The sequence below is a fragment of the Hydra vulgaris genome, chromosome 08, assembly GCF_038396675.1.
Source record: "Hydra vulgaris chromosome 08, alternate assembly HydraT2T_AEP".
Taxonomy (NCBI): domain Eukaryota; kingdom Metazoa; phylum Cnidaria; class Hydrozoa; order Anthoathecata; family Hydridae; genus Hydra; species Hydra vulgaris.
Genome location: NC_088927.1, coordinates 13,763,713 through 13,835,801, shown reverse-complemented (window position 1 = coordinate 13,835,801; position 72,089 = coordinate 13,763,713). Strand labels below are relative to the sequence as shown.

At 27.7% G+C, this 72,089-nt stretch overlaps 3 protein-coding genes across 7 annotated transcripts in view; 1 reads left to right on the top strand and 2 right to left on the bottom strand.

Moving 5' to 3' along the window:
• LOC100208341 (protein chibby homolog 1) overlaps positions 1-10,152 on the bottom strand; it is a 12,281-nt gene extending 2,129 nt beyond the window's left edge. Inside the window, exons 1-3 of one of the 2 annotated variants that reach the window (XR_010639953.1) lie at positions 9,796-10,152; positions 6,351-6,469; positions 1,971-2,100 (exon numbers count right to left, since the gene is read on the bottom strand). Coding sequence is in view for 1 of the 2 variants with exons in the window: in XM_065803126.1 (XP_065659198.1) it covers positions 6,351-6,469; positions 9,796-9,997 (321 nt within the window). In the remaining variant the exon portion in view is untranslated. The remainder of the gene's footprint in view (positions 1-1,970; positions 2,101-6,350; positions 6,470-9,795) is intronic. The other variant, XM_065803126.1, reaches the window with a different exon arrangement.
• A 4,782-nt stretch (positions 10,153-14,934) lies between these two features.
• LOC105845704 (leucine-rich repeat serine/threonine-protein kinase 2) lies at positions 14,935-70,990 on the bottom strand. Of its 4 annotated transcripts, none has more exons than XM_065803122.1 (8): positions 70,155-70,990; positions 69,179-69,827; positions 67,566-67,761; positions 65,215-65,637; positions 44,192-44,470; positions 23,433-23,485; positions 19,767-22,323; positions 14,935-16,128 (listed from the first exon to the last, which is right to left on the bottom strand). In XM_065803122.1, exons 1-8 carry the CDS (start codon positions 70,529-70,531, stop codon positions 15,089-15,091), a joined length of 5,574 nt encoding a protein of 1,857 aa, XP_065659194.1. In that variant the 5' UTR covers positions 70,532-70,990; the 3' UTR covers positions 14,935-15,088. The 4 variants fall into 4 exon arrangements, with proteins under 4 accessions (XP_065659194.1, XP_065659193.1, XP_065659195.1 ...); XM_065803121.1 differs by having other exon boundaries at positions 23,433-23,587; positions 70,155-70,989; XM_065803123.1 differs by lacking the exon at positions 65,215-65,637 and having other exon boundaries at positions 23,433-23,587; positions 70,155-70,989.
• LOC136083644 (uncharacterized) lies at positions 35,998-38,035 on the top strand. Its single transcript, XM_065803125.1, has 5 exons — positions 35,998-36,094; positions 36,201-36,305; positions 36,476-36,596; positions 36,732-36,886; positions 37,267-38,035. The coding sequence occupies exons 1-5, from the start codon at positions 36,041-36,043 to the stop codon at positions 37,855-37,857; spliced, it is 1,026 nt and encodes a 341-aa protein (XP_065659197.1). The 5' UTR covers positions 35,998-36,040; the 3' UTR covers positions 37,858-38,035.
• Positions 70,991-72,089: the final 1,099 nt, after the last annotated feature.

Genomic DNA, 72,089 nt, shown 5'->3' with positions numbered 1-72,089 from the left:
TTTGCTGTAATGTTCAGCAACTTGACCAGCTGTAGTTGGTGTAACTGTCTGCAGAAGATAAACCTGACGTTATAATTTTGATTTCTTGTGTTTCTTTTGCACTTTGATTTTTTTCTGAACCAGAGAGTCAACCGAGAAGAAACTGGTGGTTTTTTTCATACTTAGTTTTGTGTTATTTTGCTTAATTGATATTTTATACTTCTGTCGCAAATAATGTAAAGTTTGTGTTCTAGAAAATCATTAGGGCATTCAGACAAACATTGCACAGAAACAATAGAATTTCTTAGAAACGCATATGGTTGTAAAATTGATATTCAGACAAAAAATAATTTGGCATCATAAAAACGAACAAAATAAACAAGAAAATAAGTAAATTTTTTTCAAGCAAATTTAGTTTCTACTAAGAAAAATAGATTCTGAAACGCAGAGCTGCAATGTTTTCAAATGTGTTTTACTTATGTCTTACTTGATCTTGATTATAAAAATATGTTTTACTTGATTTTTACAACCCACTTTTGCATTTTTAATTTAAAGAATTTTTAACACATTTATTATATAATAATATGAGGGAAAAAAATGTTTATATATATACATAAAAAAAGGTGCCGAAACGCCATTCCGGTGCATTCTATAAGAAAAAAAGCACGATATATATATTTTCATATATGTATGAATGCTGTATTTATTAATGATCTTGTAATGTCATTTTGTATTAATATGAGTGCGTTTGTATTGATGGCCAAAACTGATTTTTGTATCTAAGGAAAATTAAATAAATTTAACGACACTGAAAATGTGTTCAAGAAAATGTTTTTTAAAATCAAATAAAATCTGCAAACCTAAATTTGTTACCATGCAAACTTTTTTAGTAAATTCTTTGTCAGACTACCTTTAAGGGTTTCAAATCTTCACTAAAAGTTATCAGCTAAAACAAAACAAAACAAAAAACTGGCATATGAACCGGCTGTGACTTTTTCTTAGCATATGCTTAAACAACTATGTTTTGCTTTTATGTTATGCAGAAACAAACTATTTTCATGAAACTTACAAGTGAAATTCAAATCAGCTCAAGCAACTGATTTTAACTGTTTTATACAGTTAGATAATTTTTCATGTAAAAGAAGTTCGCCTGCTACACACACTTCTACTGCAAAACATTTATAAGTTAGAATAGAGCAGGGCTAATTTTAGCAAGTTTTACTGAATTTAACAAATCTCATGAATGGTACTTCAGATTTACATAATTTTTTCAATATTTGAAAGATAATTTAACCTGCTAAAAATTTGTTAAAAAAGAAAATATGGTATATTTTTTTGGAGAAGATATTAACTAAAGTTTGCAGAGCTGCTCAACCTGCCCCAGCGGGGTAAGTTAAGCATTACTGTAGGGTAAGTTGAGCAATCAACAAATAAATGAATATGCATGATACGAAATTTTGGTGAATCGTCAATAAAACTTTCACTTACAGTAAGCGTGTGTATAATTTATAAACTTTTTATTTTGTACATTTTAATGATGTAAGTAAGAGAAGAGAAAAAATATCAAGAAAGTGTCATAAGATATAAAAATATTATTTTGTACAATTATCTTGAACTTTGAAAATTACTAATTTTGAAATTATATATAAATAATTTACAACAAAATTATTTTTTAATCAAAGTCGTTTCTTTGTGTTCAATAGCTCAGTTTTATTTATTTTTTTCACAGGTGCTCAACTTACCCCTACTAGAAAAGGTGACACATTAGTTAGATTTTAAATCTAATTAATGTGTCACCTTAGTTAAAGAGAACAGTAAGACTTAGGAAAAAATGGCTAATTTTAATCGAAAGATCAATAAATTGGTAAAATATCAACACTTAAGTGATGGCAAATAAAAAAAGCTTATAAGCATATCAGAGAAAAATTATCAAAAATTTTTTTTTTGCTATTTTTTAGGTCCAAAATAGAAAAAGTGTATGTATATCTTACTCAACTGCTTCCAACAATATTTTGTTGCACATTGTGTTAACATTCTAACTCCAAAAATTTTATTTATTAGATGTTTTATCATGTGATGCGTAGTTTTTGAGATATTTTAACTGCCTAACTTGCCCCTATGCTTAAATAAAACAATGAAAGTAATTGAAGGTAAAGGAAGATAAATATGTTGGAAGCTTTATTAGAAAGATATTGGTAACAACTTGCCGTGCAGTTTATGAAATAAACACACTGATACAATCCCATGGCTGCAGCCAAAAACTGCAGTTATCATGTCGATCAGTGTTTTTGCATTAAGTTTTGATGAGAAGACTTGATGAATGGATGCTTGTGAAAAAGTGGTCAATATTTTGCTTATTATTGAAGAAGCTACTAAACTACTTTCTGTAATTCTTGCATCAGTACTTGCATCAGTACTTGCATCCCTATTGTAATGACTATGATTTGGAACTCCAAGTAAAGATGATGATAAGATTACAATGAAGCAAGCTATAAAATTGCAATAGAAAGTTATTGCTGGAGCATGAAAACTTATTCCATTTCAACCTTATTTAACCCAAGTGTCTAGTTTTTTTTTTCCTGTTCCCTTGATGCATTTAATGCTGCAAAAGAAAATCTACCAGTTGCTAACTTTTGCTATTAATTTATATAATCAGTTTATGTATTAAAACACAACTTTGTAAAACATGTGTAACCAATTCTAATATAATATGTCTAAATAAATAAAAAAAGAAAAATTGTGTTTTTAGATTACATTTTTCAATAAGATTTAATTTTGTCGAAATTTTAGTATTAGTTTATAGTTTTAGTATTAGTTTATAAAAAGTTTGTTTAAATATTTTTCAGCATTGAAACAGTATACCCAAAACTTTTTTTCATTTTGGTTTTGGTCTTGTTTCAGCCAATCACAATTGGCTAAAGGTACCAGTCACTGTAAATCCAATTTCATATGTTAATAATCTAGTTTTAGCTCTTACTCATGTGCTAGCTTTTAATCATTCATAGCCAAGACTGTCATCAGACTCACCAGCCCCTATAACAATTTAAAGTTACATAACCTCTCCATCAGTTACAAGTGGTAACAAAGTTACATTTTTTAAATTTTAATTAAATAAAAAATAAATAATTCTGATAACACAGTAAATGTTTGCTTATCATTGCAGAATTGCTAATTATCATCTTTAATTTTATTTATAATGTATAATAGATTTGCTTCAATTGGTTACTTTGTAGCGAAAAAAAAAGTTTTAATTTGCAACTTTACGCTATTTTTTTTAACCTTTTAAAGTGTAAGCAATTGACGTATTTATAACTTATGCAACATAATATTAATCCGAATAATTTTTTTAAATTAAATCTAGATCACACTAAATCTAGATTTAAGACATAACTAAAACACGTTTTAAAGATTTTTTAATGTTATGTCTCAATCGGTAACACTTAAAAAAGTTTAAAAAAAAATTAAGTTGTAATTTAATATAAAAAAATATTTGTGACGTATTTTAATTATGTTTCAATTCTAAAATATTTAACTTTATTATTTAACACGTTTCAATTCTTTAATATTACGTCTTAATTGGTTACACTATAAAGGTAATAAAACAAATAATTTGATTGCTTAAGCAACTTTTTTTTATGTTTTTTTTTTACTTATTTACTTTTTACGTTATTTTAATAGATTTAAAAGTTTTATTTACCTTTAAAAAATTTAAAAAAACTTTATAAATTACAATATTGTTAATATAATATTGTTAATTAAAGGAACTTTGTTAAATACCGCAACTCATTAATATTAATGAGTTACAGTATTTAACAATGCCTTTGCAGGACATTTGTAATTTTTTTTTAAAAAATTTTAAATTGCTAATTATCATGGTTTATTTTTATTGTAAAATAGATTTGTCTCAATTAGCTACTTTAATTTTTTTTTTGTTACAAATATGTCAGGAAAAAAAATAAAGTTTCAATTCGCAAAGTTACCTTTCATAAGTTAAGGCTAAAAAAAATTTATATTTGAGACGTATTTTAATTTTTTATCATATCTAGATTTTATGTTACATTGTGTTTATTTGGTCAATAATACAAGTTTAATAGCTCATGAGTTTTTATAAACCCTCAAGCAAAAATGTACCAACCTTTCTTATGTTCTTCATATATTAATATATTCTTATGTTCTTCATATATTAATAAATTCTTATGTTCTTCATATATTAATAAATTCTTATGTTCTTCATATATTAATAAATTCTTATGTTCTTCATATATTAATAAATTCTTATGTTCTTCATATATTAATATATTCTTATGTTCTTCATATATTAATATATTCTTATGTTCTTTATAAATTAATTTCATTAATTTCATTAATATATGAAGAACATAATATTACATTAATTATTTATAACTGATTAATGTAAAATTAAATACATTAAATAGTTGTAACCGATTAATGTATAAATGCACATTTTAACATCCAGTGCAATATCTGCCAGCTATCTACATGCTACCTTTCTAACTCAACTTCTTCAGTCTGTCACTCGAGTATTCTCTGTTTTTCTTAAACTCTCTTACTCTTGGTCCATTGAAGCGTATTATAATGCTCTTTAGTGAGCTGAACTCATCTTTGCGGGCCTTGATATGTGGCCTCTATATGGCAACTAGCCAGAGGAGGATAAACCACAATACTACCGATTAATGTAAAATTGCATGTTCTAACATCCAGTGCAATATCTGTCTGCTATCTATATGCTATCTTTCTGACTTGAATTCTTCAGTCTGTCACTCTAGTATTCTTTCTTATTCTTAAACTCACTTACTCTTTTTCAGTTAAAGCGTGTTAGGATGCTCTTTAGTGAGCTGAACTTGTCTTCGCAGGCCTTTGTATGCAGTTTCTATATGACAATTAGAAACCGCATACAAAACTCCTATTGACTTACACAACGAATACATAATTACACATATTTATATATATATATATATATATATATATATATATATATATATATATATATATATATATATATATATATATATATACATATATATATATATATATATATATATATACATATATATATATATATATATATATATATATATATATATATATATATATATATATATATATATATATATATATATATATATATATATATATATATATATATCTTATAAAGATATTTAATTAAGAAAACAAACCACAAAGTTAAAAAAGGTACCATAAGTTACAATGTTGTGTGTCATTAGGTTAAAATATTACGTATCGTTACATTACATCCCGGTTACGTAAAAATAACAGACATTTTGCACATAACGTTATGTCAAAATGTTACATAGCATTTTGTAAAATGTTACATCTTGGTTAAGTAAAAATAGCTGATATTTAGCATGCAACATAATGCATCTTGTTTAGGTTAAAATATGTAAAATAAATTTCGACAAAATTAAACCTTATTGAAAAATGTAATCTAAAAACACAATTTTTAATTTTTTATTTATTTAGACATATTATATTAGAACTGGTTACACATGTTTTACAAAGTTGTGTTACAAAATGTTAAATGTACAAACTCACTCCCAACAAGGATGGAGGCAGCTACTATAATGTCAAAAATTATCAAAAAAAAAATTAAAGTTGATTAAAATTGGTATAAAGCAAAAAAATACGGTACTAAGTTTAAAAAATAATCATCTAATTGTCAAAATTATTATAGCTGAACTCTACATAAGTTCAAAATAACAAAATAAAATAAGAAATGTTGTCAGTTATTTAAAAAAAAAAATATCATAACTTCTGTCAAATCAAGAATTCATTTTCAAATTCAATTCAAATTAATACTAGTAAATATAAAAAGAAAATGTTGATTTATAAAAATTAAGAAAAATTAGATCCTAAATATGTTTTTTTACTGACTTAAATAATTTTTAATAAATTTATAAGATGCTTTATCCAAAATACATTTTAAATTACAATTTTTTTCTATAGATTTTTGTATATAATAACCAAGTGAGACTATAACTAATATTTTTTACAAGTCATTAAATTTTTTTTTAATTTGGGACACTTTGATGTGATATTTAAAGGAAAATTCATTCAACCTGTTACACTATCCAATCATTGACATCTATGACATAGTCATTATGAATATCAATGGAAAAAATATATTTAATAGTTAAAATACGTCATGGATTAAATATTTTTTTATACTTTTTATTTGTGTAACTAATGATGACAATGACAACGATGATGATAATGATGATGATGATAATGATGATGATGGCAAACACAATGATGATGATAATGATGATGATGATGATGATAATTTTATTGATTTTGATTACTATGCTATGTAAATAAAAAGAAAATCTTACCATATCAAGTAACAACTCAATCTTGTATTTTAGCAAGTTTCTTTCTTCTTCTAGAATTAAAATCTTTTCTTTTAATGCAGTAGCTTCATCTGATTCTTGTAATGAAGATTCGCTGCCAGCTTAAAAAAATGTTATGATTTTATATAAAGTTATATACAACTATGTTATATAAGTTATAAATTAATAAAATAAGTTTTATCAATGTTTATCAATGTCTTGCTTTTTATTAACAATATTTTAAATTAGTCTATATAAAACATAACTTTAACTTTCCAACACAATTAAGTATTTACTTTTCTCAAAAAAAAAGGGTTTAATAAACATACAAGAAAGTTAGAACCAATGACACCCGGGGGCACATAGGGGAGCACATAGATATAGAGGACTTTTTTGACGGTTGTGCCCCTCCACTTTGAAACCCGTGTTATCAGCCATGAAAGTTAAATATCAAGTTTATTATTTAAAAAACAGTTTTTTACAGAAAAATTATTTGGATTATTATCAAATGCAGAGAAGAAGGAAAAGAAGAAGAAAAGTGAAAAAACTAAACCCTTTTTTTTACAAAATTTAAATTATACCTGCCTTAACCCAAACTTTCTGTGGATTTATGCTCCTAACCCCTCGCAGATGGCTATTTCAGTATGTCATTAGTTAAACTTCATGCATAGATAAATCTGTAAATATGGGTAACTCCATATAAAAGTAGGATTAAAAATGTTTAAAAAAATTTCAGTCACCCCTCAAATTTTTTTTAAACTTAAACAGGTAGTACCTATAAAACATGAAAAAGCTTTTGAACTCCCAAATCCAAAAGGTTAAAAATATAACACTTTGATATTTAGTGAAAAATACAATATTTTTAACCTTATCATTTTTGAAGTTGCTGAATTCGAAGATCAAAAGAAAGTAAAAATTTTATGATAATTTGTTGATTTTAAAATAGTCATAAGATATTTTTTGTTTTGTTATTATGAGTTACACTTTTAATTATTTATGGTGTTGCTTTATTCTCATGGGCTCAATTATTTATTTCATGTACAAGAACAGATGTTAAGCTATCCCAATGTTAAAAATATGTAATGTTTAACAAATGAAAAGAGTACCAGATGAAAAGCTTTGCCATAATGCATAAATTAGTATCAAATGAATAATCATAAGAGAACAAGATAAATTAATTTTGTGCAATCTTAAGGAGCTCTATGCAGCATAAGTTTAAGCAGCCATAAAACGTCTTACCATTAGTACCATCAAAATTGGGTATTGTCTGCAGAGGGTTAGTAGCAATTTTGAAAATTGATTTTTGATAAGTATTACCTAACTTTTTCCTATTTTCAAGTGTTTATTCTCTATATAAAGTATATGACTTTTCCTGAAAATTTTGTAAGATTTATTACTATGGCAACCAGAACTGTGATCAAGTCATTGTTTTAAGTCTTTTTCAAATCTTTCACTCAAATCTAAGTCAAGACCCAATCAAGCAAACCCATTTCAATTTAGTACTCCAGTCATGTCTTAAGTCCTAACTCCTGATTTGAACGTATTGAAAACTTAATTTTCAAATACATGTGTACATGATATTTAAACTAAATACATGTTTTTTTATGATCCACTATATTTGGAAGAGATTAAATTTAAAAGAAGCATCAAAGCATAATGAAGATGCAGTAAAATGTTAAAAGATAAAAAAAGATGAATACCAGGCTGCTCAATTAATAAAAAGAATTTATAAAAAAATGTATTTATGTCATTTCACTCTTAAACTTTTTGCTTTAATGTCCTGCAAATGCAATATTCTAAATGGGTGTAAACAAACTTTGATTTAAATTGAGGCAGATATTTACTTAACTTCCTTTTCTAAAGACTTTAGAGTTTGAATACAAGATTTGTATTAACTTGAACTTCAAGCCAAGTCATTGGCATTAAAGTTGAAGTCAAATTACAGGTCTTATATTACATTTTACAAGTCTTATTATACATAATTTGAAATAATTTATTATGCCAAACTATGTCAACTTTTAATAATAATAAAGATTTAAAATTTGGATATTGTAAAATAACTTTAAGCTGAATATAAAACTAATTTCAGTTTGAAGTTACTTTAAAAATATTCGCTGAGTTTTCCCAGATGTTAAGGATTTTCAGAGAAAATTCCCTGACTTGTTCAGATTTTTTAAGATTTTATAAATTTTGAAAACATTTCTCTAGTTTTCCAGGTTTTCCCTGAGTGTTATGAATCCTACTGCAGCAGATAATCAAATGTTTGTATGATTCACAAATGCAACAGTTGTTTCAGTATACAAGCTGTCCAAAATTTTTTACAACATAATCTGATACAAATTGATGATTCAGAAAAGCAATATGAAAGTGATGACAGCTATAAAAAATTAACAGTGGATTTTAAACAGTGGACTAAAAAAGATAGAACTTAACCATTAACAATTCTATTAAATGAATTCATATAACTTCTGTATGAAAATAGAAAATTACTTCTCATGCATTTATATCACAATCACAATCAACCTATCTAAAGCGTCCTTGGCTACAACAAACTCTGGATAAAAATTCAGATAGATTCTTTTATTGGTTAAATATTTATGTAAATTTTGGTTCAAATTTTGTTTTTTGGTACTTATAACTTGAAACATTTCTAATTACAGTGATATTCTGTTATTATTTTTAAAATAACAGTTACATTAGTGTTTTTCTGTATAATACCAACAATTTATCTTAAATTCATTGCTTCATTGCTACATGTACCATTTTCATTCGATAGACCAACATATTGATGTATTAGAATTTTGTTCATTAATGATTTAAAACTTTAAAGGCACTAAAAAAGATGTAACATAGCAATGCTAATGCTCTAATATTTCGCAGTTGTTGACAAAATCCCTGAGAGCTGCCACAGAGTTCTGGAAACCTTACTACCAACCCTTACTACCAAACCTTACTACCAAACCTTACAAACTTTCCTATATTATACTCACTAGCTGTTTTTAATAATTCAACAACAGTATAACCGGGATGTAAAAATTTGAACTTTTGAACTATTATTAAAAAGTTAAACTATAATCATAAAACATTTGGCATTTATTTTAGTTCCAAATTGGAATTAAGGGAATTAAATAACAAAATCTAAACCATTTTGTTTTTAAGAACATTTCATAATTTTTAAACAAGTAAAAGTTGTAAGAAACAACACTAGCACTAAAAACTTTATTTATTGGAAACTTTAATTTATAAAGCAAAGCAATAATTTTAATGAAAAATATTTATTGATAATAAACTCCTGAAATATTTAAAATAGGATTAATTAATATATTTTTGAACATATTGCAAAATTAAACCTAACTTTGAATATGTTCAATAACATCTTATAATATTGATAGTGTCAATCAGTCATATACTGATTGACACTATCAATAATTGTAATATATTTACGCACCATCTCGAGATATCCATGATCCGTTCTGGAACATCATTTTACGACCACCCAGAGAAAGTTGCAAAGGAATTTGCGAAAAATCCAAATTAGGATCTAAAGTATCCTTATCAGATAACTGAATGGTATTAGAAGAACCAGCATCTGCTCTTCGTTTTGGAACTTTTCGACTAGCTTTAAAACTTGGTTTTCCAAATAAAGGCATTGAAAATTTAATATTTACAACGGAAGTCCTTTGGATTTTTTATTCTTTAAAATAATTAAATTAATATTAACTTAATTTACCTAAATCTTTATTCTAACAACAGTTGCTAGTCTGGTTTGTTTTGATTAGCGACCTTCGATAGTCGTCGATTTTTATTAGGATACCCCGGATATCAAAAAAAATCTTCGGGATAACCCGATAATAAATCCGGATTAAAAACATCCGACCCGGACAGCACTTATGCATAGTTACTAACCAAACTTTAATGTTAATTTCCCAAGTTTTGACATTATATTTTATCATAGTTAAAACAAAAAAACAAAAAAAAATTGGAATGTATTTCTACTGCCTATGATGAGTGGATTGTGTTGATGCGAAACGACAAGCAAAATGATGATGATATTGCGAATGACTAACAGAAACGCTATTGTTAAAAAATTACCAGCAGTAGAATCTTTGGGTGGATATTTAGTTTTTACGAAGCAGATGTGGTGTAGTGGTTAGAGTTCTAGTATCAGAACTGGAGGTCCGTAGTTCGAAGCCGGCTCTGACCTTATATGGATCATTGATAAAGAAAGAGGCGTGAACTTCCTGGTTAAATGCTACTTTGCGGTGCTGTGTTAAGAGCGAAAGGACTTCTTGGAGCACTTAAATAAAAGTAATAATAAAAAAAAGATATAAAAACTTATAATTTTTGCAGCAAATATCATCTTTTTCAATCCGCTAGCCATTTTAACATGCAGATTGTAATTTTATTTAGCTTTGTTTACTTTGATAATAGCGCAACAAATGTTTAAATTTAAATGTCTCAAGCTCACCTTGGAGAGCCGAAGCTCCTAAAAATTGGTATTTTAAACGCCTAATTGTGAAGACACCATCGGTTATAAAAATTCTTAAATATAAATTTTTTCTTCTATTCCAGAATGTAATATGCTGTTTTGATTAAGTTTATTGTCTTTTAAGGGCACTAGTCATATTTTGATCTATTTATTTCAGTAGTAATTGTTACGGTTACAAAGTGTTTTTGCTTCAAATTTTTTAACTTCAATAAGTGACTTATTTTATAAAGAGTTGCAGGAGTTAGATATCCAAAATTTTCAACAACATTTTCATTTCAAAGTAACACATCTTACTTCTCATTTTTTATCTGAGTCTAAATGAAGTTATTATTAAACAACAGTTTGAATAACTATTTAACTCACAATTTAATGTCGAAAGCATCTCAAACAATTCGAGTGGTTAACAACGATTGGGAAAGAGTATTAAATCTTTAGAATGGAAAAAATAATCATAACTAGTTTACATAACAAAATCGTTGAATTCAAACTAAATAAAATATAAACAAAACATCTTAACTCACTTGTTAAACAGGTATGTTTTTAAATTGTGTTTTATTTACTTTTTGTTAGTTTTTTTATTTAAAACTTTATTTAAAAAAACTGTTTATCATTCTGTCATAATATTCTACTACTGATTGGTTTTTTTGTTTAATGTAAAAAGGGTCTTCCATTAAGTACGTACCCAGGTATGGGGGGAGGTGGGGTTACCCAAAAATGTACGAGTGCGTACAAGGGGGTTCATTCTATATCTCTCCTAAAACTTTTATTTTTTCGTTTTTTTAAAACGAGTTTAAAAAATTATTATGTTATGTAACAAAAAAATGTCAAATTAACGGAAGTTATTTCGTTTTTCATGTTTTAAAAATTTATGCGTTGGCGAAGTGTGGGGGTTGATTTTGTAATAAATAATGCATACGTACACAGTAAGGAGGAGGTGGTGGTGGTGGTGGTGGGTTAGAAAAAATTTGGATGAATTACGTTGATGATGAAATACGTTGAGATGGTGTCCTAAAACAGTAATTTTATTTCGTACGTACCTATTGTATGGTATATGTTTTATAGAAATTAGTTTTACTCAGCTTTCTATATATAACAAAGAGAATCATGTCACAGCACTAATCAGGGCCAACAACATTGTAGAGAATGGAGGTGTGGGGTAGGGGTAGGGGAGGAGGAGGGTGGACAGAGGAGCATCCTTCACTAGGGTATTGCGATATCACTGCCGAACTATCGAAGTATCAAATAACACTGAACTATTGGTAGTAATGATATTGAAAGAGCGATATCAAAAAACTCAATTTCAATATCGAGTGTTTGAAAGTGAAAACATTTTTTCCAATAATGAAAATTGTTCTCATCACTACCGAAGTCCCTTTTGCCACTACCGAACTCAATATCAACAAAAAAAAAATGGTTATAATACGAATTTTTTTAAATAAATTTAATTAAAAACATTTTGTCCTAAATTAAAAAACTTCAAACCATAATAATTTTACCTGAACATTTGACATCTTATTAAAATTAAATTATGTAAATTTAAGTTAAAATAATTCTCTTTTAAAAATTTTATTAAAATTGAATTATACAGTACAATCTCTTTAATTCGAATCTCCTTAAGGTGGTCGTCTGGTAAAAAAATCAAAAATACAATTTGGGGGAAAGTTTATTTTATTTTTCAACATTAGGAAGTTATATTTGTATGACAAAAAAAAAAAAAAAAAATATTTTTAATGCTGAATCAGCAAAAAAATAATTAAATGTCACTTTCTTAAACAAAGAGTTCTAGCTATCTGTACATTTTGCATTAAGTTTGGTTTTTTATGCAGGATATATATAAAATTAGTATGTGAACCAGTAAAAATTTATAATTATGTTTAGATCCATAATGGCAGCTTTACGTATTTGGGGAAATTAAAAAAGGGGTAAAGTTCAACAAAAACCAACCCATATTTCCTAAAATGCTCAAAGAATTAATTAGATTCTGGTTCACATACTAACTTATACACAGATGAACAAACCCTGAAAATTTCATTCAAAAATGATTTATAGAAGCTGAGATATTTGTGTTTTAGGTCTGAAATATCACAAACGGAGAAAACCAACAAAATAAAATAATTAAAATGATCCTTTAGAATAAAATCTCCTCCTTCCTGGTGTTTTTCTTTATCAATAAATCCTTTCCTTATAGCTCTTAACTTTTTTATTTTGTTCTTTACAGTATCTGTTGATTTTTTTTGTATATATTTGACTTTTTTACTATCAAATACTAAAGCACGATCAATAAAATATTTTCCTGGTGTTAAACAAAGATTCTTCAAAACATTAGCTAGAGCTAAATATCCATCATTAAAACTTACTACTGATGAAAACGTACACATTTCTAGTACATCTTTTGAAACAAACGTATATTTTGGGCATTTCCGCCAGAGAATCTGATTAAACCCTTCGTTTGCATTTTGGCCTTTTGCCTTAAATCAATAAAAACCTTTTCAATTCCTTTTTTAATGACTTCAGGAATACCACCTTTTGAATTGTATTTAGACAAGTCTTTCTCAAAAAAGGTTGTTACAAGTTTGGTTATTAGTTTTGGCCCAAAACAACCAAAAATGATTGTTGCTAAGGGCGTTGCTAAGGGAAAAGGCTAGTACATGTCTTTACAGGAATTAAATTTTTGAAAAATTTAGTTAAAAAATATGTTTAAAAGTATATATTTTCTAAAAGAGCACAAATTTTTCTTTTAAACTGGACTATTAACAAAAACTTGATTTTTTAAATATTTTTTTACCAGACGACCACCTTAATTCGAAAACTTCCATAATTCGATTAAATGCAAAGTCTCCGTGAAATGCGTTTAAGAAAAATAAACTTTCTATAATTCGAAAGTCTCTCTAATTCGAACTCTTATTTTCCCCCATAAAATTCGATTAAGTGGAGCATTTGTAAAGTTAATGGGTTTAAATGGTGTAAATATCAGGTTCTTTTAATTGTTTGTTTTAAGTATTGGTTATAATTCTTTAAAAAAAAATAGTCTAACGAGTTTTTATAATATTGTATGAACTTTTTAAAACTCATCGTTTGTATTTCTCACAAGTGTTGGAGACTTGAGTTAAAACTATTTATTTTTATTAATAAAATATTAAAAAAACAAAAACAAATGTAATCTTGATTAAGCCTTAATACATATTTTGTCTCTGAGGAAACAAAAACCAATTTAAGAATGTTAATTTTTTTTGAAGAATTTCAAAAGGGTGGAGTGTTGTAAAAAATATGAACAATCATTTAAGATAGTATATTTTGTCTTGAAGCCAGGCTAACCAAAAGAGATGTTTGGTTCTTTTGATAGTGGCGATAATTTAAGTTTACACTATCAAACACCTTTAAAAGATACCGTTCAATACCGAACTTTTGAAAGTGTTGATATTTAAAAAACTTACTTTCAATTTCAATATCATAACTTTGGTAGTGATTGGTTATTAATACCGACCAGAATATAATACGGACTTTTCTCACTACTTCACTGCCGCCTTATTCTTCACTCCGACCCTCAGGAAAGTTTTTTTTTGATGTTTCAAATGACACATTTAGACATTGTGAAAGCTGCAAATTTAACTGTTCCCAGTGGTCACAAAACGTGTTATAGACGTTTTTAAAACGTCTCCAACCACCAAAAACATTTTTATTTAGTATAAGCATAAACATACCAAAGTTTGCAGTTTATACAATCCCTAAAAGCGTTATAAATGAAATGAAATTTTTTTTTTCCCGCGAGGTTTAAATCTATTTTATTTGCATTTGTGACTTGCTATATTTTGTTTTCCACTAGGGTTTCATTATTGACTCAAAAAGGCTCTTCATGCAAGTCAAAACTTTTAATAGTGCAATATGCTTTTCTGCAAATTGTTAGTGGAACAAGTCACAGTTCAAAAACAGACCTGGATCTTTTTGGTCTAAATCACCATTGCTACTTTGGAATATATATTTGGAATATGATTACAAAGAACATTCTTTTAAACACTTTTGTCTTTCTTATAATTTTTTATTTTTTTATTTTGATGACTTACATAAAAAACCTAACTAAATAATTCATAAAAATCAATATCTATAAATATTAAAAAAATATTAAAAACTTTTATAAAGAACCTTATACAATTTTATAATTTGTTTAATTATTTACAAAATCATTTAAAAAAAAGTTTATTTATAAATAGAATCTACTTTACATATTAGATTAGTACTAAATTTATAATACATATTAGATTAATTCTAAATTTTTATATTGATATGCCGGCAAAACATGCCAAACCAAAATTACTTTACCATTGCTTTCACCAGTATTCTCGGGTTCATAAAGCTTTTCATTGATCGCCGCTTCATCTTTCGGAATATCATCGTTAAAACAGACCAACGTGTTCATTCCGAAAGCGTTTTTATTTAACTCTTTTCCGGTACTAACAATAAGATACTTTACGTCATCATGACGTTCTGTCGGAATAAGCACAAGTTTTCTCAATTCCTTTGCGTACGGATGAAGTGTAAGCAAAAGTATGATCTTAAACTTTTTTTTTTGCACCTCATAAATAAGAATGTGTCCACTTCCAGTACCAACCCACAGCATGTTAACAACTGAACACATACACGTCACCCTGAGATCGACGTTAAGAGCTTTTGGTGAACACGAGAGTATATCATTGCGACAGCTGAATGTATGTAAGATTTCTTTAGTTTCCGCACTATGAAGATAAATTTCAGGACTGTTTTGAAAAGAAATAAAAAATATTTTTTTGTTGAATGAGTAAACTATTTCTTGAACTTTTCTTTCCGTATGGCATGGCTTCATTCCTTCTTCTTCCTTTTTCAAATAACAATAAGCAATAGAACGCCCGACCGACCAAACAACCGTTTCAAGCAAAAACACCAATGAAGTTACTGGAAGACATAACGCACTTATTTGAAAATCGTAAAGATTTTTTAACATACTCCCATTCAAAAAATTTTTTAAGGTAACTTTGGAACAGCGACCATTTAGAAATCCAAGACAAACCCATTCATCATTCGCAGAAATAGATAGAATATGAGAATCCTCCATTGTGTAGATTCTAAAAACACTGTACTTTTTTGCTTTATAAATTATTATTACGTCATCAAAGCTTCGTAATACAACGCAAACATATTTATCACTTATAGTGGTTATAGATGACATGTTAAAATTTTGTTGACTTAACTCTTCAGTATCAACTTTAAATTTTTGAACAATCCTAAAATTTTCCATGTTGATTACAATAACAAATTGGCCTAAAGAAAATATTTTATTTTACATCTAACAACAAAAAAGAGTGAAATACATTTGAATATATATACACACATACACATATATATAAATTTTTTTTAAATAATTCACCTCCCCAAAGCCGAAAAGGCCACTACAGATGAGGAGGCTACTTGTGGTCATAACCCTCTCTCAACTCTATAACTCCGAAACACGAACCTTGACGAACAAGGCCGGAGAAACAAGTTGAGCGCGGTACCACCAGGGACGTGATGGGAATCGAACTCGGAACCTCTCGCTTATGAAGCGAGCGCTCTACCACAACACCACTACCGCACCGACCTGCTCTACCACTACACCACTACCGCAAACATATTTAAAATATATATATATATATATATATATATATATATATATATATATATATATATATATATATATATATATATATATATATATATATATATATATATATATATATATATATATAATCTCTGAGTGTGTGATTATTACCATAATAGTTTTATCAGCTCCATTTGATTTATGTATCAAAGAAATATATAAATATTTTTATTATGTGTACTCCTTATTTATCTGATTTTAAATTATTTTTGTTTTTTTGCAAAAGATGATGGGAATTTTCATCTATACCCATTTGAATACATCCTGTTTATATTTGGGAAGAGGAGGTAAGGGGGGGGGGTTGTTTCACAAAAAGTATTGCCTGTGTATTTTAAATTAAAAACAATTTTTAATTTTTTTTAAAAGAATAGCAGTTTTAAAGTTTTCAGCCAAGATTTTTTATCTGTTGTCCGAAATTCAGTCAATGATCAGCAACAACAAGTAAATTAGCTTAGCTATCTTCTTCGTTGTTAGGGGTGTCCAAATATAAAATTGCTTAGAATCTCAAGGAGCGAAACATTTCTTGATGATATTACACAATGATGACACTCTACGAAATTTCTTTTCTTCCAGAAAATATTTATCACAATAAAAACATTATATTAGAAGTTTGCTTAGATTGCAATTATTTTTTACTTTGTATAACAGAAAGTTATACAATTTGCGCTGGACGGAAAATTTCCAAACTGATGACATTTATTATCTGGAAGATAAATATATTTTCAAAAAATTAAATAATTGATAGAAATGTTATCGTGAATTATTCTTATTACATAACTAATGTATGTAATAAAAATAATTCACGATAACGTTTTTATTAATCATCTAACTTTTTGAAATATATTTATCTTCCAGATAAATAATGTCATCAGTTTGAAAACTTGCTGTCCAGCGCAACTTTCTAAATTCAAGAGATGTTGAAGGCATCTGTAATAGATGCTGTTCTGTTGTAATATGCTCCAGTGGATCCACAACTACTTTGCGGAATAATACTTTGCAGCAGCTCAAATCGCGACTGAAAAAAAATTAAAACAATGGACAGTTATTTACAAAAAATGAGTCTTAAAGAAATTGTAGCTAATCTAGCTACATATGGTGTTTCAATTAATAATAAAATAGTGTCAACCTGTATGAAAGCGAATTTAAGAAAACCTATAAAACTGGCCTCATTAGGATTTATGGTTCCTGTCCAGCTGAAAGTTTAATGCAAAATATTAAGGATCATTTGAATTCATTTGGTGTCTGTATGAAAAGAGATGTAGTAGGTTCTACTCAAGGTAGTGCAGCTATCAACAAGAAGTTCATGCCATTAACGGACATAGTTGATCAGTTATGCTTTAATCATGCAATTCATTTTGGTGTATGCAACACATATACAAAAAAAAAAAAAAAAAGTCACAAACGTATCAATTCCCGAGTAAATAGACAAACGTATCAATTCCCGAGTAAATGGAGTAAATAGAGTAAATTCAGAAGAGGATGAATATGGAATTTATGATGATAATTTTAGTTTTGAATCAGTAAACAATGAGATTAATGTTGACTACCTTAAAATTTTGATGAATGCACAAAAAGTAGTGAAATTCATTAAAATCTCATCAGTTCGTAATCAAATTTTTAAAAGAAAGTTACTGAAGAATTTTTTAAAGAAATCGAACTATATCTGGATGTTTGCCATAGTTGGAATTCACTTTTTTCAATGACTGAGCCTTTGTTAAAAACTAAGTAATGTTTACTCTAGACATTTAATGAACTAAATACTCTTGATGTAATCAACAAGCTAGATTTTGAGTCATAAGCTTCATTACATGCCGCTTTAAAGCCTGCAAAACTAGCAGTGGAATTTCTTAGCAGAGAAAATGCAACGTTATTGATAGCAGATACTACTGTTGAATTCATGCATTAATTGCATCTTTATTGCATTAAAGTTTAAAAAGCACATCGATGAAAGAATTAAAGGAAATGTTATGCAGTTGTTAAGGAAATGTATTGCAGTTGCCTAAAAGATCCTTCAGTTGTTTCATTAAAAAATAATTTAAATTTTGCTGGAAAACTTGAGTTTAGGCTTTTTGGATTTATTTCTAATGATGAGGAACCACTAGTAGCTGAAACACCATGTACAACATCGGAAAGTTCACCTGTTTCTCTTAAGAATGTATTAAACGCACTTCTCAATAAAAATCACACTTGCCCAAATCTACTGATCAATTCAAATATTATTTAACAAGAAAAACCCAAAGCCACGATTAACTGCAGGTTTATTTTAAATTTTTGTAAACCTTATGTTTATAGAAATGTTAAGCTATTTAAAATTTCTCTCACTTTTGTTTATTGTGGTATATAATATCTTTATATATTATATCTTTATATATTGTATATCTTTACATATTATATATTATATATCTTTATATATGTTATATATTATATTTCTTTATATATGTTATGTATATGTTAAAAAATTAAAAAAGATTTAAAAAAAGAAAAATTAAATGTGCAAGTGCAAGGATTTAAACCCCTGCAATGTACTTCAGAAGCACAGCAAGCTAACCACTTCAGCCACTAAGGCACACTAATTTAATAAATTTTAACACTATTTAATAAATAAAAGAAGATATAAATTTGTAAAATGACAAATAAATGCTATAAATCAAAATTAAGGAGATTTTGCCACATTACAATTTTCAAGTAAAAGTAAAACATTAAAGCTTGACATGTTTTAACATTACATAATTTGAAGTTTACATAAGATATTTGAACACACTTTGGTTTACATTTTCTTATAAAAAAAACTCTCTTGCCATTAACTCAGGTGTAATATCTGCTGTGAGTTCCATGTCAAACACTCACGAATAAGCATTAATAAGTTAAGCAATATTATATATGATATATATTATATTTATATGTATATTATATATAATATTTATATATATATATTTATATATTATATATAATATATATATATATATATATATATATATATATATATATATATATATATATATATATATATATGTATATATATATATATATATATATATATATATATATATATATATATCTATATACCTATATATATCTATATCTATATCTATATCTATATCTATATCTATATATATATATATATATATATATATATATATATATATATATATATATATATATATATATATATATATATACACACTATAAAAAATTCTTTATTCTATATTTATTATATAATAAAATAATAACTATATATGTATAAATTATATAACAAATTTACCTTCTTTGTCATCACATGCTATCCAAATTTGGTTATACCTTTTAACATAACACAAATCACAAGGGTTATGTGTAGAAGACAACGCTTTCAGTCCAAAAATTAATTGAAATGTTGGAGACAATGACAAATTTAAAATATCTTTAGCAGAAGGTCTTTTGAAAGGCTCTTGATGCCACATAGATAACATCAACTTTGTTAAATGAAGTAATCCATAAAATGCATCAAGAATGTCATAAAACTTTGGTCGAAGTCCTTTTTTGACATAGTGATCTATTTCATATACTTCTGCAACATCATGAAATGGCCTTCTATATGCAATTAACTCGTAAAGAAAAATTCCAAATGAGTATATATCAACACTTGAATTATATTCATCTAAAGATGATTGGTACAAAATCATTTCTGGAGCAGTGTACCCTTTGGTGCCAAAAAATGTTTTCATACCACTTGGACTCATGAAGTTCGCTGTACCAAAATCAGTTAATTTGATATTGATTTTTGCATTATGATTGAGCGAGAACAATAAAATATTATCTGATTTTATATCGCGATGAATAATATATTTTGTATGCATAAAAGCTACAGCACTTGCTATTTGCTGACAAATTCGAAACTTAACAATTCTAGGAATAACTTGGGGTTTTTTGTGAATGACAGATGATAAAGCACCATGACTTGCACGTTCCATCACAACACATAATTCTGGTTTCAGTGAGAAGCCTAAAAATTGAATTATATATGGATGATGACGCAATTTACTGAGCATCACAATTTCTTGTCGAATTTTGTAAAATTGATTCAATGATGATAAAATTTCATCTTTGTTGTTTATCTTGAATTTATAAAACTTTATAGCAGCTCTAATTTTATTTTTACATAAACCACTATATACTTTTCCAAATTGGCCTTCTCCCAGTTTGCATTTTTCATTTTGTTCGCATTGAAAATCGTTAGAAGTAAATTTCATTGTTTTTGGTAAATCTTGAAATGTAAGATCTGGACAAAACTCTTCTATGTTTACATTTTTTGGCACATGGTTATTTTCACAAGTTACATTTAAAGCACTTTCTTGTGAACATCTATACATTTTTTCAAAAGCAGTACTGATGTTTATTAGGTAAGGTTTTATATCCAAACTTGTACAAACAGGACATGCCAGAGAAGAAACAACAGTATCTGAATATGATAAACCCTCATACCACTCTTCCAAAAGTGTTCTTATATGATCAACAATATAGCTGAGAACACGATAGCCTAGAGGCGACTTAGATACACGTATTTCAATTGTTTCCTGATCTGGTTTCACCGAAATAAGTAACTGCTGTATGGAAAAATACAACTGTGGATGGTTAAATATAATACCTTCATTCCAGCAACTTAAATAGCCTTTGTCTAAAAGATAAGCCAGTTCATTGCAATCGTTGAAATATTCCTCATAGGCTTCATCATTATTTGAAAGCTCATTAATAAGTTGGGAATTGGTTTCATTGTCTTCTTCTGATAGTTTTTTTTCATGATCTTGCTTTGAAATAAATTCAGTTGTAGAATCTAAAGAACCAATACCAAAGTGTTCATCTACCCGCTGCATATAACAATCATTTTCATTAAAAGACAGCTTTGGAATATCTTTCTTAGGTTCATTAAATCTTTGAGTGCCATTATTTGAACTTGAATCAGTGTAAGTCACTTTAGATGTTATGTTAGTATCAGATTTGTGAATGATTTTTTCAAAATTTGTTTTTTTTTTACAATCAGTTTTAAGATTGCTTACACAATTATGTGTCATGCAGCTTGCCACATCGCTGCTTTTACTAACAGCAATACAATTATCATCGTATGATAAATCATTGCAACAACTGCAAAAATCATCATATCTATCTTTATTATCAGAGCTTACAAAACTAATCTCAGTTTCCTCAGCTGATGTTGTACTATTATGTGAACATTCTGACTGTAAATTTTTATTTTTGAATTGGTCTAAATTGTTTGTTAATTGTAAATGTGAATTGATAAATTTTGAGTTATTTTGCATGTTGGAGTTGTTAGAAAAATTTCTTTCAAAAAACTGTATATACCAACTGTTAACAGAAAAACGTTTTGATTCAGATAGTTCCAAACTTGTTTGAATTTGATTTAAACAAAGATTTTCCGGAGATTTGATATTTAAAGAGTGTGTGACATTTAGGTTTGAAGGTTTTTCACCTGCTTTGTAAAATGTAAAAGAATTTAACTTGTTTTTCTGTAAACTATCTACAAGAGAAGCTCTGGAAATTATTTCAATTTTTGGATTTGATAGCATTTCTTTCATTATCAACAAAAAACGAGTAATAAATCGAGTCCAAAAACCATATGGTACATAATTAAAAAAGTAGTATCGAGTAAGCAGGCTACTTAATTTGATTGATGTTGCAGATATTGGAGCAAAGACAGGAAGTTTTGGTGGAACAAGAACCCTATGATCATCAATTTCACAAGCAATTTGGAAACGCCATAGTAACCTTAAATACTTTTTTATTGTGTCTTGATTCTCGCTGTCCCAATCTTTTCCTAAAACAAACTTGAAAACAAAAAAAATTATTTTGATAAAGAATAAAATCAACATTAGAAATAAAGTATTAAAATCAACTTAAAATCAATATAACAAGAAACTTAACAAGAAGAAGTATAAAACAACAATAAAATCTAATTTCTAAATTGATATATATATATATATATATATATATATATATATATATATATATATATACACATATATATATATATATATATATATATATATATATATATATATATATATATATATATATATATATATATATACTTTAAACATCTTCGCTTCCCTGGTGTCCCTGTTGATGTTTTGATTTGTCAAAGTCACAAAAGGAGCCCTAATTTACGAATTTGAGTTAACTATCCTATTGCTTGGGATGCCATGCTTTATCTATGAATGAGTCAAGTCCTTTTTAAACTTAAATGCTCAAATCCTCAAATAACCAAAAATATTAAACATAAAAAACCATCATCATAACCTAACTGTTTCAATATAACTTTCACAAATATTTGTGGTCTTCAAAGAAACTTTCCACCTCTTGCAAAATTTACCACACTTGATTGCTATTGTAAAAATAATTTGTATTTGGCTGTACCTTCTTCAGATCTCAGATAGATCTTAGCCATCAAAGATCTTTAGATATTGATGGTTATTGTCATCTAATTTGCAAAGATTTTAATAGTCACATTCTTGGATTTAACATTACACATCAATTCACCTATTGGTGGAGATTTGAATCCTCTGACTATTTTTATATGTGCTTTCGCTTATCACTTTTTTTTCTTTATTGTTTTTCTTCTCAAGAATGTACTCTTTTAGATATAATTTCTTACCCTTATTCTTTACCCTATGCCAATATTGTTGTTATTGGTGACTTCAACGCTCATCACACTGAATATGTTGGGTCTAGCACCACCTTCCATGCTGTCTCTAATAAGGAAGTGAGTAGTGAGGCAATAACTTAGAGGTAAACAGGAAGGTGTATATAAAATAAACCAAAATAAATGATGAGTTTTAAAGTTTAGGTTAGTTATATATTATGTATACCAAAAGAAGTTGGATTTCCAAAAAAAAAAAATTTCTAAAATATTAAGAATGGCTTTGTTCACTCTTACCCGAACATTTTTTCTTTCTATGATACCATTTTTAATATGAGTGTTATCATAATCTATAGAAATAAATTTTGCCATTAATTTGCAAACCCATGATGGACTGATGAAAATAATATTGTTCAAACCTTCATTTGCACAATCAAAATAAAGAATAGTACCTAAAGTAAAAATAAATAAATTATATATATATATATATATATATATATATATATATATATATATATAAATATAAATATAAATATATATATATATATAAATATAAATATATATATATATATATATATATATATATATATATATATATATATATATATATATATATATATATATATATATATATATATATAATATATATATATATATATATATACATATACATATATAATTTAGTAGAAAATCACATATCAAACTTTTATCATTTAACATTGTGTTTCATCAATTAAGACTCATCAGAAATGAATGTTCAAACTAATAAAACTTTAATTTATACCAAAAATTAAATTATAGGAAGTCATAAATGTCTTAGCTACTGTAAATTTTCACATACATGTGGAATAACTCAAAACGACAATCTCAATTGCAAACCAAATGCCTAATTGTCTCCAAAAAGCTTTTTGTAGTCGCAGACTAATTTTATGGAAAACACTGTATCTTGCATACATTTGTCCACATCTAGATTTTGCAGTACAGGTTTGGTCTCCTCACCTGAAAAAAGATATTGCAGTTATAGAGAAAGTCTAAAGAAGTGTAGCAAAAACAATACCTGAGATAAAACATCTACCATATGAAAAAAGATTACAAAGGCTAAAACTAACATTACTTGAGGATGGCAGGAAAAGAGGTACCTTATCCAACAGTTCAAATTTACTCACCAGATTGATGAAGTCAACTTTCCCTCAAACTCTACTAAATTCAACAACAAATTACAATCTCTGTGGACACAATCAGCAACTTTTACCTGAACAATCAAAAGTTGCATTATACGAGAAATTTTTTTTACAAATAGAGTAAAAAAACACTGGAACGCTCTTTCACAGGAAGCAATTCATTCGCCTTCTGTACATTTATTTAAAGAATTTGTATCATTGCTATCTTGAACAGTTGCTTATTGTGGCTAACCTGGAGAACATAGAGAAGCCTGATGAAATGAAGAATGAAGGAGCTCTTTTTCATTGGTTTAGATTACATTGACACTATAAGATGTACATAGAATTGTTTTTGTATTCTCCAATATAAACATGATAGGGCATGGGTTATTTAATGTACACTTGTACTTATATGGATTTACACTAATTTAAAAAAAAAAAAAATGCTGACATAATTATAAATAGAATTTTTTAGAATTGTTTACTTTTGCATAAATACAATTTTAATGGGGGATTTAGTGTAATTATTTTTTGAACTCACTTATTTTTATGGTTTTTGAAGGAGAAATGCATTGTCATGCCTGCATATAGAAATTAATTCCGATTTTTTGTTTTTAAACATTCTTGGTTTGTATGTGTAATTATTTCAAATTTTTCTTGTAGGCATTTTTTCAATAATCTTGTAAGCAATTATTTCAAATTTTTCTTGTAGGCATACTTTTTATTTTTAAAGGATTGATTATAGTTGGCAAAACGTTCTTTCCATTCACCCTCTGTTAAGCCAGTGTATTGTTATCAGGTAGATTCTTATTTTTTTTCACAAAAAGTGTGGTATATAAATTTACATTTACATACCACACTTTTTGATAAACATTTTCCACTCATTGGACAATTATTTTTTTCTTGTTTAGCAAAGCATTATTGTTATCTTTTATAATTCTTTTGATATTTTTGTGCAACTGTAGCTAACTTTAATTTTATTTCGATTAAAAAAGTTTATGTAATCAATATATGTAATCAAGTTTATGTAATCAATAAGAGGGTGGGAAGTATTTATCAACCATTTTTAAAAACACTTTTCCTATGTTAGTGAAATTTTTTTTATAATAACTGAGTCAACATATTCCACAAATTTATGAAAATTTACAGTAGCTAAGACATTTATGACTTCCTGTTTTTTTTGGTTTAAACTGAAGTTTTATTAATTTGAACATTCATTTCTGATAAGCCTTAATTGATGAAACACAGTGTAAACCGAAAAAGTAATTTTCTACTAATTTATTATAGCTCTTTTTTTATTTTTTTCTTTAAAAACATCTTTGCTTCCAACAAGGCTGCAAGCAACCATTAACTAGAGTTGGAAGTTACTGAAAGAAAAAAGATGAAGACTGTTGAGCAAGATAACGATTGACAGACGACTTAAAGGATTGCAAATTATATGAATCAAGAAAGCAAGATAAAGCAACAACAAAAAAAAATTATATGAATCAGAAAGCAAGATAAAGGAAGCGAATTCCAAAGAACTGATGTTCGAGGAAAAAACTAGACAAAAAAGAGTTTTTGGAGCACTTACGAACAGTCACAGAAAAAGGATGAGACTTAATTGAATGACGAGTAACACCAGAATGAATTTTAGTAGATAACACAAGAGACGCTAGCTCTTGTGCCATCTACTAAATCTCCGGTGAACACTTCTGCAAGACTATAACAGGTATGTTGTCCGGGCCACAAGCTTTAGAAGAGTCTAAGCAGGAAATCACTTTAGATACAGAAGCTTAACAGATACAAATGTCAAGCAATAGATCAACCTGTTTGACGGCTATATCAGGTAAAACGCAACTAGTGGAATCAAGAGATAATATTGATGAAAACTTCTTAAAAAATAATTCAGCTTTGTATTGAGGTGAGGTGACTAAGTCTGAACTATACAAGAGAGGTGGAATTACAAATTTGCCCTTATTATTGATACTTTTTAAGATTCTCCAGAAGTCATAAGAGCCTAATTTTTGTGATGAAATAAGAGATTTCATGACCTAAGAATAGTGAGCTTTGACGTTAAACCTAAACAACAAAACCTTCTTACAATGACTTCTAGCAGTAACAAGCAGACGTCTGTTTTCTGGAGGATTGTTTCACTGATAGATATGGAGGTAACGATTTCGATTAGCAGTTGCAGCAATGTCAAGCCTCACTCTTTCCCATGGAGAAAAGTGAGATTTGACCTGGAATCATCAAGAGGGAATAAAAGATTTCATACCAGCCTAAATTCACGAAGTGTAAGAAGCATATTTGTCAACAGGAAGATGAAAGATTTCTACAGTGCATTCTTGAGATGAAGGAGAGCAATATAGAACAAAGAGAAAGGCGATAGAGTGAAGTGGTACTAAACGAAAGCACACGAAAGAGTAGTCTGTGAATTCAAACCTATTTTCATGAAAAATGGGTGAATTCTTATGAATGTAAATGCCCAGGCCAAGCATGTGACTATTGGAGTCTTAACGAATTAAAGGAAGATAACCATTAACACTAAGATTACAAGATGAGACAGCTGAACTCAAATTAGTCTCACAAAGACTAAGTTGGAACTTTGCAAGAGATAAGACTCAACAGAAGAAAAGTTATTTCCAAGACCACGAATATTAGCGAATGATAGGTTTAGAGAACTTGGTGATGACGATGGTTTTTTGTGTTTCATAGTTTTTGGTACTTTATTCATTTTTAAATTTGTTAAAGAACTTAACTCAAAGCATAAATAGTACTCAGAACACTGTTTAATAGCCCAAGCAATTGCCTCATTACTATTAATAAACCCTAAGCCATAATAAAGGTCTCCAAATGTGGCCTTGGCAATGCACACCAAAAGTAAAAACAGGGACACCACCCATGCGCAACATGGCACTGTTAATACTTTGATATTTTTCAGTTGTTGATGGAATCAGTCTCTCTGAGAGCTACCACAGAGTTCAGGAAACCGACTTCCATCCGGCCTCAGAACCATAAAACTGAGTTTTAAAGCTGTACCCTCATTAGGAGATAATAGAATGAGTCACAAGCAAAACCCATGTATTGAGTCAAGAAGATCCAGCATTTAACAGTTAAGTGATGCTAGGGGGAATTAAATAGGCAAGTAAATTATAAGACTTTTATTATTAATTTTTATGCAAACTTAAGAAATAGGAAAGTAACAAGGCAGATTTTGCCAGTTTTTTTATAATCTGCTGGATTAACTAAAAAATCACCCTAACCTAGAATAAAATACTATAAAGCTAAAACTTTGCACAAGTGAACATAAACATAAGATACTTTACCAAAAAATAAGCCCCATCATCTGGAGCATCGGAACTTTTGTGTACTTTTGTGAACTTTTGTGTACTTTTAGGCCTAATCAAAAAGAGAAAATAATTTTTATGGTCAAAATTTTTTTCTTCAGAAGTATACTTTTCATATATTGTTGGAAAGATAATTTAATGCTGATTCATATTCCTATAAGAACTCTGGGTTGAAAATAAAAAATTGATAAGATATGCTTCTTACATTAACACAACGTTATATAGATTCAATGAACTTTACAGTACCCATAGGCATTAAAATATTTGATAATACATGGTAAGTTAATCATGCATGTTGTAAAGGTTTATATTTTTATTAAATAATTTAGTAAACATTTTAAATTAATAGTTAAAAGTTATATGATGATTAAGTGTTTTTTGTTTATTTAAGCTGTAATGCCTAACTTTTCAAAGAAATAGTAAAAAACATTATTTAGTAACTTATTTCACTTATTTTGAATTTCTTTTACTATTAATAAAAACTTTATTTTTAGTATTGAATTAGATTCAAATCTTTAATAGTACATTTATTAATCTATTAATACAAGAGTTGTAAACATGGTTTTAGTTTTTAGGCTTTAGTTCTTAGGTTTTAGCTTTTAGGTTTTAGTTTTTAGGTTTTAGTTTTTAGGTTTTAGTTTTTAGGTTTTAGTTTTTAGGTTTACACGATCATAATGATTATACTTTTGAGTGGTTTACTGCAAAGTCATATAGTCGGTATTCTGCATTTTTGTAGATGCAAATATATTGATTTATTTTTAGATGGCTCAAATTGCCATTGAAGAAAAATATGCAAACAAACATTTATTATTGACAAAACACTCAGTAAAGAGTCACATGTCATTGTCAAGTTGAAGGTATTAAAAACACTAATAAAGTTCAGCAAAAAAAAAGAGAAGTGGAAGATTTAAGGGCGTACTTCAATTCTATGAAAAATCAGAGCTCGATAGGTAGAGTTCTAGTTCATTATAGCAGCAGAAGGACATTTTTGACTGGAAAAAAGATTGTTTTCTTAACAAAAAAAAATGATGACAATAAAAGAAGCAATAAAGTAACAACTTTAAACTTTCTAAACGTTTAAAACAAAAAAAGAAAACGTCCGATTTAGTTACAAATCACGGTGTTAATATACTATCTTATTTAGGATCTAGTAACATTTGCTTTCAGATGATTAAATTTAAACCTTACAGAGAAATGCCTTCTCCGATTGCACTTCCCAGAGTATTAAATTTTAACTTGTTATGGCAAAGTGGCTGGTTTCTCAGTTCCGCTGAGTACCCATGGCCAAACTGATCAGGTTTTATGCAACTAGATACAACTGAAACAAAGATTTGTCCGCAAAAATCATTAATTTCATTCCTCCCAATAACTGATCTCAATCCTTCTGATTAAACATGCATTTATTTCACCCTTCGTTTTGTTATAGATCAGGATGAAAAATTGAACATGTCAATACCTTATGTAACTTTTTACCAACCATTATGGATAAAAGCAACAGCAATCATTAAAGAAGAAAATTTAAATATAGTATGCAGATTGGGTGGATTTCATACCATAATGAGTTACATTGGAAGCGTTGGCAAACTTATGGGAGGTTTTATCTGGTTTGGAATAATTGTTTAATGAGATATACGCAGAAAATAGTATTATACATTCGATGTCTGGAAAAGCTACTACAAGGTTGCTTTGAGCGCACACTCTAGCAGAAAGTGCCCTTAAAATTATACTACTGGTTATCCTTGTTAATGGTGGAGAGATTAATCTTTCCTCATTTCAACCTATTTTTGAAAAAGCAATGAAAAGTACTTTAACTGAAGACAAAGTTTGTAGAAACAAAACAACTTATCACTGTTTCAAGTAAAGTAGACAATTCATCAAATCTCTGAAATCACATTCTAGAACTGCAGAACTCTGGCTTCAATATACAGAATATGTTACAATCGCAAAAAACTTCATTATTGTAGAGCATCAAATTGATCTTTTTACCTACATACAACAAAGCTTATAATAAACTAATTTGCTGCAACTGGGTACATAAATTACGCCAAGAGTGCCAGAATTTATTCTCAAGAAATGTAACACTAGTGTCTCAAAAGTTCTTGGTTTAGTGCCTACTTTATAATGGATCACATGCTTTAAGAATACCAGCCATTAATGCATTCTGTAAAAAGTAGAGGCAGCTTAACGTAAGGATGTGGACTAACAGAAAGTGTCTTTGGGTGCTTAGTTTAAACTCCAGTGCGGCTATACACGAAGTCATGACAACTCTAACGGATGTAAATAAAAAACAAGAAAACAAAACAAAGAAATGGAGTTGGCAAGACGTGCAAGGGATTTTTTAGACTGCAAAAATTTTTAAAGTGGTTAAGGAGATGAAATCTGCTTTTATATCAAGACTCAAACTTGCATTCTCTATCAACAGGTCTTGTCTCCATCATTGGAAAGGTATAAGGTGTGAAAATTGGAAAGATATAAAATGTGAAAAAGCTATAAAATAGAATTGATGATCCATAACAAGTTAGAAAATTTAGTTATCACCGAAGCTAAAATCAGACATCGAGACCAAATAAAACTACTGAATAGATTGCATAATGTAATAAAACTGAAGGAAGGCACCTATATACATGTTAACCCAACCGTTCTATTGACAAGACTTGCTGCAATTGCTCTAAGAGATGATGATGTTGAACACTATTTTAGTTATGAGTTGACTACCACACTTCTTGTGTTATTTAAAAACGGGGTGATGAGAAAACCATATAAATCATCACTGCAAAAAATTACTTTTACCTAAAGAGGTTCAATGCAAAGTAGATGAAATAAAAGCAAAATTTGTCAGATTCGTAATCGATGGTGGAGCTTTAATACATCGGGTAAGATAGGTAAAAGGATAAAATTTTGGCAAGATTTGCAAGTTGTACTTAACATACATCAAACACAATAATGATGTAGTATATGTGATATTTGATGGGCATGAAACTTTTTCAACTATATCAAGTGAGCATGCTAGAAGAAAAGAAGGAAAAAATCTGATCAATGTGCATGATGATAATACATTGCTGTTTGAGCAGGAGTGCTTTTTATTATCATAACAAAACAAAGAAGACATTAAACTGCTAGCAAAGCATCTTATGGCTGCAGGGCACCAAGTGCATATATGCCCAGGTGATGCTGATATAAAAATTGTTTCAACTGTTTTACAGCTAGCATTAAATAGCGAAGTTGTAGTTGCAGCTGATGACGCTGATATAGCTGTTATGCTTTTGTATCATTGGAGATAAAACATCTATAATGTCTATTTCATGTCCGGAAAGGGTAATCATCTCTGGAGCATCAAAGAATTAACTCTTACAACCAGTGAGTTTAAAGAGCACTTATTACTTGTACATGCATGGTCAGTATGTTGCCACTGCAACATACTGAAAAGGAAAACCCAACATTTTAAGTCTTCTAAGAAATTCTAATATGCTCCAAGAAATATTACCATTAATGACAATCTTTTGAACAGATAAAGATGCAGTTGGTAAAGCAGCATTTAAAATTATTTACAATGGAGCACTAGTTAAAACATTGACAAAATTAAGGTTCGTTTACTATATTATAAGTTATGTATTATAAATATATTATAAATTTACATATATTATAAACTACATACATACGAAAATTTATAATATATATTACTTTATATATTAGAAATTTACATAATCTACATTATATACTATGAAACTAAGATGTTTATTATTACTATAATGTATAATCTTTCCTTTGTAGATATCAAAAGTATTTGGAAATGACTTGCAAATGTATAATTGAACCTCATAAGTTACCACCAACTAAAAAAGTGGCATACTCACATGGGTTACACATCCATCTTCAAGTTATTGAATGGAAGTTACTTGATGGGCTTTTGATCCTAATCCTGAAGAATGGGTATGGAAAAAAGAAAACAATGCTCTTATAACAACTGGTAATGATGTAGTACCTAAATGTTATAAGACGCAATTGAAAAATGTATTCAAAAAAGCGCATTTCCACTTGTGGTGGTTGTTGAGGAGAAAGTTGTCCCAACAAAGAGGTGATTTTAATATAACTAAAACATTTGGTTTGATGCAATTTGCTACCATTTTTTAATATGAATGGAGCATCCCATAATGGTAAATTTAAAATAATTTATCATATTTAATTAAATCATATTATTTTATAAGAAAGACGAACTTTGAAAATGCATGATGATGGTATCAACTTTGAATACTTTGACAACACAGATGACATTAGAAACATATTTGAAGATTTATTTGATTAATTTTTTACTCATAAGTTAACCATATTGTTTTAAATAACTTTTATTCTAGATTTTATCTGAAAGCATGTTTTTTTTATTATAAGTACATACTAAACAAATAATAAAAAGCAATAAATACGGAAGAATCTTTTTACTTAATGTGTTTTGTATAATTTTTTTCATAGGCATAATAAATCATGTTTTCTAAAGATATTGTTTTTAACTTATAGTTCTTATACGAATATGAATCAGCATTATATTAACTTTCTAACGATATATGAAAAGTACATTTTTCACAAAAAAAATTTTTTGACCATAAAAACTATTACCCTTTTTTAATTAGACTTAAAAGAGCATCTTCGGGTGGTCCAAATAACGGGGCTTTTTTTATAGTGACTTATAATATATTTATGTTCAAAGTTTCAGCTTCATAATATTTTATTCCTGGTTGTATCAAAATTCTACCGGACTATAATAGTATGTAAAACTTTGATATCTTATATTGAAAAGTATGACTAAGTTTGAATAATTATAGACAGTATATATATATATATATATATATATATATATACATATATATATATATATATATACATATATATATATATATATATATATATATATATATGTATATATATATACATATGTATATATATATATACGTGTGTGTGTGTGTGTGTGTGTGTGTGTGTGTGTGTGTGTGTGTGTGTGTGTGTGTGTGTGTGTGTGTGTGTGTGTGTGAGTGTGATTATTTATGTATATATATTATTAATAGACAGAATAAAAACTAGATAAGTGTTTTTACTAATTTATTATTGCTCTGTGAGCAATAAAAATTAAAAACGTTAAAAGTAATTGTTGTAACTTTTTTATCGCGATGATATTTCTAATCTTTTTATAACGACTATATTTAACGTAATTTTACGCTAAACTTTTTATTTAAATATTTAGCAACATGAAAAAAGTTCATCAATCCTTAACTACAAATTTTTTGCAGATGTTTCTAACAAAAATTCAGTAAAAAACTCTATAAAAATCTTTTTTACAAGAGACATTTATATTCTGTACTCTTTGATAACAAAAATATTAACACATTTTTTTCGAGATATTATATAAAAATACACAAACAATTCATTTTTATTGTACTTAAAATTACTTCTTCAATAATTATTATTCTTTGCTTTTCTTACTAATTAAAGGTATATGGATATCTTTAAATTTAAGATATACGGAAGGGGGGGGGGGAGGCTGATGCTTTTCGAATTGAAACTATCACAGAAAAAGAGAAGATTTATGTTATTAAAATCATATGTAATTTGCGTGATCTTCATCAAATTAAAACTTTATCCAAAACCAATGGTGCCATAAGGGCAGCTGCCTACGGTTTATAAATGGCACAAGTCATGTTATAACATTTTATCATGTTATTATATTTTATTTAAGTTGGTATATAAATAAAAATAAACATTGTTCAATAAATTAATTAAATTTTTTCTTAACAAAGATTATATGTTTTAAGAATAACTAACAAAAGAGTTTGCATAATTAAGACTTTTATATTTAATTTAATTTTTTTTTTAATTTAATATAATTAAAAAAAAAAATTAAAAAAAATATCAAAAATTTAATCGTGAAAAACGATTCTTCTCTACAGCTCTGTGTTTCTTAGTAATTTGTTTAAATGTAAAACATTTTTACGATAACGTAAATTATTTATGCATTAAATTTCTGGCGAACGCGCTCTAACTATGTATCAAAAATATGCTCAAATCAGACATTAAACTTTTTCATATTTTTACATCAATGCAAGTGAAAACGCAAAACAACTTATATTTAAAAAATACTTGAAAACCCAAATTATTCTATTCTGCTATTCAAAACAAAATCGCTGTTTAAATTATTTAACAAGGGTTTTGTTTATCAATATGTTAATATTTTTGTTTACTACCAAAATTGTTAAAAAATAAAAAAAATCATTATTTTTTTTATTCGATAACGATTCAATAACAATAATTATTCAAAAACTAATTTCAGAAATAATGAAATATATATATATATATATATATATATATATATATATATATATATATATATATATATATATATATATATATATTAGACTGCTTCATTTTGGGGTCATGAAAAAATTTAAAGTACCATGGAGTTTTATCTGCTGCGCAGACCCCTATTTTATTAGTAGATTTTTTTTTTTTTTGAGTTTTAACCACTTTTAGGGGTTGCTCAAGTGCCCTAATGGTCTAATTTTAGACTTATTTACTCTTTTTTAAGCTTATTTTCAACACGTTTGAGAGGGTTCTAAAACTCAAAATAATTCTATTTTTTTTCTCTCCAGAGTTTCTTCTAAGTTAATAGAAAAAAAAAAAAATGCATGGTAATTTAATTTGCTTAAAATATTTTGTCTAAACCTAACTAAAAAATTGCATAGTTATGCGGATTTTTACCAATTTTTACGCTTCGCATTTACTTTAATACTTTAGCGTACTCGCTTAAACACGTTATGCGAATTACTTTTTAGCAAAGACGATATTTAATTTTCATTTAAAAACGCGGGAAATAATTATTGATAATTTTCATGATACACTTACTTCATATGCTTATTAGAGCTATTTACTACAGTTTTATTCATGTCGGGAAAAAGTAAGAAAAAAGTTAATTTTTTAGTTGGGGAATCCAGGTCATCCTTACCAAAAGACAAATTTTCTACAGAGCAAGAGGTTTTGCAATACTTCTTGCATTTAAAGGAGAAGCATCCAAAACAAAAAGAAAGTAGAATTATCCACTGTCCGTTGACAAAACACTTTGAAATCAGATGCCATAATGAAAAGTCTTTATGCTGCACTCTTTCAAAGTTAATTGCACCTTGGTTGAAGGGTGGATTTCAGATTTTGCAATTACAAATAATTAGGTAGGTACCAGACTGTATTTGTTTTTGTTTTATTTGTATATTATTAGAGGAAAACAATTAATATAACAAATATCTGCTGTTAAATAAATTAATTAACAGAAATAGATGTGTTGTAAAATGTTCAGAACCTACAAATCACATTTTTTAGTAAAAAGATAGAGAAGCTGATCCTAACTTGGAAACTGTTAAAAAAAAACAAATCAAGACAAACTTTATCAGAAATTGAAAAAAGGAGGAAATTTTTAACTCAGATGAAAAGGATCTTTTGGATTGCACCTGAGCTCGATACTCTGGTTGCAATCATTAAAGCTGATAAGAAAAGAAGTTGTCGAGACAAGACTGAAGATATTGCTTTTTTATTAGACCAATTAGGAGATAGAAAAACAAGAATAGGTGGATTAGACACAAGGTACATTTCCTCTGTTAACAGGAGTTTATCCAAGTTTGAAATGAGATCAAGTTTGAATGAAACCATGTCAGAGAGTGAATTCAGCTCAAATGGATCCGATAAAAATGAAGATAATGATGATTTCCCGTATCCAGATCCAGAGTTAAAGAAGAAAGTCAAAAAACCAGATACTGTTCTACTTCCAAAAGATATTCTCAAGAGAACTGCTGATACTGCTGTTGGGGAAGGATTAAGTCATAGGCAGCATACTGCCATGGTTAATAGTATAATTGCTAAATCAGGTGGAAATATAGATGAATTTAAATGTTCAACCTCTACAGCATTAAGAGCAGCAGATAAAGTCATTTATGATGAATCAAAGAGGATCAAGGACCATTTGAGAAATTTCAGAAATAATAATAAGAACATTTTAGTTCAACTCCATTTTGATGGAAAAGTATGTCATGAATATCCTGATGGGAAAAAATCAGAAAAAGATCGATTAGCAATATTAATAAACGGTAACATGGAAACGCACCTGTTGGGAATTCCAGCTATTTCTTCCGGAACTGGCGAAAATCAAAAAAATGCGATCAGAGATATCTTGAATTGCTTTGACCTTACAAACAGTATACAAGCTGTTACATTTGATACAACCAGAATCAACACTGGAAACAAAAATGGAGCTGTTTCTTTACTGGTAAATGAAGTTTTTTAGTGACCAGTTTTATCTATTGCATGCCGACATCATATAAACGAGCTACACATAACACATTTCTGGAAAAATTATCTAAGTAGTGCTACTTCTGGACCAGATAATATGCTGTTTAAAATATTAAAATCAACATGGAATGATCTTGATGTAGAGAACCAGGTAGGGTTTTACAAAATTGGTTAACATTTTTGTAAAATATTATTGTACCCTAGTATTTCTTCAATTTTGAGCTCTTTGATTTTTTTTTGACATTTTAAATAAAAAGGTGTTGAGAAGATTGACTATTCCAGATGAAACATGGCTTGGTCATCAAAAGCATGAAAGCATAACGTTCTGCAGAAATATTATCACCCATGGGTCTCTGAAAAAGGTAGCCCGATGACTAGATGTTTTAATATGTAGTTATGTATACAATATGTACTATGAAGTAGTAATATATCCTAGATTTTTCTTGTTTAATTCTATTATTCTTTATAAGACAAAAGTATACATACCTATGTTTATTGCATTATACCAATATACTTCTGGTTTAATTTTTAGGATGGGGCTACAAGGAAGGACTACATTGAGCTGACAGAGCTTACACTTATGGTGCTTTCTGAGGAAAAGTACAAGTTTCGTACACCCGGAGCAATTCATCATGCCCGTTTTATGGCAAAAGGTAGAGAGTTTTAGGTTTATGATAGGAAAAAGTCCAAAGTTAAAAATTATAGCTTCATAGCAAAAAAAAATGAATTTGTTATACATGATCAAATATTTAGCTTTTCAAAAAAAATAAAAATGTATATTTTTATAGGTATCTACTACCTAAAGCTCCAGCTTATGATGGATGCAATACCCAGTCTGACAAATCGACTGAAAAATGAAATTACTGAAGTGGCAACTTTTGTGGCTGTTTTCTATACTACCTGGTTTCTCAAAGCTGAACTATCTGCTGTGGCTCCTCGTCAGGTAGGTACCAAGTTAACAAGTATGATATATATATATATATATATATATATATATATATATATATATATATATATATATATATATATATATATATATATATATATATGTATATATATATATATATATTTATATATATATATATATATATATATATATATATATATATATATATATATATATATATATATATATACATATATATACATATATATACATATATATATATATATATATATATATATATATATATATATATATATATATATATATATATATATATATAAGGATTCTATTATAAATAAAAAGTTTTGATTAAAAGTTTCTAAAATATAAATTTTTTTAAGGTAAGCTAGTTACTTAACAATTTTTTGTTTATCCAGGATATGAGAGCTCTTTGGCAAATGAATAGGTTTAAGGAGTACAATTTGATTGGGGCAGAATCAGTCATTGAATCAATCAAACGGCACACATGGTTTCTGGACCCTTACCTTGTTGTTCTTGCCTTAGCTGATGAAAACTGTGAAGAAAGAGGTGAAATTGCTCAAAAATTATACAGCTTTGAATTTCGTAGCTTAGATAAATATTCGTTAGCCCGAATAAAAGCTAACATGGAGGTCCTCAATTCTTTAGACTTCAGTGGACCGAAGCCACCAAGCTTAGTTGAATTGGTCACAGAAAATTCGTGGCTTTTGTTCCTTATGATAGGGCAGAGTAAAAGTGACTGTCAATGGATGAAAACCCCGCCAGAGTATTGGACTTGTAACGATTTCTACTTAAAATTTAAAGATGCTATTTTTAATCTTGCAGTTGTTAATGATTGCTCTGAAAGAACTGTTAAACTCATAAAGGACAACATTGATATTGCCAGAAAGGAAGAAAAAAGACAAGATTCACTTTTATTCATGCACAATTACAAAAGGAAGTATGTAGGAAAAAGAAAAACCTCCAAGAAAAACAAAAAAACAATATAAAAATATTGCATAATATTTGTAAAAAATAACACTATTATTAAGAAATATATAAAATCAAATCGCTAGACGTTTTATGACTTTACATATCAACAAAGTTATTACGTTGCGTAAAAATTGGAAAAAATTGCACTAAATTTGGGATTTTATAAATAGATTTGCATGAAATATTTCAGATAAATAAAAATACCATGCATTTTTATTTGTTTTTTCTAACTTAGAAGAAACTCTGGAAAGAAAAAAAATTTAATTATTTTGAGTTTTAGAACTTGCTCAAATATGCCAAAAATAGGCTTAAAAAGGTCTAAATTCAGGCAATTGGGGCACTTGAGCAACCCCTAAAAATGGTCAAAATTGAAAAAAAAAAAATTCTATTAATAAAATAGGGGTCTGCGCAGCAGATAAGACTCCATGGTACTTTAAATTTTTTCATGACCCCAAAATGAAGCAGTCTAATATATATATATTACTAAATAATATTGTAACTAAAATTAATATTAGAATAAAAATTGAAAACAAACTATTCAAAATATATCTACATTTACAACGATTATACATTATTTTAGTTATTTGAGTTAATTGTTAAATTGATTTGCAGTTATTTATTTATTTTGGTAGTTAAAACACTTAACATCTATAAAAAAAAATAAAGATAATTTTATGACGTCAAATATCGCATTAAGCTAATGTATTAAGCATTTTTTATTTAAAACAAGGCCTGTAATATTTATATAAAATTATATATATTTATATAAAATATATATAAAATTAAGTTGAATTTTGCAGAATAAATTGTTAATTGAATAAATGCAATGCAAAATGAAAATAAACAAAAAAATTAAAACTTATCAGTAATTGTTAATATTCAACAAAATGATAGTTATAAAAATTTAAATGACTAGAATGCTATAATATCAAGCCCTGCTTGTATTCTTCTTGGCATACTATGCATTAATGTTTTACAAAATTATGGTGTAATTTTATAATTAAAAGTTTTCTACTAGAATTTTTGCGAATTGCTGAGTCTTGCACATTTAAAGCATTTTGCACAGCACATCTCCATATTGTTAACTGTTTTGATATATTACTTTGAGAATAAACCTCTTTAATGACATAATAAATGGTGATAGACTTATTTTTCCTTTTACAAAGTTATTAACATCACGCTTTCTACTCTAATATCTAATCTAATATCACTCCTAAAAGTATCCTAATAATATCAATCCTAGCTAATATCACTCTTTAGAATATCCTAATAATATTATTCTTAGATAATATCATTCCTATTACAACCTGAAGGTGTGAAATAAATCAAAATATTCTCAAAAATAAAAAATTATTCGCATTCAAGGTAATACTTATATATTAAAGGTAATAAAACTTATATATTATAAATAAATATATATAAAGAAATTTTAAAAAACGTATCCCTAAAAAAACTTGATTAAATTAGAATTTTTTACTTTTTTTTGTGTTATGTAGTATAACACTGAAAATTTAAATCTGTCGCAAAATTAAAACTTTTATATTGTTATATTGGATTTGTTTTGATCTGCATAGCTATTCTTGTTTTTGATTGATCATTATTTCATCGTAAGCCATATAGTTTAAGTTTAATCTGTTGCAAAATTAAAAATTTTATATTGTTATTTAAAAGCTTTGGCATATAAAATTGGCCGAATGGTCAAACACAAGCAGTGGATGCCTGAGGGAAGAAATGAAGTACATTAGAATAAAGGAGAATTATTTTTTGAAAAAACCATATTTTGACAGTTGTCAAGACAAAAATAAAGATTAATAGAGAAATATTTAAAAATAAATAAGACAGACAATGCACCCAAACAGTACTAACAATAATAAAAAAAAATTATTTTATAAACACTAAGATGAACAAAGATATACAACAAAGATATCACCAAACAAAAACTTATAAAACAAAAAATTGATTACAAAATAAAAAGTATGCATACAACAATGTAAGGCCTCAGAATGGAAAAAAACATTAATGCTGATGTGTAAACATAATTTGTGTAGTGATTAAGTAATAAACATCTCCTTGTTGCAAAATTAAAACTTTTATATTGTTATATTGGATTTGTTTTGATCTGCATAGTTATATTTTATATATTTAGTATTTTATCTTCCATAATTTCTACTTAATTTAAAAAGAATGTTTTTCTTGAATTCATATATATATATATATATATATATATATATATATATATATATATATATATATATATATATATAAAAACACAGAGGTTTTAAAAAAGTAGCTAAAGCGATCATATTACCCAGATCACTTAATATGAGCATTTTAAATTAGCTCAAAAAAATAATATTAATTTATTAAAAAAATACCAACCTTACAAACAGAACTAAATATTGGAATATAATGATTCGTTATTAACATAACTTGGTTATGTTTTTTTTTATTAGATATACTTACAACAACTTTTTTTTATATACAAAATATTTCTACGTATCAACAAAACAAATATCACAAAGCATTATATAAAATAGTTTTTCCATTTAAAGAGTCTTTTGACGCAGAAAATTTTCAACATTTTTTAAATCTGAAAAACACATGCATAGGTTTAAATCTGAAAAACACATGCATAGGTTTAAATCTGAAAAACACATGCATAGGTTTAAATCTGAAAAACACATGCATAGGTTTAAATCTGAAAAACACATGCATAGGTTTAAATCTGAAAAACACATGCATAGGTTTAAATCTGAAAAACACATGCATAGGTTTAAATCTGAAAAACACATGCATAGGTTTAAATCTGAAAAACACATGCATAGGTTTAAATCTGAAAAACACATGCATAGGTTTAAATCTGAAAAACACATGCATAGGTTTAAATCTGAAAAACACATGCATAGGTTTAAATCTGAAAAACACAGGCTTAAAAAAAGGATTGTTTTTACTATTCTTTTAGATAAATGGCAAAAAATAAATACAATAGTCAATAATAGACAATAGTCACAAGAATACGATTTAGGCGTTCAGAGTTACGTTTCCTTAAAGCATTTAAATCTCTGGGGACATGGTCTTCAAGATTTTTTACATTATCGGCAACTTCTCCCTGTATTTCAAAATAAGAAAAGCACGTACATACCATTGGTATTAGAGAGGTTAGTGAAAATATCGTCACCGCATATATTCGTTCGTTGCCAGTATTTTTATCAAAAATAAGTTTGCTGGTACCACTTTCATGAGATGCATGCGTTGTATTATTATATTTCAGACATTTTTATATATATAAAAGAACAATAAAATACCAATTAAATTTGACATTACCTACAACTGTAACAACAACAAAAAAAACTATATACAAAAATACAATACAGTGTTAGCTTAGATAACATTAAAGTTGCAGATAACAAAATAGTTTTTGTGGTGACATTTTGATATTAGTTCATTTCTTTTATTCAATAGTTTCAAAGATAATATAATGATATGGTATTTTTTGGTTAAAAAAAGATTACATAACTTTCCTCTAGGTTTAAATGGCCCTATCGATAATCTTCCACATAAAAATAGGAAAATTCCTTTTTTTTAATTACCCAGATATATAAGGAAAGTGCTGTGGAATTTGCTTTTTTTCTTTTGTATTGTAAGGAGTTTTCATGTTTGTACTAGCGATCTTAAAAGGTGTGCTTCGTTTAACCAATATAATTAAAATTATTATCCTGTGGTGATGTTTTTAGGCTGCAGAGGTAAATATTTTTACTAATACACATAACTTGAAAAAGACATTGCAAAGATTGCTATCACCCACTGACAGATTCAAACTACACAATCCTGGAGCTGTTCATCATAACAGATTTATGGACAAAGTTTATTTTACCTAAAATTATTTCTACTCAGAAAAAATCCCTGAAATCAATGAATAGAGCAGAGATGAAATCAAAGAAATAATAAAATTCCTTTTGATATTTAGTATAGTAGAATGCTTTCTTAGAGTGGAGCTAAGTTCAGCTACACTAAGTTCAGCTACACAGGTACAGGGTATGAATAATTGTTTGAAAATAAATATATATTTTTTAATCAATACATAAAATAGCTATGTTATGTTTTTAAATTAAACATTGATAAATCTAAGCATTAACTATTTGGATATGAAAGCATACAGGCAGATAAAAAGATTTAAGGAATGGAATAAAGTTGGGGCTTAAGCTGTTTCTAAATCCATACTGCAACATACTTGGTACCTTGACCCATATTTAGTCACTATAGCAAACGCAGATCAGAAATGTAAAGAATGTGAACCTTGTAATGATATGGCTAAGAGACTTATTGGTTTCAAACGAGCTTTTATAGAGGAATATTCCTTAGAAAGACAGATGTTGGATAAAGATACTCTAATGAGCTTAAACTTTTCACAAAAAAAACCTCCCAGTTTAGTTTTACTATTTACAGACACCTCATGGATTGCGTTTGAGATGCTTTGTCATGGAAAAGCTGAAATTCAATTGATGAAGTTTCCTCCAGAGTATTGGATTTTAAATGATTTCTATCAATAATTTGAAACAGCTATCATGAATCTTGTTGTTGTGAATAATTGTTCAGAGAACAGACAAATTAGTTCAATAACTTGTTGACAAAGCACATTCAGAAGAGAAAAGATAAGATCATTTCCTTTTACTAATGTGTACAAGCAAAAACGATAGAAAAAAGTAGGACTGAAGCAACACTTAATAGTATTATTTAATAGCTACTTTTTGATCTAATTTACTTTGTAAATTTTAAATTTTTGTTTTGTATAGGTACTAAAGTTTTTTTTATTGTATCATGAATTCCTTTACTCCATTTTAATACTTTATATTGACTATTAGTACAAATTTTCACTGCACATTGAGTAGATATTTTTCATTAATTTTCTCTAGAAGATTGTTTGTTTACCTCCCATAAGTTTGCACATGACAACTCAAAATATTGCGGATATCAATTATCCAAATCAGAAAACCGTGTATTGAAGATTTTTTTAAAAATGTTTCAACATTTAAAAAAAACTGACAAAACTTGAACCAAAAAATTTGTAAAAGCATTTAATAAAAAACATATTTAAAAAAATTGTAAAAAAACAACAAAAACAAAGAACTTTAGAACAAGCTTTAGTAGTTTAGTTAAAATAAATTTTATATTTTTTTATTTAAAATAAAATGTTTTATAATACGAAATATTTTTTTAGTTGCATTTTTAACTTAGTAAATTTTTACCTAAAGTAAACTTAGTATCTAAAATACAACTTAATCAAGGTAAAAATAATAGATACACATTATTTAAAACTTAAACTAAATCTTTTTTAATAGACAGGAGCTATTTCAGTGCCAGAAGCAGTCAAGTCAAGTGCTGCAACTGATGGGGTAAAATATATCTATATCTAAATATTGAATTTATGATGTCTATCACCCGCCCAAATATTAAACTGCCAATCTTTTTATTTTTGTTAGAAAATGTATTTTAAAAAAAGTTTAAAGTGAAAGAGTTAAGAGTACCAAATTTTGAATTTTTTTGGTTTTTGAATTTTAACTTTAAAGGGTGGAAATTTGACTGAAAATATTTTGAGAAAATTTGAAATTCTTTTGTTAATTCATAAGGAAGGTATCAGTTAAATTGCTAAAAACAACTTTATGACTTTTATCAACTTTTAACTTTTTATCATTTTTGATAACTAGTTGATAAAGTTGTTTTTAACTTTATGACTAGTTAATGTTTTGAATCATGCTCGCATTAAGAAAAATTTATAAAAAAATTGTTACTTAGACCCTCCCTCCTAACCTTTTAACTTTTTTTTGTACACAGGAGGTGTAGTTACATCACATACCACAGGAGGCATAATTACATCACTTACAACATGGCGTATGGCACTATTTTTTGACAAAGTAAACTAAAAACCTGCATTCATCCTGAGAGCAATTTTTAAACTTTTCAAATTGGAAAAAAAGTTTCACAAAGAAGAAGAGTAACAAAGGAGCTTGTTAATTATGGAAATAAGAAGAAACACAATACAAAATAATATTTACCAAATAATAAATCATAAAATAATAAATCATAATAAAATAATAAAAAATGATACAAAACATTACAGTGTAAAACTAAAAAAACTATTGTATCTGAAATTAATATATATATATATATATATATATATATATATATATATATATATATATATATATATATATATATATATATATATATATATATATATATATATATATATATATATATAAATATATATATATATATATATATATATATATATATATATATATATATATATTAATTTCAGTACAAAATCTCATTAAAAAAGAACAACACTACCTGTGTCTAACAAAACTTTAACAGATGCCTGGAAATCTTCATCTTGAAACTTATCAGCATTACATTTTAATGATTTGCCTAACATTATAAACTCAGTCCGACTAATAATTGGAATCTCTCCATTTGATTCTTTTATGATTCTTATTTTAATGATCTCTGCCTCTAATTTCTGATAAATCTGTGGAACCAGCATGCCCATTATTTTATTATTGCCTGGCTTTCCATCAAACGTCATACATTCTGCCATATGATAAATCTGCTCTTTAAGTGCCTTAATGTCTTAAATATTATCAAAATATAAAATTAAATCTATATAAATATATATATATATATATATATATATATATATATATATATATATATATATATATATATATATATATATATATATATATATATATATATGTATATATATATATATATATTATATATGTAAATTATGTTAGTGTATTTTACAAATAGAGTGCTCAATGTTCTTAAAGAACAGAGCAATAATTAATTAGTAAAAAACACTTATCTAACTTTTATCTTCGACTTGAAGTTTCACCATTGCTGGATCATCAGGAAGAGTTCCTGATGAACTCTTCCTGATGATCCAGCAATGGTGAAACTTCAAGTCGAAGATAAAAGTTAGATAAGTGTTTTTTACTAATTAATTATATATATATATGTGTGTGTGTGTGTATATATATATATATTTATATTTGTATATGTATATATATATATATATATATATATATATATATATATATATATATATATATATATATATATATATGTATATTTCATTTGTATATATATATATTTTTTTATAAATATATATATAAATATACATATTTATATACATACATACATATATATATATATATATATATATATATATATATATATATATATATATATATATATATATATATATATATCTTATACTGCTAATTTAGGTGAGCATCATACTGAAATAACCTGCTGCCTTCAGTACATACTTCGACTGACAAATAACCTGAATTGCAGTGGAGTGCTGCTACATCGACTGAGGGTTTGGGAAGGGTCAGCAATCTTTTCATTCATTATTTTTTGTTTTCTTTTTTTTCTAAAAAAGCTGTATCAATTTAGATGAGCAAAAAAAGTGAACAAATGCTGACATAAATATGCTATAGTAGATATATACATATATATATATATATATATATATATATATATATATATATATATATATATATATATATATATATATATATATATATATTAGGGTGTCCCAAAAATATATCATAAATCAAATTTTAATGTGCGCAATACTACATTTAGCATAATTTTATCCATAAAGAAAAACAAAAAAAAATTAAGTTTTTAGCTCAAGCGGAAGGTTATTTAGGTGAATTCACTTTTAATTTATTAAGTAAAATTCGACTTAATAATAACTTAGTTCATATTATTCGAATTACAATTGTTACCGAAGCAAACAAAAAAATTGCTGCGTGTTAAACAAACAAATATGCTTGTCGTAAAATTCTTAAGTAAATTTTTTTACAAAATAAATCATCAATTTTAAGGAGAAATTTGTTTTAAATGCAACAAAATGAACAGCAAATAATTTTTAAAATGCAGGCGCATGCGCAGATACAGCATTTTTTAACCTTTGAATTTAATTTTCAGACATAGAACAAACTCCAAACATATATGTTTATACTTATGTTAAATAAGGATGCTTTGCAAAAAATTACAATGATTGGATCCTGGGAACAAAAAGCCCTAAAGTTTTAGCTACAACTGCCCTAAACGTAAGAGCAACAAGGTGATACGTAATTTTTTTTACTATTCTCAACTAAATCTATATTCGTCAATAAAATTTAAAATTGACACAAAAATCCCTTAACGTTCGAAAACTATGAGATAAAAGTTTGACCTTTTCAACATCAAAAAATCACTTTTTTCAAACATCAAAAAATAATATAACATAATGTAAAATAACATAAACCAATATTATTAATACAAATAATATTTAACTAAATAATTTTTAAATCTTTCTTTGTAGCGTTCTTTGAAACCGTTTTACGGCTCTTCTGAACTACCTAAATTACAAATACATAAATTTATAAAAAGTACTACATATACATTAACAACCATTATTATTAATAACAACTAAAAATCACATTTATATTTCGTATTATTGAAGAAAATACCTGGAGAGTATCCTGAAGCCTGTCTTCATTGTGTGTTCTCTCTATGAAATCTTGAATTAACTTAATGTGGCGTTCTGCACGGTCATTTACAACTGCAAGTGCTCTTACACACTTTGAAAAGTAAGTAAAAGACTGGGAAACTTCCTCATTTTCACATGCATCGATGCCTTTTTCTTTCCATAGCAGAATTTCCTTCTTGGAGATCTCCAATAGCAAGAACAAAAGGTAGGACTGCTTGTTGACAAAGCCTTCTAATTTTGATGTAGGAATAATTTCAACCTTAGTTTCAGGTCTCTTTTTAAACAGATTTTTAATTCTGGGATATCATAAGAAAGCAGTTTGTTTAACATGTTGGTCTTAACTTCGGTTTTCAGATCCTTATCAGCAAGAGCAAAAATGACTTGTTGCGGAGACAGATACCAAGTGTGACGCTTAAGACTTTGGTAAAGAACCTTTCCTATTGCTGCAAATTCTTTAAACTCGTCTACTGTTTGTAACTGAAAAGCAATATCGAACGCCATTAAATCATTTGAAGGTGCTTGAGAAGCATAAGGGCTTTTTAGAAAGAAGAGTCCATGAAAAAATACTATGTAGGTGGTTGCGACTTTCAGATGATTTATTGTATTTTTTCCAACTGTTTCGGAATCAGTAGGGTGGTACTTTTGAGTCATCTGAATAACCAGTAAATATATAGTCAGCCATAAACCTTGCTTCATGATGAGCTCCAGGCTGTTTAAATGAAAAGTTCGATAACTCAGCTCCTAGAAAAATTGCCATAGGCTCACAAAGATACTTGTAATCACCTCTCTGAAAAGTATTCTTATGAAGAGCTGTAATACAAAATCTTAAGTATCCAAGGCAAGTTTGAACAGTAATGAGCCGGGCCTGAAAGCATCTTGAGACCAGTCAAACTTTACAATTCTCTCATGTTTGTTTACATCTTCGTAAATCTGCGGCCATAGTTTTTGGAGAATTACATAAAGTTTTTTGCTGGGACTACTTGTAGGACCAAATATTTCTTTTATCACATGAGCCATGTGTCTTTCATAAATGTGATGTCTGCACATTAACCAGAGAACCGGTCTTTTAAGGGCATAGGAAATAATAATACTTACAGCACTTTTATTTTTACCAGTGTTACTGGATGTTGTGTCAGAACACAATCCAATAATCTGATCCGACATTTCATAGTATTCAAGCATTGTTTGAATTGCAATGGCTTGATCACTTCCCTTGGAGCTTTCGATTTTTAAGATGCCAAGAATAAAGTCTAGTGGACCAGACTCTGGTGAAGATGCGCTGATAGCAGTTCTATCCTCATATTTAGAAATTTCTTTTTCCCAATCGTATCTTTTTAAAATCTTGGTATCGAAATGTACCACAACTTTTAAACCTCTTATTTTATTAATGTTTTCCTCTCTAATTATCTGTGCCTCAGACTCCACAACATTATGAGTTTTCCTGTTTAGAGTTGATCTTGATATCGAGATATTATCAATATTAACTCCACCAGCCTTGTAAAGAGAAGACAAAAGACACATACCCGGCCTGACTCCAATTCCAAATCTGGTCATAATTGGAATCCAATTGTTAATAATATTTTCCATACTTAACTGAAGGCAAACTTTGATGTCACTCTGAAACCTTTTCTGTTTTTTCTGGACTTTAGCTGGAGGTAAATATAGTTCGTCGCACTCAGTTTGATTGTTTATCTGTGCTTGAAAAGTCACTTTTCAAATAGCTAATCTCCTTTTTCTTATTTTTATATCTATTTCTTTGGATTTTTTCCGACATCTTAATTATTTTTTCTTGTGCCCTGTGAGCATTTTCACAAAATTCATTGTCCATGTTCCCGAATTTGACCATATCCCCTCTCAGACAAAGCCTAGAGAATTTTATGTCTTCCTTCTTAGCCTCATCATCCCTATTTTTATCACTTTTTATTAAATCAAATATGTTTGTTTTATTAATAGAGAAGAGAGCACTGCTCTCTTTCAAAAAAGTGTTCACCTTCTTTTTGTAGCTACCCTCTGGTAGTTCGAGTGTTTTTAGCATTTTTAAAGTATGGTATTCCTTGACTTTTTTGGTGATTCTGGTTTTGATAGTTTACTCCGTCACAATGAAAACATCATTAAACCCAGCCTGCTCCCATAAATTGACAAGCTCTCTCAGAATACAGACACCAGTAACTATCTGCTTAGTATTCTCTCTGCACACTCCATCAGCAAACCTGGAGCATCTTAAATACGTCTTCCTGGAAGCAACTGGACAACCAATTTTGATGTTGATCTGTGCTAAAAAGTTTAAAAAAAAAAAAACATTAAAAAGTTAACATTAAACGTGTAAAAAATGTAATGCTTTTGTTAATTACTTTCAGATTTACCTTATGCTTTTTTCGAGATTAAGCCAGTAATACCTTCTGAGCATTTCTCCATTTGTTGGAAGTCTATTAGGGGCAAAACTCTGTAAAGGAAACCCTAGCAAATAAAATTGTCTCCTCTTCCTTATAGCTTTTGATGCATCATCAATATCTGTTCTCAGTGAATTAACGTGATAATATATGTTTAGAGACATTTTCTAAAATTTATTTTATTTAAAAAATGCTCATTAGACACATTTGTAGTATACAACTAAAGATTATAGTATATTCTATAATATATACAAAAAATAATGAAAACATAGTGAAACTGGTAAATAAGTTTTATATAGAAGTTCAAACCTGTGTTTTAGACGAATTTCTTGGTTGAAAACAACTTTTTAACTTGATTTCAACTTTAATTATATAGTGGCTTGAGTTAAACTTACGCATCATTAGTTTTTATTGTTTATAAAACACGCATCATTTATTTTTATTGTTGGCCATGCTTTTGTCGAAACATAAATAAAAATTGAATCGGATAAAAATCAATTTTAAATCAAAATTTATTTATTATAAATTATTATATAAAAGTGAATTCACCTAAATAACCTTCCGCTTGAGCTAAAAACTTAATTTTTTTTTGTTTTTCTTTATGGATAAAATTATGCTAAATGTAGTATTCCGCGCATTAAAATTCGATTTATGATATATTTTAGGGACACCCTAATATATATATATATATACACACACACACATATATCTGTATACTCATTTAGGGAGCTGTAAGGGCTTCACAACACAGATTGAGTGATATCTGAAGAACATACTAGGAAGTTGCGGCTACTTATATATGTATGTAAATATATACACATATTTATTTACACCTATATATACATGTTTATATACATTTATATACATGTATATACATATATATATATACACACATTTTTTCCCTACTTTTTTTCCAACATTATGACAATAGTTATATTTAAAAAGAACCAAACTCTATACATAACTCAAGATTTTTATTTAGAAATTGTTTTTACTGATTTGATTTACAGGGAAATTAGTTTTTTCTTTATATTATGTTAGTAAGCTTTAATTAAATAGCTGAATGTATTTATACTTTAATATCATATTATTGTTTTTAGAATAACTTTTTGGTGTTGTTTAATTGTTATGCTAAAAGTTACCCTATTTAAGCATTGTTATATTTATTTATGTATCGCTTTCTATATTTGTATATGAGTGCTGTTTAAATAACTAAACTACTAACAAACTAATAAAATTATATTTATAATATAATTATAATCAAAAATATGTTCAGAATGACAGACACTTTGTTTGGAAAAAATATAGTTGGAATTAAAAATATTTTACTATTTTTCTAAAGATGCCTCAATTGTAATATGTTTGTGGAAACTGAAGATTACAAGCGGTAACTAACCTGAAGATTACAAGAGGTAACTGAATCTGAAGATTACAAGAGGTAACAAAGAAAGAAAATCTTAATCTTTATTGTATCATTAAACAAAATATAAATAAATAGCAAGCAAACAGTTAAAACTCAATGAAGAAGAAAACAAAAGCAGAAAATGAACAAAATGTGTTTAAGAAAACCAAAGAGAGCGAACATAAGTAAAGAGTAAAGACCTAAAGTAAGTTGCTCAAAACAGCCCCAATAAACTTTGTTTGAAACACTTGAAAGAAAAAAGAATTAAGAAAATTGAATTTTTCAGAAATTATTGCGTTTGATATTCTATGTCTCACAGCATATATAAACTATATGTCATAACTATTGCATTCTAAGTAGAAAATACATTTAAAATTTTATTTTTTTAAATGTATACAACAAAGTCATACAAAATATCTAAAGTGAAATAAATGATACTTTATCCATTTCAGTTACAACTGAATACTAACAAAAAATGCTTATTTCTTAGTTTGACAGCTCATTGATTAACCAATGAGTTCCATCAAAAATCAGCATTTCTTTGAGTTTGTCAACTTAATGAACTGCATATTGCCAAATATGTGGTACATTAAGTATTATATACATTAAGTATTATTAAGTATAATATGAATAACTTTCTTATTCCAGCTTCAAAGGTATATTTAACTGCTAGAGATTATGCAGCTAATATGGTACCTGAAATAAAGGAGACATTTTAAAATAGTTTGCCATTTTTTTTAAACTCTTTGCAAGTTGTGTTAAATGATGCTGTATTTGCATCATTTGGTATATATTAAAAGTTCTTGTAAATAATTTATAAAAACAGAGTTAAGGGATTTTCTCTAACTTTTATTCTAATTTTTGTTTTACTGTTTACTTACCCTAATACTTTTTAGTTGTTTTCATTTCAGAAATTGGCATTTTCTGTTAGTATTACTCTTAAAATATTTACAATACTCTTGCAATAAGTGCAAAGTAAACTTGCAATAATTGCAATGTAACTAATCTTTTGACTTTTAATTAATTCAATGTTACTAGCAATAGTACAAACATGGACCTTCTTTGAATTCAAGGTTTTACCTTTTTAAAAGGTCTATAACACACTTGCTTAAAATAGTAAAGGAAGTATTTGGAGACATTACATTTTGCTCTTAAAGCAGACAATCATTTTAAATTTTACTTTTTTTAGTTTAATTAATGTTTTGCTATCAAATTGCACTATGCAAAGGTATGTTTTATTCATTCACAGCTAGATGAATATATAGTTTATTAATTCACTCTTCTTTTTCTATCTGTATATATTATAACTGACATATTTCTTTTTCTGTAAATGAACTACTGTGATGGTGCTGTGAATGAGCTACATTTAGAATCTGTCAGATGTCAGCTCTTTAACTGTAAGATCAGCTCCTTATTGAGTTCAAGTTACTTTTATTTTATGCAAACTATTTGGAGAATCATAGAGTTTGGATAGCACATAAATACTATATTAACAGCAAAATCTATGGGAATTTCAGCAATAACTTTTTGTTGAAAAGTTTTCTTTCAAACCACTCACCATGATCAAAATCAAAATCACACAAGGAGTACTTGCTGGTATTTAAATAATCTCAACATTATATGTAGCCTCTAATTTTCTAAATTGCTTCTTTACCTAAAATGAAATAGTATAATATTTAACATTTATTAATTTTATTTAAAAATACAATAGATTGAAGTTTAGAGTTAATATCATTTTTTTTTTTTTTTACTGCATTTTTATTATAAATCTTTTAAAATAGGCATGGTAGGTAAGTTGGTTCATAATTCTTGAAATCTATTTTCTTTTAGTTTTAAAAATATATATATTTTTTGCATACTTTTTATCATTTGATCTAAGAATTATTTTTATTTGTATTTTTAAGATCAGGAATGTCAAGCCAGAATATTTTATTCACATAAACTCTTCTTGCTGTGCTAAATTTGCAGCCAATCTTTTTCTTTAAGTTTTGAATACCCATTTTATAAATTAAAATTTTTTGATTATTTAGTAGAAATAATTTTTCTTCAGCTCCTCAATTCTCTTTAATTTCTCTCCTAATCCATGGTTCTTTTACCAAAAATTTAGCCACACTTTTCAAAATACAGTCACTCTTTCTATTGCATACCTTTCAAAGTTTTTTTGATGTTCTTGGTAAAGGACTTAGTTGTAAGCTATGCGCTGTAGGATCTCCATCCTTGTTTATAGTCTTTAATTACAATTAAAAAGGACATATAAAGTGAGAAAGATAATTGTTTAGATTTCCTGCATAAATTATAAGTTTCTTGTTGATAAATACTGTTTGGATGAGTTGCGCAGGTTGATATAATGTCACAAATTTATATCACATGATGCAACACACATTTATATCACATCACACTATATTAAGATCACGATGTAGCAACTATCATTGACATTATGGCAGAGATGAAGCAACTTAACAAAATGCCATTCCTAACATTAACCTGAATAGCAGATTAAGATTGAACTATAAAATTATATTTATATATATTGAATTATAAAATATACCAAAATTTACAGCTTAAGTTTTCCAAGTTTACAGCTTAAGCTTTCTAAGTTTATACTCTTTTCACAAAGCATTACCTTTTTAACGCTTTTTAAGCAGTCATTAAATTTGGTGGAAAAACTTTTTGAATATCAAAAATTGCCAATCAATTTGTCAAAAAGCAATAAAATTTTAAAACCCATTCTTTATTAACTAACCAAAATAATACCCCGCTCATCCTGTTACTGCTCTTAGCAGCCTTGTATATAAACCTTGTTTACACAAGGTTGAAGAGAGTTATTTTGTTATTTGCTACTCTATTACAACCCTGCACAAAGTTTATGTGGAGGGTTATGTCTAGCAAATAACAAAATAACTCTCTCCAACAAAATAACTCTCTTCAACAGCCACTTCCATTACAACCATGATTATCATCATTATCGTCATTTTTTTGTGCAACTTGAAAAAAGAAGAATTTATGAATTATTTTATGTCTGCAATGCCATTAAACTTGCTGGTTATTACAAACAAAACAAAAAAGGCATTCTGGTAAGCATCTCAAATTGATTGACTATCAATTTATCCTTCAAACCCCTTTGCTCGGGGTAGTTCAAAACAAATTTTTTAAACAGTTTTGGCAGAAAATTATAAAACTATGAAAATGATATGAAACAAAACAAAAAATAATAATAATAAAAAGTATTAATTAAACTATTAATAAAATAAAATAAAAAATTTATGTTGCACCAAAAAATGAAGGTCAAATGAATAAATTGAAATTTCAAAAAATGACAAAAAATGACATAAAAGTCATCTTTATAAAAAGATGGAAAAAATACTCAATATGGTATTCAATATTATTTTTTTAAACATCTTCACTTCCAACAAGGCTGCAAGCAACCACTAAACAAAGTTGGAAGTTACTGGAAGAGAAAAGATGAAGATTGTAGAGCAAGATAACGATTGACAGACAACTTAAAGGATTGCAAATTATATAAATCAGGAAAGCAAGATACAAGAAGCGAATTCCAAAGAACTGATGTTTAAGGAAAAAAACTAGACAAATAAGCGTTTTTGGAGCACTTAGGAACAGTCACAGAAAAAGGATGAGACTTAATTGAATGACGAGTAACATGAGAATGAATTATAGTAGATGGCACAAGAGACACTAGGTCTCTTGTGCCATTATAGTATTTGTAGAAAAGAGAAAGAGAAGCAACATTACGACGATGTGATAATGGTTGGAGATTGGCTGCAAGAGCAGGTCCAACTATGTTTACAATGCCCTTTTGCACCCTGTCTAAAAGAGAAAAGGCATCATTAAAAGATCCGTCCCAGATATGGCAACAGTATTCCATACAAGGCCGGATTTGAGATTTATAGAGATAGAGAATCGAATCCGAAGTAAGAAAGTGTCAAGCTCGATAAAGAGATGCAAACTTAGCAGATGCTAATTTTGCAACTGATTTGATATATGGTTTCCAAGAAAGATCGGAAGTAAGAGTTAATCCTAGAAGATGAAGAGTAGATGACTCATCGAGTACATCACCATCCATAAATATAGGAAGATTTAACTTATTGCGATAATGATTGGCTAAAAAAATTTAGTTTTATCTGTATTGAAGTTCACCAGCCACTGTGAGCCCCATGCTGTAGCAGAAGTGAGATCTTTTTCAAGCTCAAATGCCCCCTCCAAGCAATCAGAGAGTGTTGGTTTCTTATCACGACAAGAATAAATGGTAGTATCATTAGCAAACAATGCCACCTTAGATGTGAGAATATCTGGAAGATTGTTAATGTAAATTAAAAAGAGTTTAGGGTCAAGGATAAAACCTTGAGGAAACCTTGAAGTTACAGAATAAGAAGAAGAGTGCTGCCCATCGAGGTCAACTTCTATGCTACGATTGGAAAGGAAGGATTCAATAATCTTAAAGATGTTACCAGATACACCGTAAGAAGAAAGCTTATGGAGAAGACCACCATGTCTTTATCAAAAGCTTTAGAAATGTCCAACTTTATCAAAAGCTTTAGAAATGTCCAGAGCGATGGCCTTAACCTCTCTACCTTTATCTAATGCACAATAAAACCTATCGGTTATTACTGTTAGAAAATTAGCTGTAGAACAAAAAGATCGAAATCCATATCAATGGTCAGAAAGTAAGTTATTAGATTCAGGATGAGAAATTAATTGTATGTTAATTAAAGATTCAAAAACCTTGCTTATGATAGGAAAAAGACTAATTGGACGGTAGTTAGACAAATCAGATCACTCTCCAGAATTTTTGAAGATAGGGATAACAGATGCCACTTTCCAGCAGGCTGAAAAACAAGACTCTGATAATCACTTGTTGAACAGTTTTGAGAGTATAGACGACAGCTCCGGAGAACACTTCTGCAAGACAATAACAGGTATGTTGTCAGGGCCACAAGCTGTAGAAGAGTCTAGGCAGGAAATCACTTTAGATACAGAAGCTGGAGTGATACAAATGTCAAGTAATGGATCAACCTGTTTGTTGGCAATATCAGTTAGAACGCAACTAGAGGAATCAAAAAACGATATTAATGAAAAGTTTTTAGCAAACAATTCAGCTTTGTTTTTAGGTGAGGTGACAAAGTCTAAACTATACAAGAGAGGTGGAATTAAAGATTTGCCCTTATTATTAATACTATTAAAGATTCTCCAGAAGTCACAAGAGCCTAATTTTTTAGATGAGATACGAGATTTCATGACCTAAGAATAGTGGGCTTTGACGTTAGTTAAAACCTTCTTACAATGGCTTCTAGCAGTAATAAACAGACGTCTGTTTTCTGGAGAATTGTTTTGCTGATAGATATGGAAGTAACAGTTTCAATTGGCAATCGCAGCAGCACAATGTGAGGAAAACCATGGTGAAGAGTGAAGCTTGAACTGGAATTGTTGAGAGGGAATAAAAAATTTCCATGCCAGCCTGAATCCATGAAGTTAAGCAAGAAGCATATTTGTCAACAGGAAGACAAAAGATTTCTACCCAAGGGCCATCACAAAGAAAATTACGGAAAGAGTCCCAGTCAGCTTTAAGGTAGTTGTAAAAGGTACGGTGATAGGGGATTCAGAAAATGAAGAAGAATGAGATATTAGTTTTAGAGAGATCAAACTGTGATAAGAAACACCTAAGGGTCAATGTGGAGAAACTGAGCACTGACTAGGATCAGAAACAAGACATGAGAATGTCTTGCAGAGAATGTAAATGATTCGGTTTGTCTGGAATGCGAGTTGGAAAGTTGACTATTTGAGTTAGGAATTGAGAAAGGCAAAAGTTGTGGGCTTTAATGTCAGCAGAATCACTGACACTAGAGCCAAGCCTTTCAGAGTGGTGAGCATTAAAGTCACCGACAACAACTATATTAGCTGATGGATAAAGAGAGAGGGCTTGGTCAATATGATCAGAAATAACATCAAAAAGAGTGCATTCTTGAGATGAAGGAGAGCGATATAGAACAAAGAGAAAGGAGATAGAGTGAAGTGTTGCTAAACGAAAGCTCATGAAAGAATAGTCTGCGGATTCAAACCTATTTTCACGTCAAATGGATGAATTCTTACAAATGTAAATGCCCAGGCCAAGCATACGACGATTGGAGTCTTTATAAACTAAAAGAAGATAACCAGCAAAACTAAGATTACAAGATGAGATAGCCGAACTCAAATTAGTCTCACAAAGAGCAAGTAGGTCTGGTGAACTTTGCAAGAGATAAGACTCAACAGAAGAAAAGTTATTTCCAAGACCACGAATTTTAATGAATGATAGGTTTAGAGAACATGGTGATGATGATGGTTTTTTGTGTTTTATAGTTTTTGGTACTTTATTCATTTTTAAATTTGTTAAAGAACTTAACTCAAAGCATAAATAGTACTCAGTACATTGTTTAATAGCCCAAGCATAACAAAGGGCTCCAAATGTGGCCTCTGCAATGCACACCAAAAGTACAAACAAGGACACCACCCATGCGCTACATGGCACTGTTAATACTTTATTCAATATATACTTTAACTAATCAAAAATCCTTTTGGCAGGATCATTACCTGCTTGTAGTTTATAAAGCCAGTTTTTAAATCTTCTGTAAGAACTTTATTTTCCCTATACTTAGACATATCTTGATACCAATCAAGATCATGCTTTGTAAATTCAAGGTTTTAAAAAACTAACTTACTCATGCCTCCTATGATTGATGACAAATTATTGGATTTTTGTGTTGCTCTGGAAATTTTAGCTTATCAATATCTTTTTAGAATCAGAGTTAAACAGCTTCTTAGCAACACTTTCTCTAACTTCAGTCAACGGTTCCTTGCCAGCTTTGGAGAAAAGAACTGTACTCTGTTTTATTACGTTAATGCATGCTTCCACAATATCAGATCTTTTGATTTTGTAATTTTCCATATCTTTGATTGGTTGTAAATCCATCTTGCAAGTAATACACACAAAAACAGCTTTTAAAAACCAAGAAGTATAAAAAACATCAACAAACTCTGCAAAAAAACAAATATGTGACATGTTGCTTGCAGAAAAAAGATTCGAATCAAGCTGTGGACTAAAAAGGCAAAGTAGAAGATTTTAAATTGATTTTACAAGATATTTTGCATGATGAAAGGAACCAGGTCTTTCAAAATTAAATCCTGTAACAAATCCGCCTAAGTAAATAACTGTCAGCTAGCAAAGATACTCATGGGAAATCAATTTTTCTGTAAAGCTCCACTGCAAAATGGTAAGACTTTATCAACCTAGAAAAATGTTTATTCAATTAATTATGTATAATTGATTCATGTTGATAAAAAATATGTTCTTTTAATTTATGTCTATTATTATTCTTTCCTAATAATAAGCCTCAAACTCATTTCTTTGAAACAATTTCTTTTTCATTTTTTCATTTTTTTAATTAAATTTCCTAAAAATAATTTTTCAATTAATTATTAAATAATAAGTGTCATTAATTTTTATTTTACCTCATTTTCAATAAACATTCAATATAATAACAATAACAATAAACGTTACTTTTCCAAAAAACTTGTCTATATTCTTATATGTGGTATAAAAGACTTATACAAAACTATAAGTCTTTCATGATAACCATGAATTAAAGTTCATAGTTATCATAAAATCACTTTTTCTATTCCTCTATCATTCTATCACTTTTCTATTCCTTTGGCTCGGAGTACTATGACATGGTGTCTACATGTCATAGTACTTGTTATTGTACATAGTACATGTTAAATTAGTGGTTTGTCTCTGCCTCTCTCAATAACTGACACTGCTCTATTTATCCATCCAGTATTACACAGAGTTGCCTCAAACGATACATTGTCATCTGCTTCAAAAAGATTTCATTTATTGCTGCAGTTTTTTTATTGCAGGAGCATAGGTTTAAAGCTCAAAATGACTACCAACCTTTTCATATTTTTGATTTGATTAAGAACATCTGTAATTTTTTTTTGTATCCAAGTTAAAAGTCAAAGTTGGGTGCTAAAGTTTTAAGATTAAAGTTTCTTTTATCTTAACTTTAGCTTTATGATACTTGCAATTATAGTTACCTGACCTGTTGCAAAAATATTGTATTAATTGATGCTGATTGATGCATTTTGTATCAATTGATATTTTTAACAATGGATGCTTATTTGACTATATCTTTAGGCAAAAAAAAGATGTTACAAAATCACCTTTTTTTTCCGTTTTGAATTGCATTTCTTAAAGAAGTTGTTTGAAAATAAAGAATTATTCTTACCTTATTTATTTTTGACACAATATTGGAATCTTTTTTTGTTCAATTCTTTTTACTCAAGAAAGTTGCAACTTTACTAGATGGCGCAACTTTTTGGTGCAACCTACAAAACCTTTTTATAGTCAGTACTTTTTTCAATACTTTCTTCGAGCGATTGCAAACAGTTTGAGGATTTATAGGATATAAGGATTTATACAACTTGCAAATCTTTTGCAAGCTTTGGTGCAGTCTTCAATCTTGTTTTTCTTTTTCTTTGATGCAGATAGTCTTCAATCTTGTTCAACTTTCCAAAAAATGTCTTAACAATGCGTAGACTTAGCAAAGTGTTCTTACTGGGCATACTGGGCATGCCATTAATAACCATTTTTTGGTATTTTAATAAATTTTTTTCTCCTGTAATAATGCTATTTAATTAAAACAATATAATTGCATATGTTGTCATAAAAAGGTTAGTTGTTATTACATGACCTTAATTATTTTATGTCTATGTTTATGTCTTATGTCTATTCCCATTACATGACTGTAATGGGAATACACAATTCAAAAAGAGAACAATCACTTTGACATGTTTGCCTGCAAAGACATGTGCTAGAAGATTTACGATTCCTGTGTACCCTGGGATAAGGCATTTTCTTACAAAGACATTGAGAAAACATTAAACTTTTCCAACAAAAAGTTGTCCCTGATATTAGGTTTTAAATTTTCAACAGCAAAAAAAAGAAAGCAGTGAGAGTGTGAAGGGAAATAAACAAATTACCAGTGTATGGAGTGCTTCTTTAATTTTCAATTTGTTTTTAACAGGAGCAGTATCCTAAATTTTAAAACAATTATAGTTACTTAGATTTTTACAATTAACAAATGAAATTAAATGCTTGTAAACATTAGATTTTTTGTCACTTGTAAAGTGCTCATGAATACTTGTTGTTAAGTATCTGAAGGTTTCTCCAATATAACTGATGTTACCTCCAGCACAAAAAAAATTTGTAAACAACATCGAATTTGAGCAGCTTAGGAAGTGGATCTTTTATACATAAACTGTTTTGTAATTTGTTGGTAGTGAAAATTAAATTAATTATGACATCCTTACAATACTTTTTAATGACTTTTATTAATTTTAGATTTAGTAAAACTTGAGTAAAACCCTATTAATGGAAGTTTATAATATCTTATATTAGGATTATCAATACTTTTTATATCAAATGTATTTAACTTTTTATCAACAAATAATTTAATTTCAGTGTCAATTATTTTTGGTGGATATTGGTTATTTTTTAAAATGATAGATTTTTTATGTTCTTATCAAACCCAAGCCATGTGTTGTTAATTTTATATGTTTTATCAATCAAACAGAGTGTAAGACTAATTTTAAAACAATAGGGAACAAAACTGGAAAATTTTGTAAAAGACCCGTATATGTTTTTTTGTGATAAACTGATGTGGAAAGTGAAACAAACTTATTGATAAGAACATCTAAAAATGCAATTTGATTATCTTGTTCTTTTTCTATAGTAAATTTTAAGTTTTTATGTTGTTTATTTAACAATCATCTTTAAATAAACAAACTGTTCACTATAATATCAATTTGTCAAGTTTGTTTTATTTGCTTATTATTTAATTTTATTTTTATTTTATTTATCATAAATTGTATTGTTATTTTTATTGGTTTGTATCAATTCTATTTGTCTGTTAATATTTCCTCTGTAATGTCTTCAAATTTTGATTTTATACTGCAGAGATTAAAATTGTAATTTTATCTTTGAAAATGTAGTATGTAAACTACGAAACATGTCAAGAATGAAAAATATTGAGTTTTTCTTAAAAATATATATATTATAACAGATGTTTACTATATTATAGTAAAATGCTTATAAATTTACAATTGAGTCCAAATTTAAATTAAATTAATAATATACTAATATATATTTCATGATAAAAATATCAATATATAAATGTTTTTAATAATAATAAATTTAATAAATTCTTTAATTTTTGATTTGCCATTTAGAAACAAAATTGTTGACTTAAAAAGGAATAGAAAGAATTTAAACAAACATAAAAATGTTCAGGTGAAAATGCGGTTTTTAAAAGAGGATGTGTTTGATGAAAATTAAAAAAAAACTGTAAAGATATTATCTTGAAAGATAAAAAAAAAAGTTTTAAAAAGAAGACAAGAAGATGTAAATTTTAGCTGATCAGAAAGTATGTTCAAAAAATGTTGTGCAAAAAATTTTTTTGCAAAATAAACAGTGAAGTAAGAAAAAAATGTAAAGGTTATGAGTTATAATATTAAAATAAAAAATATATATAAATTTAATGGTTATAAAGCTATAAGAGCTTGGTTAGTGAAAAAAATTGAGATTAAAATAAAACATTTACATACTTGCTATAATGGAGACAATAAGATAGTATTTTAGAAAATTTAAAAAGCCTAACTTTGTTTTTATTTTTATTCAAAAAAAGTATGAGAAAAATTTAGTTCCAACTGAATTACAATTTGGAATAGGTTTGGCTGCACTGAGTGCCAAGTTTCTGTTATAAACAACAGTTCGTGAAGTATTGATAGTTATTTAATTTCTAAGGAAAATATCTTAAGGCTCAAACAATTAAGAACAAGTTAAGATAAGATTAAATTAAGATTTTTGATGGCTTCACACACCATACCAGATTTCTGATGGCTTCACACACCATGCCAGATTTATGGCACGGGGAGTTTGTTTTTAAGATACAATCTTCTTCATTCACAAATCAGTAGTTTTTGTTTCAATATAATTGCAATATAATTCAATATCATTGCAATAAGCAGGGATGCGGAGTCCCAAAAAGGACTCTGGATTTGAAAGTCACAAAAAGATTACTTTATCCTAGTTTTTGTTATCCAGGAGTTCTGAAAATATAAATAAGTTTATGAACTACTAATAGGAAAAAAACTAAGACTTTTAGGTTAGAGGAACAATCATTTTTTGAGTCCGGAGTCCTTAGGTATAATAGCAATATAGGTATAGGCAGCAAGGACTCTGGGACTCCAGGACTCCGAGCTTAAAAAAAATAAGTTTCAAGTCATTAAATCTCATGAATTTTTTTATTATAGCAGATAATAAGTCAATAAACATGTTTAGAGCTTCTGGACACTACAGACTTGGAAAAAGTAGAGATATAAAGCTGGAGTCCTTTTGGGACTCCGCATCCCTGGCAATAAGGAAAGATTTATGAAATAATTATGAGCTAAAAACACTTTAAAAACATAAAAAACAGTTGGCATTTAAATGAAATATTTGTGGGTATGTGCCTAGTTAATAATGTTCATCTGTAAATTTATTACATAAATTTTTGGACCTGAAAATTGGTTTTTTCTTTGATTTGTTAAAAATGATATTACATGAGATAGAATGGCTGAAAACCAGTTCATCAAAATGGGACTTATTTCTAGATTAAAAGAAACTTATAAAAACTTGTCACTGGTCTTATTCTACATTGCAGTTCAGAACGTGCTATTAATTTTAGCCAAGAAAGAGAAGCAATCTTAATGGTTGTAGCTTATCATTGTTTGAAATATAAAACAACAGATACAAAAACTTTGCATAAAAAAACATTTAAATAGCCTTTCTTTGAATAAAAAATGTACAATTACAAAAACGTTTTATATTTAAAGTATATTACCCCTAACCTCCCAAATATACACATGATTTCAAATGGGTAAGAAAATTGTTTTTCTTATTTTATAGATTGATCTATCTAATTTTAGATTGTTTTCTTTTTTTGGTAAAAATGATGAAATGGTCGACTATTCCAACATTTTTTCCAAAAAAAGAAAAAAATCTAAAATTAGATAGATCAAGCTACAAAGATAACTCTCATGGTATTTTTGAAATAATTTTAAGTGACCCTGTACCTATAATAAATAAAAAAATTTGAATTTTTTGTATTTTTAGACCAAATTTTCATCTGCTCTGGTGTGGTTTTTTTTTTTTTTTTGATTTGGAAAAAAGTATTATTATTTTATGCTAGTAGAAGTAAAAGTTCATCTTCTGCTGCTATGCCATTTCCGAAAAAATGAAATGTGCTTTTTAATCATACCCCTAATTAATAATATATATGTATATATATATATGTATATATATATATATATATATATATATATATATATATATATATATGGCCAATTCCATAGTTCAGTGATGCATCATGCGGAGAGATTTTTTTTAACAGAAATTTTTCTATAACTCAAAAATAATTTTTTATTACTCTAAATCAATCTTGAATTAAAATTTTATAATATAAACTAAACACAATTGTATTAACATAACACTGCTACATAGCAAAAATTAAAACATGAGTTCAGTGACGCAACGCGGAAAAAATTGTTTTTTTTATCAACATACTTTTAAATGGAGTTTTTGCTGAAATTTTAATTCTTGCTTGACTTATTAGATTTTGTTGTTGTAATTTATTCATTAAGCAATAAAGTAGTCATAAAAAAAGCCACAAACAATAAAGTTTTCATATCGTTTTATTTTACAGAAAAAAAACTATCAGTTCAGTGACGCAACGTTCAGTGACGAAACAAAAAGACGAAATTAAAATCATTTAAAAAAGTTTTGTTATTTTGTAACAAATTTTAATTATACTCAGGTGAAAATAGCATCGGAACAACCTTATCATTCTGAACATAAAAATAATGTGATTTTGATATACCTTTGATTTTTCTTGAATAACTTAAAATTGAACTGAATCCAAGTTCATTTTTTTGTTGTCTTGTATCGTTTTCTGACATGTGAATTACAGATATTTGCAAATCTTGTAATGCTAACGCAAAATCTGCTGCTGACCTGATTTCGTATTGACTAGTTTTCAGGGCTGAGATTCGCTTAACAGTAGCTCCTATTCCATCAACCACTCCTTTCCGTGCATCGCAAAGAAATGCCAGAAGAATTTTTTATGAAAACGTTTTTCAAACACAACCATTTCAGCCATAATGCTTTTGTTTTTGAACTGAGAAGTGGCATTATCGCTGAACATGTGTACTTCTTTGACTTGATCAGGAATAAAGTGAAGGATTTTGTCAATGTACGGTATAACGGAAGACTTAGTATGATCAGTTGAATCTGAAACTGGCAAATGTTTTTAACTCAATGTTCCAGACTGCTAGGGTCATGATAGAAACTTGATTTTGACCGAAATGAGCCGCTTGTGGCTCATTTTGATAGAAACACCAAGCGCTTTCAGCCCAATCAACTTGGATTACCGCAATTTCAGAATTAACACTTATCGAAACCTCCTTCAGTTTATTAAAAATTGTTGATTGGTTTTTCTTTACAAATGTGTGTTTAACGAACTTATCACGCATCGCTGATATGTGTTGGATGAGTTCTGTTACAGTAGACTTTTTTGAAATTTTTTCAAGGTTTGCATATGTTTTAGTTTCAGGCTTTCTCCACTCGTCCCAGGATACTTCGAAACCAAATGTATTAACAGTTTGCAAGTGTTTATCGAACTGTTTCATACCTTTGCATGCAACGCATTTTCATAGGCGCAATCGTAATCAAAAGATGAGCTTGGTCTTTGATATTGATTTAAAAGTTATCTTTTCAAAGCGCGACTTTTTAAAACTCTTAATTTTGCTTTAGCAGCATAAGCTGCTTTTTTATTAGGATCGGCTTTCAATTTTTCTCGATATCTCTAAGATCTAACTCTGGACATTTCTTTCTTTTTATCAACATTACGAGAAACATAATTAGCTTGGTATTCTGCATAACGTTTTTTTTTTACTTCTAATTTTGATTCCATTTCTTAAAAATTTACAACTTTATAAGAAAATGTTAACATAAATCCAAAAGTTTACTAATATTTACTAATAGCCCTTCACAATACTAAAATGCAAAAATTTATTCGAATTTGAAAAATTTGAAAACCCACAATGAAATCTGAACTTTTGGATGATATTTTGACTTCCTTACCGCGTTTTTTTATAAAACGCTAATTATCCCGTCGATGGGTTCAGTGACGCAACAGCTTTTAAACTATAACTATGTGTTAATACAATGCTTTTTGACCAATTTTTTTTAGTAATGATTAAAAGTTTACATTAAAATATATAATTTCTAAAAAAACCTCGCCATAAAGCATAATTTCATTGCTATAATTAAACTTTTTTAGCTTTTAGTTCAGTGACGCAACGTAATTTTTGCAGATGTGTATGTGACAAAAAAACACTTGAATTATTTTTAAAGAGTAAAAGTTTTTTTACTCAAGACATATATGTAATCTCAAAGATTCTTTCTAAACAAAAATATGGATATGTTTTGTTTAAAATATTGCAATAACTCGCCCTCAAATTTTACTCACTTTTTCGAATAATAAAAAGAACAAACAGTTGCTAAAATTCATCAAATTTATCTACTCGGTTCAAACATTTTCTACTCAAAATTTATTTTAACAATAATTTTAAGGTGTTTAAACTATAATTAAAGAAATAAAACCTTTTGAAAAAAAAAATTTTAAACACGAAATTTATCTCTTCCATCGTGGAAATAGCCATATATATATATATATATATATATATATATATATATATATATATATATATATATATATATATATATATATATATATATATATATATATATATATTACATAGTATTGAATGCTAAATTTTAACTTTTAATTTTAAAATATAATTAATTAAGAATCAAAAATTTAAAATTGTACATTAAGAAGTCAATCAAATTAAACTAAAAAAACAAATTTTTAAAATAAACCTTTATTGTAGTCCGGAAACTTTGGATTTAAAGAAACAAATGATACTTTTATTCTGCTGGAAAAATATTTATCTTTGGCTCTCATATTTTTAATAGAGGGAACTTTTTCAAAAATGTCTTCAATTTCATTTATCATTTTTTTACGAGCATTATTAATGTTTTCATTGATAAGGTCCAGTTTTGTAACAACGATAATGACATAAAATACTTTAACACGTGCTATTAAGTTCTCAAACCATGGTTTAAGAAGTTGCAAGCCCTTGCTCTTTTTAGTTGCATCCCAAACTAATAAGTATAAAGAACAAGAAGATAAAAAGCATTGATGGGTTGCAAAATATTCTTCTTGTCCTGCAAAATCCCATACTCGAAAAATAAAAGTTTTTTTGAGACCAAACCCAATAGAGACATCTTGAATATCAATACCTATAATAAACAAATATTTTTGATTTACAGTCAATTTTTTTTTCAGCACAGTGACTTTGTTTACTAAAGTTTGTATTTTGAAGTTACAACGAAAAAGATATAAAATAAGAAATAGAAAAATATGAGAAATAGAAAAAGAGGTATAGCAATGAATAAATATTAAAAAAAATATGTAGTATCCTTAACTATAGTGCCCTCTCCTACTAAATCCTGGCCCCTGTGAACCTTAAAACAAATTTATTACAAATAGATAAACAGAGAATTAATTGGAAAAATCTAACTAAAAACATTTTAACTTTGAAATTAAAAAAATTAGTTATAAATTAAAAAAAAGTTATAAAATCAAAAAAAACTTGGCTATGATTAAAACTGTATTAACATAATAATTAAAGAATAAATACATTATATACAGCCACAGTTAAAAGTTTGGAAGATATTAAAATTTGCGAAAAATTTAAAAGATTTCTTTAAAAATTTTAAAAGACATCTTTAAAGAGTTTAATATATATAATTAAATAAAAACTTCTACTATGGATGTAAATCTTTATTTTTATTTTTTTTTTTAATTAATTTTTATACAATATTTCAAGGGAGTGTAGATAACCTCATTATCAAGTATAATTTATATAATAAACTGTTAAAAACAAAACAAAAACAAATCAATGCAATAGTTTCTTTTGATTCAAATATTAAAACATAGGTTTCCAAAAGGAAGTCGTGACATAACCTACATTTTCCTGATTTAGACTGCCGTCTGAAGGTGCACATTTATGATGTTGTATTTCAAGTGACTCCCTCACTTTTTTGTTAAAATTATTGGCCTCTACTTTTAAAGCATTTTTATTGTTCCATGTAAAATTACCATGACAACTTTTTTGAACGTTCCGGTATTAATGAATAATGCCATTTTCCTTCATATATATTTTTTTAACGTGGTAAATGCGAGATGAGATTTTTTATTTTGTTTCACAAATATAACATTTTTTGAAGGAGCATTCAAGTTTTTACACATCTGGGTAAGAATTTATAGGAAGAGGAGGTTTATTTTTTGTGGTAAGTAAATGTTGTAAATTTTTTGGTGATTAAAAGACTAGTGTGTAACCTGCTTTTTTAAAAACCTTTTGTAACTTTGGGCTAATTCCTTAATATACAAATTTAATTTGTTCATAGGGCATAAATTTAATGTCCTATGAACAAATCCTTTTAAAACTCCCTTTATAATTTTTGGATCATGACATGAGTTAGGTTTGATTTCAACGTTTATTATTGTTAATAATAGTTGTGTCAAGAAAGTTTAGCATGTTATTTTCATTTTCAATTTCCATAGTGTACTGAATAATTTTATGTTGGTTATTAAGTAATTTTAAAAAGTTTTTTGCATCTTCAGTAGAATTAAAACGAGAATGAGAGTCATTGACATATCTTTTAAAAGACTTTACATGAACATTATTGTATTATATTTAGTTTCATCAAAATCTGAGATGGTTCATGATAGAGTGTTATACAGGTTGAAAAATTTCGTGTTATATAATCCCATGCAGTATTTTTTAAATATTTAAAACAATATATATAAACAAAAGTTGTTATTTATAAATATGTTATTTATGTAATTTACTTGTTCAAATTATATTGCACATGTCATTTCAACATTCTATATTTGTTACTTTTAAATGTGAAGAGTTGTGTCAGAAATGTTAATAGCAATCTCATAACTACTTGTATGCAACTCAAAAAAAAATATCATCCTTAATAAAGATGGTTTTAGGAATTCGCAAATTTAAAAAACTCAAACTGCTGATATTTTTTAAGGGATTCACCAGAATACTTTTTATAATATATTTAAATCTTAGACATCTTATACAGAAATTAACACATTTGTTCTATAGTTTAGCATATCTAAATAAATTTCACATTTATAAACATAATACCTTCTGTTCGTTGATTTTCATTATAACTTGTATTATCTTGGAGCCTTTTAAGAAGAGTTGTTTTCCCTTGCTCTGCAAACCCGATAATCATTAATTTCATTGTGTAATATGGCCCTGCAGATCTCATTAATGCTTTTAAGTAACACATTATTTCTTGTGTACTGTTTAAATTCTTTATAGCCGAGGGACTATCAATCTAAAGAATTAAATATAATTTTTATTTTGACATTTTTTTTGTCAAAAAAAATACTGCACAAAAATAAAGAAATATTATTTTATTGTAATTTGAAAAATTTGAAGCAACTCAGTTAAAAGCAAAATTAAGAGGAAAATAAGGGAAATATATTCCAGACTTTTTCAGGATATTTTACCAAAACATATGGATGATGAGTGAAAAAGTTTAAGAAACAAATATTTTACAAAAATATACACCTAAACTTGTATGTATAGAAAACATTTTAGATATCCGGTAAAACTAAAAGTTGAGAAAAATATCAGGAATTCCGGATAATTCTGGAATTCCAGATATTTTTTTCAACATTTAGTTTTTCTGGATATCCAAAACGTTTTCCATACATACAAGTTTAGGTGTATATTTTTGTGATAGATTTGTAATATATTTTTGTAATATATTTGAAAAAGTTAATCCCTGTATTTTGGATATGTGGTTCAGTAGAAAGTTGTAACAGCTGTTGCAATTTGTTAGGAGTTAGTGTAGTTTTTGTTGTTATTAGAGTTTTCATATTTAGCCTCTAGATGTTTTTTGAATTTTAGTTGTATTTAAATTACTAAGTTTATGAAATCCATTTAAAAATTTGAATTTCAAATTGAGTTGACTCTTACTCTTATTTCAAGAGCTGATAACTTGAATCTTGTACTGTAATCATTGCATCTGAGAGATAGCAAAATAATTTTTTTTAATGTTAACTCACCTCTCCAAGGCTGAGAAGGCCACTAAAGTCAAGGAGGATGCTTTAGTTGTTGTTACAACCCTGTCTCAACTTCATATCTCCAAAACACGAACCTTGACAAACAAGGCTCCTGCAGGGAGAAACAAGTTGACGCAGAAACAAGCTGCATGATTAAAAGGTCATTTGAGCAGGGATGTGGAGTCCTATAAAGAACATTTTTCTTATTGCAGATCATAATCACTCAAGATTTTTGACAAGTAAAAAAAAAAATTTAGAGCTGTAGTCTTTTTAGGATGCAGATTTTGAGACAACTTAAAATGATTAAAATGTCTTAAAACTGCAGGAAATCGTTTAACAATTAAACAACATTTTTTTAAATTTATATTGAAAACTTTAAATGAGTTTTTCTATAGACTTTAATTTAGCATTTACAACAAAAAGCAAAATAAAAACTTAACTGATCAATCAGTTCATATTAGAACCATATCAGCATATTGAAAAATAAAATAATATATAATATAATAGAGGCAAAACTGTGATTAAAAAAATCATTATTCCATACCATGAATATACACTGATTTAGAACTTAAAATAAGTGTAAAACTAACCTTATAATTTTTGCCAAAATTTACCATTTTTATCATTATAGGGAAATTGCACAGCATATTTTGCAGATCATAAAAACATTAAATAAACATTTACCTTTAATCCTGTAATATTAAGATTGGTAAGTTTAGACAACTTTCCCATTTGCAAAGGTAAAACATGGATGTTAACATTACCACTAATATGCAATGTTTCTAGATGCATCAGGTTACATATACCTGGAGGTATACAATCGAATTTATTATTCGAAATATAGAGATTTTTTATTGGAACTTGATCAGCATTTGATGGAAAACTCTTCAATAAATTATTTTCAAGAGATAATGTTGTAAGGTATGGTGACCATTCCATAACATTAGGGAGACAAACCAACTTATTTGATGATAAATTTAAATTACGTAACTTTGGAAGCTTAAACAGTTCTGTGGGAACATTTTTTAAGTTATTTGAACTAAGATTCAACTTTTCAACATTTCCAAGATATATGGTAATATTAGTTGGTACTATACTTTCAATGCAGTTAAAAGAAAGTATTACATTTTTATACATTTCTTTCATGCATTCTTTTTGCCAACCTTCATAAAAACAAGGTAATGAAAGTTCTCTCCAATTAGCCACAAGTTTTTTTTTGTCACAAAAAATGTTAGATAATATAACTTTAACACCATCATAATTTTTCACAGAAGATCTACACCCAATCCTTACTGGGTACACAAAATAATCTTTGATTTCAACCACAAAAGATCTTAAAAAAAACAAAACATTTCTACATTTTTTTTAAAGTTAATTGCAACATAATATATTAGTAAAAGTTATATTACTTAGTAAAATGTTTGTATGGATGCACAGTCATAATCATTAAGATTGTGACGACCTTATGCTTAACTGTATAAGCATGGGAAGGAAAAAATACTATAACATCTCAATATTATGGAAAAAATGTCAAAATTAAGATGAGTTTTAAAAACACTAAAGAAGTATAAGCAAACCATGAATGCAAGAAATGAGGACCATGAGACTTAGCATGCCTGTTCATTTTTTGGTTTAAAAATTGAAATCATTTAAGAATTACCTTAACCGATACAATAAATCAGTTGAAATTTGTATATCGCATTTTAAATACTGATTTTTATCCAACTCAGTGATTTCCAAATATTTCTTCTTACAAATTAATTTTATTACACCATTGTAGTGTTTTTCAACAGCATAACATAAGAGCAATAAAAGAGTACTTTTAAAACTGCACTGTATTTGAAGTGCATAATTTAAAATTTCCTCAACATCACAAGGTTTGTTAAGCATTAACTGACCTATGGCATCACAATCGTTTTTTAAAATTGCAACTTTTAAACACTTTTCAAAATGGTCCAAAGTATCTTCTTCTTGTTTTAAAGACTTATAATGACTAATTAAAGCTTCATTTCCATATAGCTTTAGACTATTTAACATGTCTATTGAAAAAAGAATTTTAATTTAATTTTAATATATATTATCATTATCAAATAACCTTTTAAAAATAATACAAACACATTTTAAAATACTAATGTTATATTAAATTTTTATTTTTCTATTTCCAAAAGTTTTATTTTTTTATAAATAAAATTTGCTTGGGCAACAGAAAGCAGTATCAAAAGCGAGAAATTGTCCCTCCATTATTGGAGCGGAGGAGCTAGGGATCAATGGAAGAAATTCATAGATGTGTTGTGCAGCATCAATCCAGCTCACTGCACCAAAATTTTTAGATAGTGGCATACACTCGTCTTACCAGCTCCACTGATATAGATTCAGAGCTCCAGCGAATCAATTCTGAGACACCTAAATAGATTACAATTCTTTGTGGAAATTTGGATATGACTCTTGACTTCTAGGAATTTAGGCAGTGGTGGGATTCGGGCGGTTCGCACCGATTGGGTAGAACCGATTCTTAAAATTTTTTGAGTTCGGCGAACCGGTTACTAACAAGTTAAAATTTAAAGATAACCGACAAACAAAAATTATGCTTTTTTTTAAAATTAATTAATGTACTGAACTATTATTAGTAATGTAACGAAAAGGTCTGATCTGATATTATTGTTATTTGTTACGTAAATGTGGGTAATTTAGATTTTTATTGCACCAATTAAATGATACAGTTGTGTAGTGTTTACATCATTTATGGGTTACTTTATGATAATGCATTACCATAAATGAAATTTTTTAGTATCTTTAATTTTTAAATTTTTAATTTTAAATGCGCTAAAATCTGATGTTTTTCTCGAAAAAAAAGTTTCATAACATTTTTAAAATGTTTAATAAATTTAAATGGAGACACAACGTATATATATCAACGGAGTTTAAGTTACACCGTGACGTCACGGTGTGACCAGTACAAAATCTTTGAATATTAAGACAATAACATCATCAAAAAGACAGTTGAAACAAAAGAAACCAATTTATTCGGATTTTTATAAGATTGGTATAACAATAACGTTTAACAAAACAGTTTATTTACAATAATTTCAAAAAAAAGTGTTGCAAAATTCAACTACGTTTTTTTATTAAATTTTATCTAGTTATCTAATTATGATGCACTTGAATAAGGTTTCATTGTTAAACCAACATGTTTTTGCATAACATTTTTATAAAAATTATTCTTTAAAAAATTTAATTTAAAAAAATGTCACGTCGTGTCGTCACAACGTGACATAAACTTAAGACACATAACACAAAAACTAAAAATATTTAAATTTAAATATCTATTGATATTTATTGCCCTATTTTAGTTACAAGTAATTTATAAATATTTATTTAAAATAAATAAATATTCTTACGCTAGAATGAAAAATGTTACTACTAGTGTCACGGCGTGACATGTCACAGCGTGACAAACTTAAAGAAGACCAAATAGAAACAGTTGAGTTTAGTTCTGACGGAGTGAGTGTCATGCTGGGAAGAAAATCAGGGGTAAGTACCCAAATCACAGAACAATTTCCCAATGTAATAAGATGGCACTGTTTAAATCATCGCC

Coding starts and splice junctions, on each gene's coding strand:
- LOC136083644 (XM_065803125.1), top strand. CDS start 36,041: ATGCTGTTTAAAATATTAAAATCAACATGGAATGATCTTGATGTAGAG. Junction 36,306..36,475: donor CCCATGGGTCTCTGAAAAAG/GTAGCCCGATGA, acceptor TTTAATTTTTAG/GATGGGGCTACAAGGAAGGA. Junction 36,887..37,266: donor CTGCTGTGGCTCCTCGTCAG/GTAGGTACCAAG, acceptor TTGTTTATCCAG/GATATGAGAGCTCTTTGGCA.
- LOC105845704 (XM_065803121.1), bottom strand. CDS start 70,531: ATGTTAAATAGTCTAAAGCTATATGGAAATGAAGCTTTAATTAGTCAT. Junction 69,828..70,154: donor GATTTATTGTATCGGTTAAG/GTAATTCTTAAA, acceptor GTTTTTTTTAAG/ATCTTTTGTGGTTGAAATCA. Junction 22,324..23,432: donor TAGAAAGAAAAAATGTTCGG/GTAAGAGTGAAC, acceptor TTTGTTTTCAAG/TTTGTTTTAGGAAAAGATTG.